This window comes from Poecilia mexicana, unplaced genomic scaffold (assembly GCF_051168715.1).
Source record: "Poecilia mexicana isolate PSO_F unplaced genomic scaffold, ASM5116871v1 scaffold_16, whole genome shotgun sequence".
NCBI lineage: Eukaryota > Metazoa > Chordata > Actinopteri > Cyprinodontiformes > Poeciliidae > Poecilia > Poecilia mexicana.
In genome coordinates this window covers 30,531,370-30,603,458 of record NW_028263385.1, presented here as the reverse complement: position 1 = coordinate 30,603,458, position 72,089 = coordinate 30,531,370, and the positions used below count along the sequence as shown (strand labels likewise).

At 40.3% G+C, this 72,089-nt stretch overlaps 1 long non-coding RNA gene and 1 pseudogene across 1 annotated transcript; both read left to right on the top strand.

Annotated features, from left to right (window-relative positions):
* Nucleotides 1-44,255: 44,255 nt before the first annotated feature.
* LOC148155185 (uncharacterized) lies at nucleotides 44,256-44,700 on the top strand. The gene is made up of 2 exons (XR_015765557.1): nucleotides 44,256-44,526; nucleotides 44,668-44,700. It is a non-coding gene; the product is annotated as an uncharacterized LOC148155185 (long non-coding RNA).
* A 17,792-nt stretch (nucleotides 44,701-62,492) lies between these two features.
* Nucleotides 62,493-63,586, top strand: LOC148155184 (uncharacterized; annotated as a pseudogene).
* Nucleotides 63,587-72,089: the final 8,503 nt, after the last annotated feature.

Sequence of the window (72,089 nt, the reverse complement as noted above, 5' to 3'; positions counted from 1 at the left end):
CCACACATCCTACATGAATATTAGTCTTCACGCTAATATTAGCATTTTGGCTTATGCATTAATTTTAACACACTGAATGGTACAGGTACAGTTTAGTCAACATGTTTCTGACTCACCACAGGTTATTGACTACATTGCAGCTTTCTTTAGCATTAATGCTAATTTTTTGCATCAGAACGCTTGATTAAAAACCGACGGGCACACTTTGGCATGCCCCTTAAAATTTCTGCAGGAATTTTCTAGTTATTATTATTATTATAATAAATAAATATAATTTATTATTCTTCCGTTACCGTTAATGCGGCTCGTACCGCTGCAAGAAACCCCACAAAAGTGGTATCAAAACGTGCGGCTCGATCCCGGCATTGGAGCTATTACTTTTAGTGGGATTCTGAGATAAAATGACGACATAAATTGAGAAAAACGAAAAAACTTTAGTCTGAGGAACTCATAGCATCACTAAGATTTCTCTCTGAAACACACACACAGCACAGTGGAGGTCTGACTCCAAAACTCTGTTTAACTCTCCCTCACAGGCACAAATAGAGGCCTATAGACCCTTTTTCACAGTGACGTCAGACAATGGCCGCCATAACTCAAACCTGGGTATCTTTACTTCCGGTGTGATTTTGCCTTGGGAACCAAGCTGAAAAATTCTCATAATCTTAAGGATATAATAAAAGGTAAGTTTAATAATAATAGCATTTAAGTGTTAGATAGCTGTTATTAATCATTGCAAAATCACCATTCTCTCACTGTGTATAAAATAAACAGCCTCCGATCGGAGAGTAAACCAGCTAGCAGCAGCTTTAGCCACATTTAGGAAAAAATATACTCTCTGTCAGCGCTGTAACGTTTAGAGGTTCACTTTCTGTATTTTATAAAACAGTGTTTACGTGTTAGATAACCGTTATTAGTCATTGTCAATTTACCATTCTCCAACTGTATTCAAAGGAACCAGCCTCCGATCATGAGTAAACCAGCTAGCAGCAGCTTTAGCCACAGTTAGGAAACATGTACACCGCCGCCTGTCAGTGATGTAACGTTTAGAGGTTCGTTTTCTGTATTAATGGAAAATAAAGGACATAAAAATAACTTTAATCTGATTACTGGATTTGAAATACGAGCTCGTTAGATTATTCGTTACCGGAAAAAGTGGTCCGATTAGAGGAAGGCATTACAAAGCAGCGGCGGCACCGGACATCTCTGCTTATAACAAACAAATCCCTATTTTATGGGATGAGTGGCAACTCCAGTCTATAATTTAAGAATCTGATCAAGATTAGAGCCTAAAACGTTATAGTTCAAAAACAGTAAAACGTTCTGGTTAAGGAACAGTTATGTCACGTAGTTAGCTAGCTAACAAAATTCACTAATGCTAAGCTAACGGTTACGCAAAACAAAAATACCTACCTTCATAGTCAAACAGGTATTGTTCGGTGAAGAATTTCTAGCCTTTGTCTAATTTAGATTTTGTTGTCAGAGAAAATTGGTTTGCAAATCGTGATATATCTTCAAATCTTATTTTAGGCAAATGTTTTAGAGACTGTGTAAACTCCATGCTCCGGTGTTCTGTCTGATCAACATATGCTGTCAGATATATACATATATATATATATATATATATATATATATATATATATATATATATATATATATATATATATATATATATATATATAAATCTCTCTATATATATGTCTATATAGATATATATGTGTCCATTTTACATATATATATATATATATGAAATAGACAACTTTATCGTTACTATGTACACCGGAACTAAGGATACACAGCTTCGAGCCAAAACGGAGGTTGTGTGACGTCATGTGAAAAGGGTCTATTGATCTCAAAGTTGGTCATGACATAGATACACATGCCTGCTCCTGTAAAATGTTTTCCAAATTTTCCTAGGGCTTATGGTTTTTTGTCAGGGTCCTGGAGACCGACGCTGGGTGTCTCACAAGTATAGAAACCAGCATCTTGTCTGACAGAGAGAGCCAGCCCAGGTGCAGATCATTAATTACCATAGCAACGGGTCCTAGACAGAGGCAGTGAGTATTCCCACAGCACTGAATCACTGAATCAGATCTCACAATGCATTGTGGGAAGAATACATATTTCCTGTGACTATTCATGTTTTGCTTACATAAAATTATTACTTCTCTGAATTTTTGAGTCTAAATTAAAATCTTTAGTATGAAAATTTAATTTTTTTTTTAGAAATTAACTATTACCAACTTTCTTCGTGTTTTTTTATTTTTATTTTGGACCATGAGTGAGAACCACATGTGCGAAGCTTATAGTCGTCGGTCTCCGACTTAAATTCACTGACTAGGGGTTTATAACTTGCTTTTCAATGGTGACTTGTATTGTCATAATACACCTGACAATATTTACAGTTACTGTGTTCTAGTGGTGTGATAAGTATGTCAGACCTGCATATATCTATTTGTCATGTCAAATTTGAAATGCTGGGTTTAAAATGATGGGCACAGTTGGCAGGCCCCTTAAAATTTCTGCAGGAATTTTCTAGTTTACAGTACAATGTCCATCGTCTTACTGTTTCCCTTGAGATCCACATAAATTCGACATACATCCAAACCAAGCACAGTAGAAAACTGTTTGCCTCTACCTATTAACAACACCTGAACAGAATCATGATTGACCTTAAATAACCCATCCCCCATCAGACACTCAGAACTCAAAATAAAATACGCCCCCTGGTGGCGATAAACACCAGAAAGGATAAATGGCTCCTACACTCCATCTCCTCCACCTGGTCCCTGAATTACTATTAAATTATTGCACCGTTCTGACCATGCAACCAATCAGAACTAGTAGGACGTTCTTAGCGCTGCCAATTAGCCTCATTCACTCACTGCTAAATTTACTAATCGGGGAGAAACAACTTATTACAAGAAACCGTTTATCTGCCGTCATTGGTAGCTATGTTAACTAAACTGAGCATTCACAGCTCTGTGCTATGCTAGCTGCAGCAAAGCACAAATCAAGGGGGAGGAAGGATGAGAGCAACATGAGATTGTGATTGACAGCACTAAAACTCTCCTGCCACTGACTGGTTGTTTCTAGGACTGGGAGAAAGCAGAGGAAATAGATTTTTCACAGATTACCTCTCATACCATACTGTCACAACATAATGACAGTTTTAACAAATATGTGTAAAAAATATAAAAGTTACATACTGCAGCTTTAATTTCACTCAGAAGAGGACAGGTCAGGAGGGACGTGGGTTATAACTGCTGTTGACCGACTCATCTGTTAAGTGGTAAAAGGTACAAGGGACAAGTTAAATATATGAATATGTTGGTATCTTCTTTCCTTAATTAATTAAATGCTAGTGAGATGGAGGCAAACAGTCTGTAGCTAAGCTAATTATGCTAAATGCTAAATGCTTGATAATCTCACACAGTCTACCCATTTCTCAGAGAAAAATTGGATTATAAATTAACACTCTTGCCTTTTTCTTTCTCTCCTCTCTTTTTTGAAAACCTGATTTTATAACTTTTCTTAGCAGCATAGTAACTGCTACAGTCGTTCTTGTTTCCCACTGTCTGCTGCTAACAGCGTCACTCTGAAGTGCTCCAAGCAGGAACGAACCATTTAACGCAGATAGGGGGGTTCAGGGCAAATATGGATGAGTGTTTTTTGATCTGGGAGTGGGAACATTAAACTTTTATTGCTAAAAACAATCTTTGAAAATACAATATGATTAATTTTGTAATTGACAGGGTCCTGAATTTTTTTTATTTTTATTTCTATGAACAAAATATAGATCATTAAATTGTGGAGGGCCCCCTGCTGGTCAGGGCCCCTAGAATTGTCATCACTTTCCCCCCCTTTACCACGTTTACAGGTGTTATGTATATGTGACAGTGTCATGTCAATCTTGTGCACATGTTACACGGTGGAAAATGTGATTTTTGATATTTGGTTGTATTTTTGCATTTTGTAATTTTGTTTTCTCCTTTAACTCCTCAAAGACACTCTGAACTGGTCATATATGAGGCGGAGCCAGTAATTGCTGCTCATGCAGGTGTTGGCAGAGAGTAATTGAAGTGACACCAAATGAGTTCAGGCAAAAGGAAGAGGAGAGCTGATATGGTGGGTGACAACCACAGATGCAATCCAGGCTCAGAACCAAGAATCCCCGCGCTAGTCGCACAGTCCGGCGGAGAGGAGCCTCAGAACACCGGTCCAGAATCGGCCGTGTGCCTGAGGAGTGTGCTGCAGAGATCGCTACGCCCATGAGCTACACAAGTGGGGCTCAATCAGTGGCTCACAGTACCAAACGTTGCCCTTCACCTGGTGACTAAAGGACAATTGTGGACTCCTGTTTATCTAAAAGAGAAACTGTTTGATTAAGAATACCTCTGAGGATGGATTAGAATGAAATATGTTGAACTTAATGTTGTGTTTTGAGTTGCTTGCTCCCCCTTGTGCCAAAGATGGAGTGCAGGACCATACTGGTCACACACACCCCTTCAAATAAAGTGCCTCAGAATATTTTCATGAATGGACAATTTTGCAAAATCATGCACTATAACTTACCACACACAAACTGTACATATATTTCTTTTGTTTTTTCTTTTTTTTTAAATAAGGATTTGTTTTGGCTCCAGTTGTCTTTATATGATAGTGAATCAACAGGAAAACGGGTTGTGAGAAAGGGTGAAGACACGGCTGGGACTCAAACCTGTGATGGCTGAAAAGGACTGAGGCCTGATGTATTATGGGTCACAAACTTTATCCACCACTGTGCCCATTCATGTCTATATCTCTGAACTTAGAAGTAAGTCCACATTATTTTTATCATAATCATCATCCTTATTAAAGACTCAAATGGGTCCATAGAATAACATCCCTTTACAGGACAAGAAAGACGATTAAAAACTGTCCTAGAGCAACGCCATTTCTTTTTTTTAAATGTTCACTTTCTCCAATCATTTATTTGGTCATAAACAATCCTTCTGTGTGTGATCATATTTAGTAATCAGTTCATCATTGATGGTAAACTGACATGATGCCATCTGTAAATAAATCCAGTGGGTTTATAAATTTATCGGTGGTCACAATTTGTCCTGAGGTAAACGCGTCTTACTGGAGGAACTGAACCTCCGACAAAGGGATCAGGGTTTGTTAAGCACTGTAATGATAAAGGTTTGGTGAAAAGTAATCAGAAAAAATGGTTAAACATTGTCAGTGAGGAGAATGTATTGAAGACACACCCTCACAGCAATGAGAGTTTGTGCCACTATCATTTTAAATATATTAAGAAATATTCCAGAGGTCATGAAAGGTCAACCAGTCCCCCCCAACCTTCTTCAAATCAGATAAAATTGGTGTCCCAAACCTCCACACAAAGTGTAGACATCATTCTCTCCAGATGACCAAATCAAGCTCAGTCATCCCTTCATCCCTCCTCCCCTTCATGTCTCTTCCCTTCATCCCTCATCCATTCATCAATAAATCTTTAAACATATATCTTTGTGGCGTAGTTGTTGCCAGTGAAAAACAAATAAAAAGTACCCCCCCTTCTCTAAGTTCCTCCTACAAAACTCATTCATTTTTGCACATTCAATTTAGCACTCTTTATTATCTTAGAAGATCTGACCCTTGTAGCCTGGTAAAAACGCTCTGCTTCATCAGAGCCCCAGGAGGTGGACAGGCAGCCTGCGCAGGTGATCGGGCCATTAAGAAACTGGAGGCGTGGAGTGTGTGGAGGTTTTATAGTCAACCCAATCGCCACTGTGAAGTGAGAAGTGAACATCAGTTTCTCGATGGGTTCCTCTTGAATGTAGTGTATGACTCATTCAAAAATGTTTTTTCTTTTTTACATACCTTCTTTGCTGAAGAGGCAAAAATGCCTCACCAAATGTCTCAGGTAAAGCTGTGAGCCTCACTACTGTTAAAACCATGTTTGTCAGTTGTGTCTCTACCTAAATTATATGTTCATGTGAGGATGTCCATTGTTCATGGTTGGGCAAAAATCCTATTCTGTCATTTTACTGGAGTCTATAATCCCAATTTTTCACTTTAATGTTGCATAATTGTCAGTTTTACAGTTGGATTACTACATTCTTTAAAATCAAGTCATGGTTACAATACTTTTGAAGTAAAAATATTCCATCAATGTACAAGGACCATAACTCTCTTTCTGAGATGTACTGGTGACCTTTGATCCTAAAACAGCTTAACTTTAAATAAAATAAAACAAAAGAAATTGAATAACCAAATTATTACTCAAACTACTCATTTATAGTATAGTATACCATAATAATCTGTATGAGAATCAAACCCTACAGAACAACCCTATAATGTGTGCTTACTTATGGTTACAACAAAATACATGGTAAAACCTAAATGATCATTATCTTGTTAGTAGGTTTAGTTTGAGTTGGAAGCTTCAGAGTGAACCTTGAAATCACTTATCGATTTTGAGCTCTTATCCTCATTTAGGCTAATGTGTCAGCACCATCTGAGTCTTTGTTAAAGTCAAAAGTGAACATTGATGTCAGTTTTAGACCCAAACATGTTAGACTCCCATGTCTTTGAAAAATATTTTCATTTTAGTAGGTCTCTGCTAAAATGGTGCCAGTCCCCAGATCGCCCACATACAAACATGATATGTAGAGTGAAGCAATAATTCACCCATCCATTCTATACAACGTATGTACAGTAGGGAAAATAAGTATTTGTTCCAGCTCTCCTCAGATCTTTGACTAGATCCTGGATGTGTGTCTTCTACACAGTTCAACAGGTTCAAGCAAGTTCAGTAAATCCAGATCATTAGTCTGTAAAATTCTTGCTGGTTGCTAGATAATAAAATATATTTAATTAATCAAATTCTAGTTTAAAGTAAATCTGTTGGGCTTCTCATAAATTATTGATTTAAATCTACACAATGTAATTTTCCATTTTTTTGTTTTATTAATACGTGTCTCACAGTTGAGATGTACTTATAATGAAAATTGCAGAGCTCTCAATTTGAAAGATGCACTAACATGACAGCTGCTGGGGCTGGATTTACTGGAGAGCATCATGAATGAAGCTTCTACAGATATTCCATGTTGAACACTGCAAGGGCAGGGTCTCACAAAACAGGACTCCAAATTCAATAACTTTGGCATCTGTTTTTTTTTGTTTGTTTGTTTGTAAGCTTTCTAGTTAGGAACCACTTTTTCCTCAACTCCCAGTAAGTTAATATTTCTTCTAAAAATATATATATATGTTGTTGCTCTGAATTTTCTATTATTTGCATTGTACTTTGATCACATGTGGTGTTTGCACAAAATGTATAATGGTACCAGTTTGATCCTTTCAAAATCTGCTCCCTCCCCACTTCTATTTACTCTCCAGTTCCCCCAATTCGAGTTGTCTTCATTGAAGCAGACTGCAACCCTCACTGTTGCTTACTGGGATTGGGCTACAACCTTAATGTGCTCTGGCATTCTTGTACAGGTGCTGCTTTCACTTATTAATTCAGGCCTTTGGGGAGTTCAGGGGTCTGAGTCACAGCCCAACAAGAGAAACAGATTTTGTAAAAGCCTGCGTTGTCAATCCTGCTGAATACACAGAATGTGTCAGGATGTCTGAATAACATCTGCCACTGTTTCTGCTCAGTCAAAATAGTCTCCTCATTCTGCACACAACTTCAGACCAAATGTTAAAATATACACAGAACATCAACATGACTGATTTATGCAGAATCAAATCCTTAAATGTAAAAATTAAACAGAAAAAAACTGTTTAAAACGTCTCAGCATACCTCCCCGTCAAAACACTTAAAAATACCTGTAAGATGCTGTTCTTCAACCCTCTCTTTAAAAATAACCCCATAAATATTTAATTGGACTCTTAAAACCTATTGCAACTGTCCTTTGTAGTTACTTTTTCCAATAGTATTTTTTCTATTAAATATGTTTTGATATTCTCCATATGCCATCATTAGCATCAGTAATTTCATCAGCAAGAAATGTGGATTTTGAGGCTTCTTTTTTTCTCCCATTGCCATGGTGAATCGCATTCTTCCATTGATGAGGACTGTTTGTATTCTCCCGCTCACATTTACCTCAGAGGTAGCTTGACTCAGAATCAAGTTACTTTGTTGATATCTCTTGTTCTGAAACCTAAAATCCTGAGATTTATTCAGAGTATCTGCCTTCTATTCAGAGCTTGTTAATCCCACTTTCTGAAACAAGACCTTACAGGCAAAATAAATAAACGGCACATATCTCTGCTAAACCCCAGAAACACGAAGTCAAGACGAAAATTTCAATTTTAAATAAAGGTTTGCCCTGAAATTGTACGCTCCCAGCAAATTTAGGAAGGATTAAGGTAAAAATATAGCAGTAGCAGGTGAAGTCCAAACCCAGATACAAATGGAGCAATGAAAAGGAAAACTTTACCTCTGTAAACAAAGCATTGTCTGTTGCCACTTGATAACAGGAGCTTCTCATTTAAAAGGGCACAAGTCAGGACGACCTTCAATCAAGACAAACAGCTAAAAGCAGCTAAGAGGGCCGCTGGCTGGCTCAGTTGGTGGCACCATGTGCTGGGGCTGTGGCCCCGATGCAATTGTTCTGGATTCGAGAAGAAGGACAATGTAAATGCCTCAGGTTTAATTCTTGGATCCTCATCTTAAAGGAAAGGTCAGGGTTACTGTGAAGATCACCACACGTGTTTTTTTTTGTACATTGTTTCACAACACTGTGAAAGGCTCATGCCATCAAAGTGCATATTAACCACTTTAAAATCAGTGTTTCTTTGTGTAGGTGTCTGTGGAATATCTTATACTCTGACCTTGGCTCTTTGTGCTTGACTGTTATGAATACACATTAGTTTTGTGTTGCTTTTGAAGGGTCATCTATCAACATAGTAATTATGTTTCTGGAGTTGAACTCTCCCCTCCTGTTTGTCATTAATTCTGATGATGGAAATTGTAGTAAAGCTGGTTTCTTGTTAAAGATGCATTTTTGCAAATATTTTAAACTTTTCCCAATAATTGTGCAGAGACTGTGTAGGTATGTATAACGTTTTAAGGGGAAACGTATTTGTTACTAAAAAGCAAGCCTGAGGTTACCAGGTTCATATGGAAATACCATTTCAATCTGGATAAACTCAGACACAGAAAAGATAATTAAAGGATTTAATGACAAAATTAATAACAATTCTTTAGAAATGAATAACAGTTCTTTGGCGCTCGGGCCCCGGCAGAAGATTTGAGTGCTGATTGCTGTGAACTCGGGTGAACATCCCCAACGCTGATTAGGGATGCTCTCCCCCCGAGGCCCGACACTGGTGGTGGAGGTCAGGAAGGATGATGTCCTGGAGAGTTGAACGATGCTGGTGGAGAAGGGGGTGGAGGTGGGTTGCGCACAGCTGGAGAGCGGCTGCTGGCGTGGGTGTGGATCCTTATAAGCGGAGCTTGATTGATTGATGATTGAACACGCCGGGTCCGGGTCCAGGTCCAGCGCTGGGGTTGGAGGCGGAGAGCATGACGCAGCGATTGGGTGGAGCAGGTGAAGCAGAAGTTTTCCAGTTGAATTTGCGCTTAAGCTCCATATCTGATATATGATGGTACTCAAGGGCATTATATCCATGAAAAATACTAATTTAAACTCATTTCTACTAAAACTGTAGAAATATTTTCTTAATAATTCTCATAAGGAATCTTTCTTGGTGTCCTTACAAAAGGAAAATACATTTACTAATGTATTAACGGAGACATATTGTAATATATTTTAATATATTATTTTCACAATAAAGTTTCTGCTAAATATTTTAAATGTATTATATATGATTAATGTATTATGGATTATACCACATATTTATGAAATACTTTGAAATATATTACAAAATATACAAATGATTGCTGCTTTCCATATATTCTAAATATAGTAAACATGAATATATAATGTATGTGTTTATATATCCCAAAATATATATATTACGATTTATATGGAAAATGCATTGGTGACATGTATATATATATATATATATATATATATATATATATATATATATATATAATTCCCTTCTCACCCTCCGCGGGTGGTCTCTCTTTCATCCTCTGAGCTCGGGTCCTCTACCAGAGGCCTGGGAGCTTGAGGGTTCTCCTCCAGTATCTTGGCTGTGCCTAGAACTGCACATTTCTGGACTGAGATGTCTGATGTTGTTCCTGGGATCTGTTTGAGCCACTGCTCCAGTTTGGGGGTGACTGCCCCGAGGGCCCCGATGACCACAGGCACCACTGTGGTCTTCACCTTCCAGGCCTTCTCCAGTTCCTCTCTGAGGCCCTGGTATTTCTCCAGTTTCTCCTTTTTCCTGATGTTCCAATCATTTGGTATTGCTACATCCACCACAACGGCTTTCCTCTATTCTTTATCCACCACCACAATGTCCGGTTGGTTCGCCATTACCATCTTCTCTGTCTGGATCTGGAAGTCCCACAGGATCTTAGCTCAGTGTGTGTGTATATATATATATATATATATATATATATATATATATATATATATATATATATATATATATATACACACACACACACACATATATATATACTCCAACAGATCCAGGTTTTCACCTCTCGCCCATTGGATGGTCACAAAGAGAGGGAAGGTCGTCCGCACAGAAGGGGTCTCGCTCCCAGAAGGAACAATAGCAGACATAGAGCACAGTTACAAGTACCTGGGAATACCACAAGAAAATGGCAACCTCGATGAGGTCACAAGGAAAGGAGCCACAGCCAAATACCTCCAATGAATAAGGCAAGTCCTGAGAAGCCAGCTCAATGGCAAGAACAAGATCCGTGCAATAAACAGCTATGCCTTACCAGTAATCAGATACCCTGCCAGAATAATTAGCTGGCCAATGGAAGAGATAAAGGCCACGGATGTTAAGACTTGGAAACTACTAACCATGCATGGAGGGTTCCACCCCAAATCCAGCACCCTGAGACTGTACACAAGCCGTAAGGAAGGAGGCAGAGGACTAGTGAGTGTGAGAGCCACTGTCCAGGATGAAACATCCAAGATCCTTAAATACATCAAGGACAAAGCCTCAACGGACGACGTGCTCAGCGAATGTCTCAGGCAATGGGGAACAGAGGACGAGGTGCTGGAGGAACCATCATGGGAGGACAAGCCCCTACATGGGATGTACCACCGACAAATAACTGAAGTGGCTGATATCAGGAAATCCTACCAATGGCTGGAAAAAGCTGGACTCAAGGACAACATAGAGGCCCTCATCCTGGCCGCCCAGGAACAGGCCCTAAACACCAGAGCAATAGAGGCTCAGATCTACCACACCAGACAAGACCCAAGGTGTAGGTTGTGCAAGGAGGCCTCTGAGACAGTCCAGCACATAACAGCAGGATGCAAGATGCTGGCAGGGAAAGCGTACATGGAACGACATAACCAAGTGGCAGGCATATAGTGTACAGGAACATCTGTGCAGAATATGGACTGGAAGCCCCGAGGTCAAAGTGGGGAACATCCCCAAAGGTGGTGGAGAATGACCGAGCTAAGATCCTGTGGGACTTCCAGATCCAGACAGACAAGATGGTAATGGAGAACCAACCGGACATTGTGGTGGTGGATAAAGAACAGAGGAAAGCCGTTGTGGTGGATGTAGCAATACCAAGTGACCACAACATCAGGAAAAAGGAGCATGAGAAACTGGAGAAATACCAGGGCCTCAGAGAGGAACTGGAGAAGGCCTGGAAGGTGAACACCACAGTGATGCCTGTGGTCATTGGGGCCCTCGGGGCAGTCACCCCCAAACTGGAGCAGTGGCTCAAACAGATCCCAGGAACAACATCAGACATCTCAGTCCAGAAATGTGCAGTTCTAGGCACAGTCAAGATACTGGAGGAGAACCCTCAAGCTCCCAGGCCTCTAGTAGAGGACCCGAGCTAAGAGGATGAAAAGAGACCACCGTGGAGGGTGAGAAGGGAATTTTTTATATATATACCCACGCATGCACAGGGAGAACGTGCAAACTCCATGCAGAAAGACTGGGTCTGGGAATTGAACCCAGAACCTTCTTGCTGCAAGGCAACAGCTCTACCAACTGTGCCACTGTGCAGCCCCAGTCTTTCTAAACCAATTGCAAATTATAGATTATACCCGTCAGTGAGCTGGCAAGGAAGGTGAAGAGTCTTGCCAAGGAATTTGTCTTATTCCAAATGACAGAGGCAGACAGAGCTGGGGTCAACCAGCAATCACAGTTGCCACCAGGAGCACCTGTAGCTGACTGGCTGAACTCACTGTGTAACCTGGAGATGGCCACATGTTCTACACTGCAAAAACTGAAATCTTAGTAAGATTAAATATCTTAAATTAAGGAGATTTTTCTTGTTTTCTTTCTGACAAGATAATTTTTCTCACCAAGAGGGGTTTATGCTAGAATATTTTTCTTATTTTAAGTGTTTTTGTACTTAATTATCTCAGTAAGATATAAAAGCTTGATATTAAGAAAATATAACTTATTATGAGTAAATATGTGCTAGAATCTAGAATATCAATATTTACCAATCAAACTTCAAGTCCAGAACTTATTTGATATAAGTAAAATTTTCTGTATTGATCCTTGGATCTGACAATAGATTTTAAAGAATTAAGTTCTGGTATCGGAAGAATCGATATTTCAGTATCAATCCGCACATCACTAACGGCAACGCCAGAGATCATTTAACTGCCCTGATTAACTCCCTGATTAACTGTTAATTCAGTTGTAACAGCCTAACTAAGCTATTATCTACAGTACTTTTATAAGATTTTATTTTGGCAAATTCTCTAATCTCGGTTGGACCTGGATGAAGATGGAGGACTTTTTTACGTGTATAGACCCTAGAGCTGCTGTACTGAGAGGTAAGTTTAAAGCTGTCTATCTTTCGAAGATAAGCTAACTGTGAAGCTAGTTAGCATGTCGTGATATGCCAATTTTCAAAACCTACATTTTATTGGTTTGTTTATTGGAGGCTTGTCACTCTGTATGCTAAAAGGGACTGTGCAGCGAAGCTAGCTAAGAATTAATAAATGGACTTTGAAACAGTTAAATCTAGTCTAAACATTTGACAAAAAGAGAAGACATGAAGCAAACATTGTCGCTTCACCTCCTCCTTCTCTGGATGTTTCAGACACTCCACCTGACCCAGGGAATCTATGTCCTCTTCCTCTGGTGGATCACTTGGGTAGGCGCTGCTTTCCTGTTGTAATTATTAGTGTAGTTTGTAGAAAAAGAAAAGAAAAAACCCTAACCCACACTTATGCACCCATCTGATTGTGTGTGTTTGTGCAAAAGTGTGTTTTCTTCTATAGCACATTCCAGCAACAAGGCTGAAAACAAAAATAAAGTCAAAAACATCAATCACCAACTGAGAAACATTACATTTTGTTACACATCAAAAATGTCGGTCAATGCTCCAGTGATTATGGGTCATGCATGATTTGCCTTTATTTAAAGGAACTCAGTGTTTCAGCTGTTTTACAGTTTTCTGGAAGTTTGTTACAGATTTGTGATGCATAGAAGCTGAATGCTGCTTCTTCTCATTTGGTTCTGGTTCTGATGCAGAGCAGAACCAGAACCTGAGGGGTTTGGAAGGCTGATACAACAGCAGATCTTTAATGTATTGTGGTGCTATTGTAGCAATGTGGCCTTTTTGAATTATTTTCATGTTTTATTTTTACATTTGCTGTATTGCATGTTTTGCTGATTTCTTTTATGTATATTTCATTTTGAGACTGGGGTTGCCACCCATGGCACAGCCAGAGACACCCACTGACAGCTTGCACAGGTGTTCTCCATCAGCTGCAGTGACAGCAAGCCAGAAGTAAGAATAGTAGATCAAATTAGCGGCATGGGGCTGGACAGAAGCAGGGATGCAGTGGGCAGTCGGTCAGCACAGCAGTGGGACGAGAGGCATGCAAAGCAGGGCCACAACATGCATCCAAACCAGGAGATGAGGAGTTGGCCTCGACCTCCACACACAGCTAGAGGTCAAGGCCAAAGAACACTGTGTAGCCAGCGAGAGGACCACGCCCTCCTTTTTAGCTTAAACTGCTTCTGTCTTATTCCAAAGACTTTTATTCATTGTACTGCAGTTAGATTTAGATTTGCCTACTGCATTTTTAATATACTGTGAACTGCATCCTGCTTGTTTTTAAAACATTGCTCCCATGATTACTTTTTCCATTCAATTAGTTGCCCTGGTGGTGAGCTTTCAGGTCCAGCCACACCCATCTTCAATGCCTTACTGAGGGACAGAGGTTGTTGGTCTTCTGATGCTCGGCTCCAGCCATCGTCCCTCAACATGGTGCAGTCGTCTTGTCCTCTTTGTAGAAAAGCATCCAAAGATTGTTTCCACTCCCATGCCTCATGGTTGGGATGGTGTCCATGGGACTGCACTCATCCTTTTTCTTCCTCCAAATATGAACATTAGCGTTTAGACTGAAAAGCTCTCATCAGAATTAGAATAGAATTAAGTGTTGTTACACATGTACAATGAGATTAAGACCAACTCCAAGGTCAGTGCAAACTATTGCCCCTTTTCCACCGGCTCTACTCGGCCGGCTCGGCTCGGCTCGCTTTAAATGCGTTTCCACCAGCCCTTTTCAACGGGGCTGGCCCTGCTTTTTAGGGTCCTGCTTCAGAGGACCCTAAAACACTACCATGTACTGTAGGGCCCACGTAGGCTGTGACCCAACATGGGCAAACCCATGTGGGACCCATCTGGTCTGCCCTCCTTTTCCCCATATGGGGCCCACCTAGGCATGCTGGCAGGTAATTAGTCCAAGTTTGTCGTTTATTGAACGTTCAGAAATTTCAGCAGCTGTGATGCACCAAGACAAAGATAAAACAACCTGAACAGGTGATCAACTCTAAACCACTCGCACCTTTTTATTCTCCGTCTCTTTGTCATTTAGGCACACCCATTGCCATGGCAACCTCCTGTTGCGCTCCACAAGCTGACCAGAGATTACGTTAAAAACATAACATTTAGTCCGTAACCATATTAGGTTTGCAGGCCTGATATTTATTTTGCATCATTAATAGGCCTCCCTGAACACAGCGGTGGTTGATTAGTTAATTTTAAACTTCTGCTCTGCTAGTTATTTTGGTAATGGAACCGAAACGCACAGAATTGCGCAACACCGTGTTGAAACAATAATTACAGAGATTATTATTGTTGTTGGGTCATTAATTTGAACACGTTTTGTTGATTTATTTATTTATTTATTTTTTTTTTGTTGTTCTTTAATAAAGTTACGAACGTTTTGATAAGCCAATCAGAGGAGGACTTGCTGGTTTCAGCCTCCTGGCGGTGTTCAGTTTGTCACCCAATGCTGAGATCGACTCAAAGATCGACTGTTTAAACTTTACCTTTACTAACATAAAGTTACCTAATTTTTAAAGTGCAATCAGTAATACTTTTATAAAAAAATTATATCAGTAATGATTTCTTGGTTAATGTCAAGTTGTCATAACAAAGACATTTTGAATAATGTCAACTTTGTATTAAAAGTGTAATAATTTACCGAATGACGCTTTATGACAACAGTCATAAATATTCATGAAGACTTATTCATGTTCATGAGAGGTGTTTATGACAGTGTCATGTCAGTCTTATTCACCCCCCTTCAAATAAAGTGTTACCCAAATTTCTGCTATCGGAATCTGGACCCAGGGCTGGCCTTGGCTGGCCAGCTATCCTCCCCTGGTTGTTATGTCTAAAGAAGACTCTGTTCTGCTGCCCCCCTCCCTGAGAACATCTGTGGGCCCTGAACTGATAAGCTGGTGGTGAACTCTGACATCATGCTCACAGACAATCGCAGACAATCGCGTGCTTCAGTTAGGGTTCATGGTCTGATACACACATAACTCACATGAGACCCATAAGCACGTCACACCTCCTCCTCGTACCCGACTTGTTTTGTCTATATGTGTTTATATGTTGCTTATGTCCCGAGGTTTTTTTTCTTCATCTCAAGCTCTGCCCTGCAAAGAGCAGAGTGTGAGACAGGTGTTTTTTTTCCTCTCCTTACCTGATGTTTTTCTTATTTGTCCTATTTTCTCTGCAAGGGAGGCACCTGTTGGGCTGCGAGGCCTCAGCCAACTATCCCCCGTCCCATCACCCCCACCCCCCTTGTGTTGTTGTGTGATGGATGGTTGTACTGGAACTGCAATTTTGTTGTCTTTCTGACAATGACTATACATTTTTCTGATTCTGATCATTTTTAACTATTAATATAATTATATTCCTCTACAGTATACAGTGGGGAAAATAAGTATTTAGTCAGTCACCAATTGTGCAAGTTCTCCCACTTAAAAAGATGAGAGAGGCCTGTAATTGACATCATAGGTAGACCTCAACTATGAGGGACAAAATGTGAAAAAAAATTTGAGAAAATCATTTTGTCTGACTTTTAAAGAATTTATTTGCAAATAATGGTGGAAAATAAGTATTTGGTCACCTACAAACAAGTAAGATTTCTGGCTGTCACAGACCTGTAACTTCTTTTTTAAGAGGCTCCTCTTTCCCCCACTCATTACCTGTATTAATGGCACCTGTTTGAAGTCGTTAACAGTATAAAAAACACCTGTCCACAACCTCAAACAGTCACACTCCAAACTCCACTATGGTGAAGACGAAAGAGCTGTCGGAGGACACCAGAAACCGAATTGTAGACCTGCACCAGGCTGGGAAGACTGAATCTGCAATAGGCAAGCAGCTTGGTGTGAAGAAATCTACTGTGGGAGCAATAATCAGAAAATGGAAGACCTACAAGACCACTACTAATCTCCCTCGATCTGGGGCTCCACGCAAGATCTCAGCCCGTGGGGTCAAAATGATCACAAGAACGGTGAGAAAAAATCCCAGAACCACAAGGGGGGATCTAGTGAATGACCTGCAGAAAGCTGGGACCAATGTTACAAAGGCTACCATCAGCAACACACTACGATGCCAGGGACTCAGATCTTGCAGTGCCAGACGTGTCCCCCTGCTTAAGCCAGTCCATATCCAGGCACGTCTGAAGTTTGCTAGAGAGCATTTGGATGTTCCAGAAGAGTATTGGGAGAATGTCATATGGTCAGATGAAACCAAAGTAGAACTATTTGGTAAAAACACAACTCGTCGTGTTTGGAGGAAAGTGAATGCGGAGTTGCATCCAAAGAACACCATACCAACTGTGAAGCATGGGGGTGGCAACATCATGCTTTGGGGCTGTTTCTCTGCAAAGAGACCAGGACGACTGGTCCGTGTACATGAAAGAATGAATGGGGCCATGTATCGTGAGATTTTGGGTGAAAACCTCTTTCCATCAGAAAGGGCAATGAAGATGAAACGTGGCTGGGTCTTTCAGCATGACAATGATCCCAAGCACACTGCCAGGGCAACAAAGGAGTGGCTTCGTAAGAAACATTTCAAAGTCCTGGAGTGGCCTAGCCAGTCTCCCGATCTCAACCCCATCGAAAACCTTTGGAGGGAGTTGAAAGTCCGTGTTGCCCGCCGACAGCCTCAAAACATCACTGCTCTAGAAGAGATCTGCATGGAGGAATGGGCCAACATACCAGCAACAGTGTGTGCCAACCTTGTGAAGACTTACAGAAAACGTTTGACCTCTGTCATTGCCAACAAAGGATATACAACAAAGTATTGAGATGAACTTTTGTTATTGACCAAATACTTATTTTCCACCATTATTTGCAAATAAATTCTTTAAAATTCAGACAAAATGATTTTCTCAAATTTTTTTTCACATTTTGTCTCTCATAGTTGAGGTCTACCTATGATGTCAATTACAGGCCTCTCTCATCTTTTTAAGTGGGAGAACTTGCACAATTGGTGACTGACTAAATACTTATTTTCCCCACTGTATGTCATGTTGGATTTCAGTTTCTTGACCCACATGCAAGTTCACACAAGACCAGAGAACACTGTTCAGTGAAAGTTTAATGTATTTCAAAGGTACGATCAAATTGTGCTCTAGAGGGTAGGGAGGTCAGCTCGGGTTTGTCATTCGGATGGAGGTTGCGTGGAGGGAAAGGCTAGGATCCGGGAGCAATTCCAAGGACCAATGATGGAGAGGGAAGGAGAGCGGCAGGCGGAGGTGTTCAGTCTTGGCAGGAGCGATCTTAAAAGCCAGGCGTGGTTCCTGGGTTGATGACAGCTCGTCGTTTTCTGAAAGAAGACACAAAATTACTTGGAGTCTCATAAAACATCCGTAGCCTGATTTCAGGTTAGACTCTGACCAACAAGTGAGACCATCGAGCGATGAGTGACTGCTCCTCTGCTTCTTAAAGGTCCACCAGTCAATCACTCGGAATCAGCTGCCGGTGAGCCAGCCTGTCAGAACTCTCCTCCGAAGATCCTCTATAGGAAAGAGCACTCACACCAACCCGAATCCTAACAGTATATGGTCAAAATGTTGACTACAATGTACAAGTGACTTGTATCAATAACTTTGAAGGTCCCTGCCTTTATTGCTCTGAATTATTTTAACTATGGCAAACTTCTTGTTTGAGTTGTGATGCTTTTGTTTTGAAGGGACAATTTCCTGTTAGTGCAAAGGCAGCCTAACTGCAATAAAAAGACAGAAGATAAGTTGTAACAGAGCTTATCAAATGTATCTTATTAGCAGCACAATGTATATTTATGCTGTTAATAAATACATGCTTTAAATATTGTGTGATTAAAATTGTGCATTTGTTTAACTGTATGCCAAAACTAAAAATATTTTAAGTAGTAAACATGTTATTTGGAGGGTTCATTGCCATTAAGTCTTAATATCATCAGTAAATTGTCATCCTTTGTAAAATCACCCAAAATCCAAAACATACCAAGTTGCTTAACACTTTTAAGCAGGAAATTCATACACCCCTTTACTTTCTTTTCCGTGGAGAGAAATATGTTGGCTATGATAAATGCAGGGAATACCACATAGAAATGAGAGACACTTCTGCAGGGCTGCATCAGCTGAGCTGCTTTTGATTCATTACTGTTACATGACTGATACATTTCTCAGCTGGCCAACAACCTTGGCTGCAGTGACAACTGTGGATTAAAATATTTTCAGCCCCCTTTTCAGCAAGGTGATGAGTGGATGAAGGGTTTACATGGGCAAGCAGTATTTGCTTTCACAGCCATTATTTTCTTACCCCTCCTCTTTACGGTGCTCTGAGAGATAAAGGCAAAATGGATGGTTGTAATGGTAATGAAACAGCTGGCTGCAAGGCTAAGCATGACTTCAAAATGGATGTAGAGGCAGAATAAGAGGATGTTGTTACATTAAATTACCCCAGTGTTTCAATTTTGCTTTCTCATTTAGTGTATTTCTACCCATTGCCCTGTTCTAGTTTCTCAGGGAAAATGTAAACATATGTTGATGACTGCTTATAGGTCTGTGAAGTTTTTGGCAGTCTCAGGATTTTTGTCAGTCATTTACAATGCAAAGTGAGGCAACTGGTCATTTTGTTATCTTGGCAAGTCAGTCTGTTGTAAATAGCTCTGAAGTTATCTGGGCGGCACAGTCATTCGGTTAGAAGTAATTGGATAATTAATTATGTTCTGGACAGTTCAAACAGATTTTTGTCTCATGCCCTCTACGACCAGGAGGTTCTCACAGACTCATGATTGATGCGCCTCAATATAAAGATGTTATCTTATATGTCATCGCATGACTGAATTACTAAGATTGAATGCTGTTCTTTTTTTCCAGTTATCCTTATAATGCAGACAGGCTGAATGAAAATTACTTGACATGTCAAATCTGGTAGGTTTGCTTTTTCCCCCCTGTAACTTTATGACTGAACCAACAGTGTTCTACTTTTAGTTTTTTTTTTTTGTTTTTTTTTAATTGGCTTTCCTTTGTTATAGCTGACTCAGAGTATGGAAGCCTAACAGGTGAACATGCAGACTTATTTCTTCGTGCATGGGAAGCTGACAAGATGCCAAACTAAAAGACATGGATTAAGGTATTTATATGGTGGAATAAGAGATTTGTAAACTTTGTAAATAACATCTTAAAAATATAAAACTTAATTCAGGTCCTAATATTAAAAGAGGAGAAAAGTTTACAAAAATGATTTTGTAGGGAAAAAAATAAACAATAAAATGTTTACCTACATTAGAGGACAGTTTTTTGAAATGGAAAGTCTCTTATATAATGTCAGCCATTGATAGGAAGGTAAATTGATTATTAAATAAAAAGGTGGGTGATTTGTCTTTACAGTGGCCCATACAATAAAGTAAAGATTTTTAGAGTTTGGCTATTGGTTCATTTTCAGATCAGACTTGTAACATACTTGTGTTGTTGACAAATCTACTGCCCCCTATTGATGCAAGTCATCTTAGCGCCAACACCACAATAACGTACCTTCTAGATTTTGTGGTGGTAGGTAGTTATCTTTGACAAATTGTATTTTTATCAGAAATGTTACAGAGTGGCTAATAATTTCACTAACAAATTTGTTTTGTTATATTTCTGGTATTTTGTCTCTAAGCCTGGAACTAGTAGCATTACTGTGCTTCATCAAGAAGTCGCCATCCTCAGCTGATCTGCATCTGTGACCTGAGTTCAATTTAATTTCAAAATTATGTATAAAATTTTCCCTGTAGTACCCTTCTGCTAAAGAAATTCTAGATAAATATCGATTCCTGTGGGTTTTGTGAGTGAGATTTTGAGACAATACAACATTTTTCAATTGCAACTTCATGAAAGATTTTGAAAAGGTTTTCAAAACTGTATTTTGTACAAGAAGTCTATTCCACCTTTAAGTTTTAATATATTTAAATTTGATTTTCTAACAGTGGATACAATAATACAATTAAAGTAGTTAAATTATGATATTAAAGATTTAATCCTCTGGCTAAGTTTTTATGCACAAATAAAAACTTAGCCAGTCTACAGTGATGCTGGGGCAGAGCGCAGCAGGTGTCATGGTTAGTCAATGGAGAAGCAACAGGGCATTCTAAAAAAAAACAAAAAAACTTGTAAAACTGCACGTGGACCACACAGAGTATAAAAAGTTCTGCCTGGGTCCACTCAACCCCTCTTATACAGTGGGGAGAACAAGTACTTGATACACTGTTGATTTTTCAGGTTTTCCCACTTGCAAAGCTTGTAGAAGACTGTAATTTTTATCATAGGTACTCTTCAACTGTGAGTGATGGAATCTTAAATAAAAATCCAGAAAAATACAATGTATGATTTTTAAATAATGAATTTCCATTTTATTATGTGAAATAAGTATTTGATCATCTATCAACCAGGAAGAATTTTGGCTCTCACAGACATGTTAGTTCTTCTTTAAACTGCACCTGTTTGAACTTGTTACCTGTATAAAAGACACCTGTCCACACACTCAATCAATCAGACTCCAGCATCTCCACAATGCCCAAGACCAGAGAGCTGTGTAAGGACATCAGGGATAAAATTGTAGACCTGCACAAGGCTGGGATGGACTACAGGACAATAGGCAAGCAGCTTGGTGAGAAGGCAACAACAGTTGGTGCAATTATTAGAAAATGGAAGAAATACAAAATAACGGAAAATCTCCCTCGGTCTGGGGCGCCATGCAAGATCTCACCTCGTGGAGCATCATTGATCTTGAGGAAGGTGAGGAATGAGCCCAGAACTACACGGCAGGACCTGGTCAATGACCTGAGTAGAGCTGGGACCACAGTCTCAAAGAAAACAATCAGTAACACTCTACGCCGTCAAGGATTAAAATCCTGCAGTGCACGCAAGGTGCCCTTCCTCAAGCCAACGCATGTCAAAGCCCGTCTGATGTTTGCAAATGACCATTTGAATGATCCAGAGGAGGAATGGGAGAAGGTCATGTGGTCTGATGAGACAAAAATAGAACTTTTTGGTTTAAATTCCACTCGTCATGTTTGGAGGAAGAATGATGAGCACAACCCCAAGAACACCATCCCAACCGTGAAGCATGGCGGTGGAAACATCATTCTTTGGGGATGCTTTTCTGCAAAGGGGACAGGACAACTGCACCTTATTGTGGGAAGGATGGATGGGGCCATGTATCGTGAGATTTTGGCCAACAACCTCCTTCCCTCAGTAAGAGCACTGAGATGGGTCGTGGCTGGGTCTTCCAGCATGATAACGACCCAAAACACACAGCCAGGGCAACTAAAGAGTGGCTCAGTAGGAAACATCTTAAGGTCCTGGAGTGGCCTAGCCAGTCTCCAGACCTGAATCCAATAGAAAATCTTTGGAGGGAGCTTAAAGTCCGTGTGGCCCAGCGACAGCCCCGAAACCTGAAGGCTCTGGAGGAGATCTGTATGGAGGAGTGGGCCAAAATCCCTGCTGCAGTGTGTGCAAACCTGGTCAAGAACTACAGGAAACGTCTGATCTCTGTAATTGCAAACAAAGGTTTCTGTACCAAATATTAAGTTTAATTTTTCTGGTGTATCAAATACTTATTTCACACAATAAAATGGAAATTAATTATTTAAAAATCATACATTGTATTTTTCTGGATTTTTGTTTTAGATTCCATCACTCACAGTTGAAGAGTACCTATGATAAAAATTACAGTCTTCTACAAGCTTTGCAAGTGGGAAAACCTGAAAAATCAACAGTGTATCAAATACTTGTTCTCCCCACTGTAAATGGACATGGGCTTGATGTCTTTTTTTTTTTTTTTATCCCAACACTCGTTGGAAAGAAAACACTGCCACAGTTCTATAAATATATCATTTGGGCCTGATGTGGCGCAAATACAGAATTATCATTTCATTTTTAGGTAGATTTGGTCCAGACCCGGACTGGATCAGAGCCAAAGTCTTTTTTCAGGTGCCAGAGCGGTTCATGATCCCAACCCGGCCTAGAGCTGGTGCATACATAAACACAAGTGACTGTTGTGTGATCTGGAGCGTTAACGAATTTGGTCCAGATCTCAGTGCTGTAGGTTTTGTCTGTCCGTCTGTCTGTATTTAGACACTGAGGGGGGCCCCTTAGTGGCCCTGGGGCTCTAAGTGGCTGCTTAGTTTGCTTATGCCTTGGGCCAGCCCTGGATATCAGTCACAGATTGTCAGAGTTGGGTGCAGTCTGTGTAAATGTCTTTTGGGGTTCCAGCTGACAGGCAGAGCAGGACCGTAAAGTCGGGGGCCAATGGTTCTAAGCCCCTCCAGTTCCGGCGCCACTGCTGTCAGCTGTCAGTAATAATGACTGACAGTCCTTGTTGTAATCGCGGATTTGCAGTGAACACTTTTTACAAGGTAAGAAGATTACTTTATAAGTAAGTGTGACATCCCCCTCCACTCTACGTGGAGGGATCCGTCATGTATTAGTTGTGTTTTGTCCCAAGGCGCAGCAGAAGGGGCGGGACCAGGATTCGCCAGGGCCCACGCGTCCTCGCTATATAAGCAGCCTGCTCCAGCGCGTGAGAGAGGGGAGAGGAGTTGAAGTGGGTTCGGAGCTGAGTCGGCTTCTCCACCCAGCTCTGCTCTACAGAGGTGGCTCTTCCCTGACCTGCCTGCCCACCCCGTCTTTGTTGGGTTTTGTTTTGTTTGACCTTTCTTTTCTTTCGCAGGACTTCCCCACTTACCACCAGCTCCAGAGATGCCACCGTCCACAGGGGGCCGCCCGCTTGTTGCTGTTTCGTTCTGTTTGTTGTATGTGTTGCTCAATAAAGAGCATGTTTATTGTTGAAGGCTGTGTCTCCCTGGTTTTTGTTACGGCTCAACGAGCCAGGTCGTAACAGTAAGTGTGACTGGAAAGACATCAAATATTGCTGTATGGAGAATGTATGCGTCTAACCATTAGTAACCATGGAGACAATGAGGCACCATCATTTAGCCTAACATGTATGAAAAAAACGGGTTAGCATCTCGTCTTTTGTACATCTTTAAGGCTGCTCTAGTAGGGAAATGCTGTTTATGACAGTGATATAAACCATGTGGTGTGAATTTAGTTAAAGTCATTAATTTGATGAACACATCAGGAATAAGGAGGTATTTCTAAGCTAGCTATTTCAAACTTTTGTAAATACTGCCCTCTATGAGCCCCAACCAGTTGTGTTACATTCCCAGACAATTGGATTGACTGGAACAAGTAGAAGCCAGATATAAACTATAAACTCGCTCTCACAAGCATGGATACAGGACCACTCAGCTCCCCCATTTGTTGCTGCTTCTTATTTTAGCATACAAACCAATGAAAAAAATGGCAACCCCAAAATACAGACTATGAAATCTTGGCCTCACGGTGTCACTCAGCAAATGCAGGACTGTCTAGCAACCACAGACAGTTTCTGGTGCCAGGACATGGAGGTATTCACCTCAACAGTTCTCGTCTACATCAAACACTGTGTTAACACCATCACAGTGGAGAAGCACATCCAGGTGTTTCCAAACCAGAAGCCCTGGATGAATAAAGAAGTCAAGGAACTGCTGATGGATAGAAATAGCACTTTCACATCTGGGGACAGAGATCTGTACAGTTGTTCCTGAGCCTCTATGAAGAGAGGCATCAAAGAGGCCAAGGCAAACTACAAGCAGTGGATTGAGGAGGAATTCAGCAGCAACACCTGCCGGCAGGTATGACAAGGAGTCCAGCACATCACTGACTTCAGATCCAGCACACCACCAAAATCTCAATCACTTCTTCGCCCGTTTTGAGTCTGAATCACTAGCAGAGATCACTAGCAGATCTCCAGAAGGATGTGTGGTACGCCCCATACTCTATACCCTCTACACCCATGACTGGAGCCCCACCCAAACAATACCATCATAAAGTTTGCTGATAATACCACGATGATGGGGCTCATCTCTGGAGGAGATGAGACTGCATACAGAGTGGAGGTGGAAGGACTACACTCTAAGAAATAATCCTGTAAATTTACAGTAACATACTGGCAGCTATAGACGCCAGAAGTTTACTGTAAATCCACAGTTGCTGTACCGTAATTAATCTTGACGGTAGATTACCGTTCTTCCATAGAACGGTAAAATACTGGCGTCTGTAGCTGCCAGTAGTTTACCGTTTTTTAAATGAACGGTAAAATACTGGCGTCTGTAGCTGCCAGTAGTTTACCGTTTTTTAAATGAACGGTAAAATACTGGCGTCTGTAGCTGCCAGTACTTTACCGTTTTTTCGAAAGAACGGTGAAATACTGGCATCTGTAGCTGCCAGTACTTTACCGTTTTTTTAAAAGAACGGTAAAATACTGGCGTCTATAGCTGCCAGTAGTTTACCGTTTTTTTAAAAGAACGGTAAAATACTGGCGTCTATAGCTGCCAGTAGTTTACCGTTTTTTTAAAAGAACGGTAAAATACTGGCGTCTATAGCTACCAGTAGTTTACCGTTTTTTAAAAGAACGGCAAAATACTGGCGTCTATAGCTGCCAGTAGTTTACCGTTTTTTAAAAGAACGGTAAAATACTGGCGTCTATAGCTGCCAGTAGTTTACCGTTCTTTCGAAAGAACGGTAATCTACCGTTTTTCTGAAAGAACGATAAAAAAAATACTGGTAGCTACAGACGCCAGGTTTTTTTTTTTTTTTTTTTTTTTTTTTTTTTTACCGTTCTTTCAGAAAAACGGTAAAAAACAAAATAAAAAAAGCTGGCGTCTGTAGATACCAGTATTTTACTGGACATTTACCTTTTCAATCCTGTAATTACCTTTTAAAGTGGTGTACTGTAAGTAAATACTGTAATGACGCCAACACACCGCAGACGTAGTACCGCCAACAGGGTTTATTAGAAATAAGAGCGAGCAGCTGCACCTCTAACAAACCGTTACACTCAACTGAATAGCTTCACTGCTAAAAACACACTGAACTCTCCGCTCTTCCGGTGTTCTGTCAGCATTGGTCCGGGTCCTCCCGCTCCCCTGATCCCTCGCCCTAAATGACAGGTCCATCACATGTGAGTGGGAGTCAGCAGTCAGACAGGGGAACCCCATAACACTCTACACATAACAGTGATCACAATGCAACTTATAACAAATACACAACCATATGGAGCCCAGCAGAAGTAAAATACAGAATCGTTAAAATACTACGGTGGCCGACAGGTGCAAACGCACAGCAAACGAGAAAAACAAATACAACAAAAAATACATGTAAAAAATATATAAAAATAAGTGTTCCAGACCACTAGAGCTTTGTGTCCGACTTCAGGGTCTGCATCCTTTCAAGCTTATGGGCTTGAGAAACGACCCGGTCTACGGAAGTGGGGTCCTGCGAAGGCAGCGCATTGCAGAGAAGCTGTAGCCTTCAGCTAGCTGCCTAGCCTCCACCTCGGGTTATGTTGCTTAGCAGCCGTGACACAACATGATTTAAACAATGTTTGTAGGCGAGAATGTAGATGTACAAATCTCACATTTCTGCTCGGTTCATCAGTGCATCACCTAATTGCAATATCTGTCCAACGTTTTCGGAGACGTCTGCTCCCGCTGTATCAACACCCAGCTCCCCTCGCCTGCTGCCAGCTGGTCCAGGTTTAGTATACCACGGGAGAACAACTGACTCATTTGGGCTTTCCCAAATGACAGTTAAACACATATATTAAGTCAGGTAACATCTAGTTGTAATATTTTGGTTCACTCAAATATTTAATATATTCCTGAGCAAATCGGTTTGACTGATTAAAGTTAAGTCTAAAAACATATTAGTACAGTACAGTCTTAGTTTTACGATAGAACATTAATACCTAACCTAGTGTAAGCTTCTTAGAAGTGCTACAATTGATGCGGTTCTAAAATGCATAATCAGAACTTCACATAACACAGAAGAGGATGTGATAAGTAACTGTCAGAACAGAATTTTTATTTAAAGGCACCAAACCATATATATTTCCAGTATATTCAAACATTCAAAATGAATAACACAAAACCATTCCTCAGAACTGGTAAAAAAAAAATAGGCCTTCAAAGTCAATATATAGTTTCACTAACACTGGAATAAAAATTGAAGACTTTCAGTTTACAGCAACATAAACTGGGTTTAACTCATTAATTTCTACAATATTATGAACATAACAGTTCTTAAAGAAATATCCATGCTTTGGTTATCACTAAACAAATCAAAGAAAAATTACTTCCAAAACCTAAAATTCAACATGGCTGAAATAATGTGGAATTCTAACAGGGTTTTAAAATGTGAACTATTAATGGTTTTCAAGAGTCCAAGTGGCACTTACTTTATTAGATGCAGATGAAGGCACTGTCCAACATGGAAAAAGAAAAGACAATATAATTTAGATACTAAATAATATGGAAACAGAAATATTTCAAATAAAAGAAAAGGACAACAACTAACCTGAATGAGATGCCACTCAAAGTCCATCATGTTTTTGATAAAGGTGGAAACCTGAACATTGACCGTCACTTTTTCTTTTGAATGGTCTTTCCTGTGTTTTTGGATACCATCTTCCCATTACTGGCTTTTGTGCCCCTTTCTGGGTTAATCCCAATGAAGCGACTAAAAAACAAAATTAAAAATGGGAAAATTCCCGAGAATACAAATAGTGAGGCATTTTGAATACAGCTGGTACAATATATAAATAAAGCTGTTTTTAATTACGTAAAGAGAAAACATCACCACCTTTGTCAAATGTTAATCATAACTTGCTTTAAAACCATGTCATTGTAAAAAAAAAAAAAAAAAATACAGGAATGGTTTTACCGTTGAATGAACCAAAGTCTTGGCTGCCTCATTGGAGGCTGAAGATGAAGAAGATGGACAACACTGTGCTGTCTGGAATGTTGACTGGACCCTCTCAAAGACAATTGGCCTTCAATGCTGACCATGCAGAAAACTGCTTGCCACAGGGACTGTAATAAACCAAGTCCTTAATTGGAAGAACATAAAACAAATCCTCTTATTGATACAGTATGCATTTAAATGATCATCATAATAAATAGTGTCCACTCTGTCAGGTAAAGTAAAAGCAAGGATCTTAAACTCCTCAATTGTCGTGCAAGTCACATCAATGTTGAAAACTGTAGGCTGGATTAATGTACAGAAGTTGTACAGAAGTTGAATGAGAAGTGTGCTTTCAAAGTTCATCAAAAGCTACCTTGGATGATCTTGTGAAGTGTCTTTGGTGCTGCTCTTGTTTTCACCAACATGCAGGACGGGCTGTCCTGGTTGCACGGCAATGAGGAAGGTTTCAAAGCTGGCTTGCATCTTTGACATAATGATAAGGAGACAAATAAAAATTATTAAATATATTTAGTAGCACAGCTACATTCAGATAGCAAACAAAGACAATAAGAAAGTGCTTCTACAAAGCAGAATCATTAGAATAACCACATACCTGCACATATCTGAAAACATGGTCCACAGTTTGACATGAGCTGTTTTGGATTCTTCTTGTGGCCTTTGGATGTAGGATGAAGCACATGAACCAACGGAAGAATGCCTGGTTTTCCCAGCCTGGAGGAACAACAGGATAAATAGCAGACACATTAGGATAAAAGAATACAGATTTTAAAGAGAAGTGAGCAAAACTAACCAGACCCAACAACATACTTTATCCACCCGGTTTACCCTGGAGAGCATTTTTTACCACCTACAACATAAAGCATAAAAATGTCAGAAATAATTACCATAAACACAACTCAGACAGTAGGCATTATACAAATTAGTCGGCTTATAGAAACATTCTGGAGAGGATTTCTTCTACCAACCTGTCAGAAGAAATGTGTTAAAGTCATCATAACAGACTTCAGTCACCAACATGAAGTACTAATGAAGAAAAAAGAGGCAGCCAATGTCATTATTTATGATTATTATTTATAGAGACAAAAACATTTTGGCTTAGCTTTGCTCGCATAGATCAAACCACCGGTCCAGCACAGCCACTCTCCCCATTATGCCGTCTATAGCCGAAAACTTCAAGAAAACGACTCCGCAGCTAAATAATGTTAACTCAAACGGCCTTTCTGACAGTTTTAATGTTTGTTTAACCACCCGACACCCCGTGCTACACCTGCTTGGCTAGCTTTAGCTGCTAACAAAAATAATAACCAAGGGTGCTCACGTCAAGTCCTCGAGAGGTCCTGCAACTTTTCGATGCATCTTTACTCCAACAGACCAGGATCAGCTCCGAACGGACCTCATTTGATTCAGGTGTGTTAATTGGAGCAGGGAAGCATCTGAAAGTTGCAGGATAGCAGCTCTCAAGGACTGGACTTGAGCACCCCTGTACTGAACAGTCGTACCGCGATATTCAAACAAATAAACTTACGTCAAGCATAAGTTGATACTGTTGCGCAAACAGAAAGTTAATGCATTCATTAAAAATAATCAAAATCAAAAACCAGTGATTCTTGAGAATAGGGACAAAACAGATCCTATGGATAAAGCACAAAATCTGAATAAAATATATACAAAATGTAATTTTTTCAAATATCTGACTAAACTAACCTGGGTCATGTGATGTATGAAAACAATGTATGTTTTCCTGGTGTTTGCTGAATATTTTTTTATTTCAAACATTGTAGTCGGTGGATGATGCCTGTAAAATCCCTCGTCCAGGAGCAGAACTCAATAGTTTAAAACAATTAAAGAAATACAAAAATTATACATTATGACAATTAAGTATATAAATAATTATAAAAGTATCAATAAATTGAATTAAAAATAATTTGTAGATATTTTCCAACTCCGTTGACATTTGTACCTAGTTTTTGTCAACACCGTCTGACATGAAAAGAATGTTTAAAAAAAAAAAAAAATCAGGCATTATTGGGGGGCACCAGAACTTCTGAGGACCCCATGACCTCTTCCTTTCTTTTCCTTTGCTAGGAGGGCTAGTTAGCTCTGGTTAGCTTATGTTATTCTTTAGTTTTTTCTTCTGTTTTATTCTTAAGTTGCTTGTCACAACCATGATGTGTCAACACCATAAGTGACAATTTTCAAAACTGTGATGAAATTTTGTGAAATAAAAGCTTAAGTTTGGTATAATGTAAGGATTTCATGGACCTGATGAGCTACAATATGGCCTCCTTCAGAATAACATCATATAAACTGAGGTAGTTTGGCATTTCGTCAACTCCGTCAGATGTCAACTCCATCAGTTTTTGTGACTCTTTCAGTGAAATTGTTGACAAATCTCACTTAAATGTGCAATTAATTAATTTTAATGTATTTTACATAAATTGCTCACATGTATCAACTTTTTCATTTTACTCACTAGTTTGTCACCACCTTCAGTTCTGGGTCAACTCCGTCATGCACTGACAACTCCGTCAGATGGACTTTTTTGTTGTTTTTTGTTTTAAATAATATTTCTTTTGTTTCTTGAGAAGCATTTGTCTGTAAAATGAGTAGAAATATCACTAATAGGGTATTTTAAGAATCATTTTATATTTATTTTTGTCAGATGGTGATGACAAAGTTCTGGGTAAGGTCTATTAAAAATGTAATTTAAAAAAAATTGCAACTGGGAGCCTGCACCTTAGCATATTTATATTTCCAAAACATTATTTGTCATATTTGCATACATAAAGTTGAGAAATAATTAAAAAAGGGGAAAATTAAAACCCATTTTGTCTCTATTCTCAAGAATCACATGATGATTTTAACATGGAACTTACCTTTTTTTTTTAAATAGATCTTTACTGAAATACAGAATACATAACAGTATAAACGCAGCATATATTGTGGTATAATGTCCGCCAGGGAGTTACAAACATTCAGACAATACATCACCATTACATTACATAAATGCATTAAAGAGAGAACATTAAAAAGACAACATAAAGACCAAAGTTTTAATAGGTTTGGGGAACTTACCTTGATAAGCTCCAGACAAGACGCCATACTGCTGTCTCCCGGGCAAACACGTGACGTCACAGATACTTTGCGATTGTGGGGGCAACTCTTTAGCAAACACCATCTCTTTAGGGAAACTGACAAACCTATCTTTGAATTTGACTAAACAAGTGTTTAATTAACATTGTATTTTTAACAAACAACACCAGCACTGGTATTCTAACATTTTTGATTATGCTCTGTAGATTTCGATTCATTCCCTAAAACAAGGGTCCCCAAACTAAGGCCAGCCTCCTCATTTGGTCCGGCCCCCTGAACAATACCAGAGAGCATTCAGTGTTTTTTTTTCAACCACCAGGGGGGCTCTTGAGCAGATATGAAACTTAGTTTCCCTCAATGGAATATATACTAGTCAGTACCAGTCACCGTTTCGCTCACGGTTTTTTTCCATTTGCATTCTGGGTAAAAATCTATCTACAAACGCGAATATGTCGTCGGCAGTAATCCAGCCCCCCGGTTAACAGTTTCACTCCCCCCGCAACAAAAGTTTTCTAAGTTTCTTTCTCGAAAAACTAAGACCGGCCCCCGACCAGAAAAGGGAACAGTTATGTGGCCCTCGCAGGAAAAAGTTTGGGGGCCCCTACCCTAAAACATTTATTATGGAAAGTATTTTTTTTTTCTTTCCGTTTAATATTGTCTTTAAATGCTGGTTCTCTAAGATGCAAATACAAGTAAAATGTCTTTCCTGGGGAAAAAACTATATTGTACAATTATTTTACGGTAGTTTACTGCCAGTCATCAGTCTTGATTGTGACAGCAGAAGAAGACATCAAATTGACAATATCCTACCGTATTTTGGAATAACAGTATGTTACTGCTGGAATTCCACCGTAAATTTACAGCCATTTCTAAGAGTGTATCTGTCTGATGCACCAATAACAACCTCAGTTTGAACACCTCCAACTCAAAGGAACTGATTGTCGACTTTAGGAAGTGTAAATCAGGCATTCAACTCATCATTATAAATGGGGAAAGGGTGCCAAATTCCAAGTTCCTGGGCACCTACATCAATGAAGACCTCACGTGGATGCTAACTCTAGTTCAGTCCTGAAGAAGCACACCAGAGACTGAACCTCTTGAGGATTCTCAGGAAGAACCACCTGAAAACTCGGTGTCCTTCTATCACTGCTCTGTGGAGTCTGTGTTGAGCCACTCAATACATGGCATCTCGCTGTTGTTCTCCAGCTGCACTGCAGCAGAGAGGAAGCAGCTCCAAAGGGCCATAAACACCACCTAGGACTGATTGGCTGCCCTCTTCCAACTCTAAAGGAGGTGGATAGGACCTGCTGCGTCCCGAGAGCCTACAGCATTATCAAGGACCCCTCACACCCTGGACACCACCTCTTCAACTCCTGCCCTCAGGGAGGCATTTCAGGGCAATAAGATAAACTTGATCATCATTTATTTATTTTTCCTTAACATCCCAGTTGTTCTGTGTATATATTAATATGTATTGTGATAGACTTAAATAGAGTTGCTGTTTTTAAAATTTTGTTGCACTTTCTTTGTGCACAATGATAATAAAAGGAATTCTGATTCATTTATTATTTCTTTTATGTTTTCAACTTATAATTTTCAGGGATTTTTTTACATGACAATCCTTGTCAGTTTTCAATGTGTCTGTGTTTGTGCTGCTCCAGTGTACCCCTTAAATTGCTCCTTTAGGGTGTGATGGGAGCAGGGGGTTCTATGGTGGCGCAGGGGTAAAACACAAACCTCACAATCGTGGTCCTCGACTTGACCGTCACAGGTCCGAGTCCTGTCCTGATGAACAGGACAGGACTCGGACCTGGGAGGGGGGAAACTTACAAGTTTTCCCCCTCTCTCATTATCCACTGTCCTGTATGAGCTCTCAAATAAAGGCCAATAAAATCTGAAAAAATAAATAAATACAAATTGGCCCTTTGGGAAGTAGAGTTTTCTTGATTTAAATTACTGTAATTTTATGCACATCTAATGTATTAGAAGTTATATTACATGTAAGATATTCAGGTTTTTTTCTGTACTTTTGGAGTCTGGGTTTCATTCCAACTCTCATCTCATTATGCAAAATAAACACAGACCACACAGGATGTTTCAGAGCACCCTAGTGTTCAGTGGCGTGGCTTACAAAGAGGCCTCATTAAAGTGATTACTCTGATTAGTCTGTGAATGCATCCTGGAGTGAAACATTCTAATAATCTGAAACTGCCTCCATCCAGCTCTGATTGACATCCAGGCCTCAGTCTTCACAGAAATAACACATTATTACCTACTAAAAGATACACACAGCTTCCTACTGGAGTGAGAGAAGTTTTCAAGCAGGTAAAATGTCACTATAGGTTTATACCAGTAAATGTTATAATTTTCTGCGATGGATTGGCAACCTGTCCTGGATGGCCACACCTCCCACTCTGTGACTGCTGGGGATAGGCACCAGCTCAGCAAGGATAAGTGTATTAGGTAATAGATTAATTCAGACCTGTATCTCAGCCCAGGACCATTTAGCTCTTTTATACACTGATAGAAAAATTTCCAGAATTTTAGAACTAGTGTAACATAATCTATTTTCCTGGTGTTGGTCAAGACGGAAATTTGGATGAGTTGCAGCTGCTTGATAGATTAGCTTCCTTTTGTTTCCACCAATTTCTTACGTTAAATGATATTGACACAACAATAACACAAACATACAGCCAGTGTTGTATAGTAACGAAGTAAAAACATTCACTACTTTACTTAAGTATATTTTGGAGTACTTCATACTTTCCTCGAGTATGAAAATTTTTGATAAGTTTCACTTTTACTTCACTATATTTCCAAACTTAATTGCATACTTTTACTCCGATACATTTTCAATGTGTGGTTTAGTTACTCGTTACAAAAAAGCAAGAGAGAGAAACGCTAGTGTTTTGACCCACTTACTGATTGACTGCAACAAAGTTGGTAGCCTACTTGCCTGGGCTTATTCATCACCACCAATAGGATACACCTGTTTCGCTTCTCCCATTAAACACAAAGCAAGTCTCGCTGATCAGCAGCAGCCACATGGAGGAGGAGACGGAGACCACAACGACTGCAACTACGTCGCACACGGCTCCAGGGGAGCCACCAGCTGGTGATGAGAGCCCATGGGCTTATTTAAACACAATATACTCTTTCGTGGGTGTTAAAGATTCGTCGTACCGCATGAAGTGTATGCTATGCCTGCCCAAAGATGTGGAAATTATATCTTACAAAAACTCCCCGTCCAACTTGAAGAAACACATCGAGGTAACCTCTTATGAAATGGTTATAATCCTCCTGTTTCAGTAACTACAGCTTGGTCACTAGGCACTATTGTGAAATCTTGAGCATAACGTTACCTGTATAAATGAACTTTGTTTGGCATTGTTTCAGTTCTACATGTGGTGCATTTAGCTTAGGCCTAATGTTGACTGTAGCAGGCTACCTAGACTCCTCTGTTCAAGGGGGGATGGAAGCCATTGCGATATTGTATTTAGTGTTTAAAAGTTTTTAGAATATCTTAACTTGACCTTTACAAGGCCAATTATCTACTTCACACCAATAGTTTGTGAAGTAGAGTAATTGTAAAGGTTTTTTTTACTTCATGTTGGCCGCATTTTCTGTACTGACTATTTATTTTTCTCATTTTCAGCACTGACCTTACTTGAAGGGAAAACTTAAGGCTTACAAAAACTTTGTATTTTCTGTCCTGGAGGGTATACTAAGAAGCTGGTTCAGTTGTAAAGCAGGTTAAGTTAACCTTGTGGTATAGGTGAAGCACCTAATTTTCTTAACTAAATGATGCCTGCAGGTATAGCTATTAGCGAGTTTAATTTTGCCTGCACTTGGTTGTGTACATTATTTTAAATGTATTTGACAAGTTTGCCAAAATATTAAAAATGTCATTCAAACTGCATTTGCCTTGTTTTACTTTTTACTTATACTTTTCATTACATTACTTGAGTACATCCATTTTTACAGTAATTTCCATACTTAAAGTATCTGAAACATCTTGTACTTAAGACTTTAACTCAAGCAACATTTCAGTCAGTGACTTGGACTTTTACCAAAGTCATATTTTGGAGAGGTACCTATACTTTTACTTGACTCTGAGATTTCAGTACTTTATACAACACTGGAATAGAAGAAGAGCTGCCATTGATACAGTTGCAGCCAAGCATGATTTAATGTTAAACAATACAGTTTTAGCAAGTTCCTCAAAGTCTAAACTGGCATTGTTGTGCATTTAAGGTGTAAAGTTTACCTTCGACCAAACGCCCCCCAAAGGAATCCCAGCGCCCCACTTTTGTAAAAATGTCCGCCATCGCCCCCTGCCGTCCTCTGAACGCCCCCTGGGGGGCGGTACCGCCCACATTGAGAATTGCTAGGCTAGTGAGTAACTTTTTTGATCTTACCAATACCAAGGAGATAGTGGGCAAATTCAGGAAGAAAACGTCTTGGTTCACTGCCATTAACATTATGAGATAATAAATAGTTGACTGACAGCTTCAAGTATTTAGTTTTGCACCTTTAACAGTAGGTTGGACTGGAGTATTAACACAGAAGTTGTGAACAAGCAAGGAATGAGCAAACTCCAAATGCTAAAAAAACTTGGTTCCTTTAATACAGATCGTAAAATGCTGGAATTTCTTTATCCGTCTAAGTAGATGGCACTGCAGGTACAAGAGTGCAAGAGATACCAGCAGGCTCAATATGTAGATTTTTGACAGGAGCCCTCTTAAACTGCTCTCTATCTGGAACAATCCTTCAAGAGACGCTGCAAAGACAGCAGGGCTATTTCCCCAACGTTCGTATGTCACAATGCAAGACTTCTTTCACTTGACGAGCCATCTCATTATACAAAAGTTTTTCTCTGTGTACTACAAAAACATTCCACTGTAATTTAAAGGTATAAAATGTGCAATAATGTGTAAAAATTGCTAATATGGTTTATTTGAGACAAAACTATCTAAAGAATTGAACAGGTACACTTTAAAGAAAAGTTGTTTTTTTCCCGATGGAGCTAGTGCTTTCTTTGATTTCCACAAGTGAACAGAAAGAGAATTCTAAAAGTGTGTTAAAGAATGCAGGCAGGAAGAAAAAGGATTTATGAAAAGGGACTCAAGAGCAGGTGAAACAACAGAGATCTTGAGTCGACTTAGGAAATGTAAGAAAGCCACTAAGGAGACCTTGATTACCATAACAGCACAACAATCTGGCATAGAATGGACATCCTGCTTAGCAATAAAAATTGTAATATTGCAATTATACAAATGCAATGACAGAAGACAGAACCCCCTGAAACTCAACCATGCAGTCAGCCAACAACTGCATTGGAAAATTTAATGGAAAGAAAACATGAAGCAATTTAGAGACAGAAAAAAGGTAGGCCCAAGATTTTCTTAATCAGAACAGATGGAGGAGGGGCACAACATAAGGGATGCAAGTCAAAGACACAAACAGCATTTAAATATTCATCAAACAACAGCATAACTGCTATCTTCTACTAATGAACTATTTTCCTTTGTGAAATATTTTCATATTTCTATAATTTGAAGTTCTTAGATGTTCTATGGCCACTTTCCTGTCTTGCTGGCAGAACCAACTATTTTAGTAAAAGTAACATTTATAAAGAATAAACAAAACAACAACAACAACAAAAACTGTTTTCTGTCACTTAGTGACCCAACACAATTTTGGGCCCAGTAACTCTCCCATCACATCACATAAGAGGCACAATTCCTCCTTTCACATCTAAAAGCATGTTCTTTTCTGTCTGATTCTCTTGGAGGGAAAATTACCCTCTTTCAGAGTGTAGCCTGACAGGGAGCTACAGCTGGAGGCTTTTAGTGTTTCTGCTGGTCAAACATAAAAACCGAAAAGGTGAACACAGGTGAAGCCTAGTGTGTTGTGCTGACTTTGAGAGCTTTTAATCTCCATTAAGACTGCATAATGCCACATTTCAGATCTGATTTACTTTGACATCTCTCACCTCAACTCAATCACCTCCCCATGGCCACCACCCAGTAGTTGTGCTGACATTATTTGCCACTAAGGTTTGCAGCAGCAGCTTTGAAAGCTATTAGTTTATGCTAAGCTACACACAATTTCTGACAAAGTAGTAAAATAACATGGTGGATGCATGAAGCTGCAGTATGTTTGGTTCCACAACCTTCTGCATTCTTTTTCATTAAGGAGGCTATCTGTTGCATCTTAAAACTTAATTACATCAAGGGCTAAGACATAAGACTTGAAATGTATTCCAAAACTGTGTAGAAAGAAGTTTCTCTGTCTTCACCAGCAGTCTCCTCTTCTCCTTCCACAGTCTCTGAGACCATCACTCATCACATTAACATTGTCCACTGTAGCCACTCTTGCAGTCCTAAAGCATGGTGCTGCATAAACAGCAGCAGCTCATCTACTGGCCCCAACACCAGCAACATCTCCACCGGCTGCAGCGCCTGCAATGATTTCAGCAGCTGCAGCGCCAGAAACGCCAGAACCACCAATCTAACAGCTTCCTCAAGGGTTCTGCGCAGCACAGTCTCCTCATCTTCTACAGTCTCCTGAACTTGGCTGTGGTCTTCAGTCTCCAGTCTCCAAAGGAGTTGAGGTCAACCCTCCTCTGTCTCCAGTATGTGAAGGTTTGAAGACAACCCACCTCTGTTTCCAGTGCACAATTCAATGCCTGTGCATGTGCCCTATTCAACTCCTCTACATAGGTCGTCTTCCCCATCTCTCATTGGGAAGAGTCTAAGGTTCTTCAGCTGATGTCAGCCTTCTAGCATCAAACACCTCTGGCGCCGCAGTTCTGTGGGCTGTTATTACGCAGTATTCAGCCACGCCCCTAACACCTCTCAAACTCCAGCGGACTGACTACTGACCAGCTCTCCGACTAACGGAGATTCCTGAGTATTACCACAGATACAAATGTAGAGGACATTTTGTTTAAGCTGGGCACGAGAAAGATGCGTCTAAGCTCTACCTACCTTCAGATCCAGACGTTATGACCAGCTTCAGTTCATGAATCAGACATCAGAGTAGCCCGCCGATGCCCGACAGCATAAACCACACCTGTTAACGGTAGCTCTTTCTAACGTGCACTTGTTACAGCTTAGATCATTTTAGAGACTCGGCACAAATCCCAAGGTTATTATTTATCATAACCAAAGAAACGTCTGAAGCCCCCTAATTTACTAGAATTATGAACATTGAATTTACATTAACCAGAAGATTTAGTTTTTTAGCTGACTTAATTAATTTAACTGTCCACAGCATCAATTTAGACTTTAATATTTAAATAGCAAGGCAATTTTGCAAGGGTCAGTACAGCTTAAATCAGTAACAGAAATAATCAATTAAGTAAAATCAATAATCTAGTCTATCTTTCCCTAATGCTGACACTGTGAACTAAAAAAGGGAAACTTTGAGAGAGACGAACAGAGTTTGGCATCTTGAACCCCAGAACTGGCCTGATGATGAAAAAGGTGTTGCAGCAGCAGGAGGTTCCCAGTACAGGAAGAGTACTGACTTAGAGCGGCAGATCTCAGGCCTCAGGGTGACTTCCTCATGCGCGTAGCGGTCCTCAGCTTCTTGTCTTGCAGCTCTGTAGCTCCTTTCTCCTCGTTTTACGATCTTTCTGGTCCATCGAGATGTAGACGAGCTGGTCTCATGGAAGGAACACACCAGTTCTTCATCTTTGCCTTTGTTCTTTGCCTTTGTCTTTATCTTCATCTTTATCTTCATCTTTGCCTTGGTCTTTTTCTTTGGGGTCTCGAACCCAGCTGATGAGAGAAATGCAATTTGAAGCCACATGTTGCAGGGCTAACGGGTTGGTCCCCATGTGCAGAACAGTCTTCGGCTCTGTGGCCCCGGCTCTTCTTCAGCTGCAGAGTTCTTTGTCCATCTCGATCTTGGCTCGAAGCTGCCTGAAGGATCCAACCAAAGATTCCTCTGTTGCACTCACCTTATAAAGGATTTATCCACTCTTTTGGTGTGTTTGCATTGGCTAGCTTTGTTGCTGTGCCTGTCTCATTGGCCGACTAGGGTAGGGGTTAGGGCTAGGGTTAGGGGTTTTTAGGGTTTTTAGGGTTTTTCTCATTAAAAAAATGAGAGTGGTAGTTTGTCAAAAGATAAACTGTTGTGACTGTTATTTATTTGACACAGTTATGGAGGGTAGCTCCTGGTTCTTGCTGTTGCAATTTCAAATTTGTTTGCAGGTTATAAGGCTATAGTTTTTTTATATGCACTTTAAATTATATTTTCATATACATTTGATTTCATAATTATTTAATGTATTTTTGAGTCATATGTTTATTGATATTTTTCACATGGAACAAAGGTGTTTACATATTCCAGGGTGTAAAAGTGTTGGGCATAAACAAACTGTTTACACCTTTGACTTTAAGATGCATGTTTTCAGGAACAGAGAACAGATACAGAACACCTCCAATAGTAAAACATAGTGAAAGAAAATTAATAGTGAAAACACACACACACACGTATATATATGTATATATATATATATATATATATATATATATATATATATATACACACACACACACATACACCTCTGAAAAAAAAGAAAGGGAAAGAAGAAAATTATTTAATGTATTTATTTTGAGCATATAATTTAATTTAATCAATTTCCACAATTTCTCCAGGTTTTTTTAATCCTAAGTCATTGTAGATATAAAAAATGAGTAAATTTCTGCCTGCTGATTAGTTTGAGCACTGCTGTCAGGGTGGAGGGTTTGGGTATGGGAATAGAGATGGGGCGCCAAACAGGTTGGGACCGCCTCTGATTCCAATTCCTTTCATATTTTGCTTTTAGCGCTAAATGTGTTGGTAGAGCAAATTGTAACCAGATCATTGCCATGTTTTGCTTTTGCCAGCACACAAGGGCACAGTTATCTCAATAATCCATGTGTCTTGAATGGACATATGTAAGGTTTTGTCACATGTAATTTATCTTCTCTTTAAACAATTAACATTAATTTTAATTGAAAGTTTGCAATACTATAACTTCCCATTTAAATCTCTGCTTTATAGGAACTGTAAATTATCAAACTTTGACATTTGTTGCTGCTGTCATAGTCATCTCAAATTTGTGTTTCTCTCCTCTGGGTTTGTTGTCCTAAGGGTCAGATACTGTCAATAAATCACCTTTTAGAGGAATTAATGAGATATGTTTAACCTTTCCTCTTGGCTTCCTCGAGAAATCATAACTTTATCCACCAATAAAGACTGCTCTGTATCTGAAAGGTCAATAAGTGCTACTCTTCCTGACCAAAACAAAAAGCTTGTCTGATTATAGTCCCACACTTCAAAGATTCACCATCCTCATTTACAACTGCAAGATTTTTTATTGAACATGTGTCTTCATAAGAGCTTTTGCCCAATAAAATCAGGCAATAAATACATGGAAGGCCTGTTTGCCTGGAGCAGGGAACCCTATAGCAATTGTGTGTATTTTTCATTGGTGCAATTTTTTATTCTTTTCTTCTGTGTGTTGGGCGAAAGAACCAAAAAGCAGGGGGTGCACTGATTGCAGTTTTCTGGTCCATCACCAATTACTACTCTTTTATAAAGTCTAACTTAACAATTCACATTTTGGCCAATACCAGTTTTTTGTCTGAAATATTTACGAAGAAAGTTGCTGAAATGGCAACAATGGGGCGGCTATTGTTAACTGTAAATGTGCAGACATGACCTGGTTGGCCTGTTTGTCAGTCAAACCTCTCTCACAGGAGAAAAGAAAAGCACAGTGGTTGATTTTTAGATCTTTGCTGAGGTTGATGACAACGGTGGATAAGATTGGCTGCACATGTAAAAATCAGCCGATCACTGATCTCCCAAAATTACAAAAATCGGCACCAATAAATCGGTGCACCCCTACCAGAAAGTGCTGGAAATATCAGGAAAGCCAATCTGGTAGAAGAACCAGACAGCTACTCACACTACCCTACCCACTATTGTGAAGTACAATGCGTTCTGGCTAATAACTTCCAAACTACAGGCCCGTTCCCTGAAAAACTTATTAGCTTAAAGGGATCCATGATTAGTTGAACAAGTTGGCCAAAATATGTTATTTTTGTCAACTGCCTGTGTGAGGGGCAGCCATGGCTGGAGCTTTCAGGAGCTTTCAGGAGCTTTCAGGAGCTTCTGAGGAGAGAAAGAAGTTGGTAGCTGTTGAGAGATAAGTGTCAAACAAAATTAAAACCAAGGCCACAAACCTCAGAATCCATGAACGGGGGAATCTGAAATTTGGATTCTCAGCGATGGATCAATGAACTGGTGGTGGCAAAGTGACGTCACACAGTGAATCAGAGAACTGACCAACAGAAACTGTTAGATGTTGTATGCATTAACCTTCCATAATCTGTATGGGATGATGGGCATTGTGCAGGTCAAGCTTGATAAAAAATCTTTGCTCCTTGGACTTGGTCAGACACTGAATTCAGAGGAAGAGGGTATTGTGTCATTAAGTCCACAATAATCAATGCATGGCCTGAGAGAGCCATCCTTCTCACCCACAAAAAAGAAGCCATCTGTCATGATGGGTTTTACTGATTTAACCCACATATACAAGAACACCACAGGAATATGATGGAAAAAATGCAAATGTTTATTGCAAGAAACAGATTTGTCCGGGGTAATTCGGGTCCAGGAACTGATCGGCAGCATACGGTTCACTGAGGAAACAGGAGAGATGGTGAGTTCAAGGTTGTGGGTGATCTGAGGACTTGCTGACGGTAAGTTTGAAGACTTACTTGAGTTGTATTAGCTATTGACGTTGGAGGGGTAAATTTGGTCCAGGGGTTCCTTGGTCTCTTGGGGATTCTCTTTCGGATTGGTCTGGAGATCAGAGGAAGTTACTGAGTGGCAGACTGAGTGAATAGGAGTGGTGGTTTTGGAGGGCAGACAGGCAGGCTGACACTTGAAGGCGGCGGCCAGTCAGAGCTCTGGGATTGGAGGCAGATGACAACTGATTCAGATGAGTCTGGAAACTTGGGCATCTACGGGGTAACCTCCCTTGACGTCTTGAGGGAAGGACTGGGACAAGCACCAGGTCCAAAGTCGGGTTCTTCTGAGAAAATCAGAGGCAACAAAAGGTATTACTTTCAGATCACTGAGAAAATAAGTCATCAAAAACTCAGAGGAAACTCAGAGGGGCTAAGTGGTACCATCACTGGTCAACACTGGCGTTCCACCCTTCTTAAGCAGCAGGTAACGAGGTGATAGATCTCAAGTGTGAGGATGACATCATGGGAGTAAGGCTCTCTGCCCAGCCACCTCCAGGACTCCATCTAGCAGTGAGTAACCAAACAGCAGCCTCAAGAAAACCCTAAAGAACCCCCGGAACCTAACACCAGCAACAGCTGGGGATGAAGATGAATGAATAATACCTGCCTTAAGAACTTGGCTTGGTCCTCCAGTGTTTATGTCTCCATGAAGGAGGGAAATAGCACAATCAATGGAAACAAAGGTCAAGTTTCCTTCTGCGAAGTATGGAAATGGAATGATCTACACTATTATACCACAGTTATGCTGGAGAAGAGTCAATTTTTGGCCAGATTTCTCTGTAATGGAAATTTCCACCAGACGCAGTGATTGAGCTTTTAAGGTTTACTGAATCTTAATGTAGAAATCAAGAAAATGCCAATAACAGATTCAGAAGCCTCTGAGGAGAGAAGGAAAAGTTAGTGGCTATTGTGAGATAAGCTTCAAAGAAACTCAAAATTAAAGCAGCTTTCTCAGAATTCATGAACAGGGGAATCTGAAATTCTTTGTCTGAGAAGTGGTGGCTGAATTTCAGCCACCACTTCTCAAAATCAGGCAGGTGAGTGCAAAAAATGCTTTCAGAAATTCTGGCACCATTTGTCAGATCATAAACACCTGATATAGATAAAGCAAAAAGTAGCTGTGGTGTGTGTGAACCTATTATTAAAAATATTTTCATAATAATGTAATTTGGCTGTAGAGATAAAACTAGTGATTTGATTGATAAAATAATATTCTATTAAAATACTAAATTTTAGTAGGATCTCATTTTAGTAGAATAGTGAATCTTTTTTTTCACCTTTATCACACATTTGCATCTGCAAAACAAGAAGAAAGTTATACATAGTCTTAAAGGAGACCCTGGATCTCAGCTGGGCCTGCTGAAACATTTTCTATTACCTCAAGTAACAAAACGTCAGGCTGCCATTTTATTTCTCTTCTCTGTTCGTCTTCCTTGTTCCCCCCTTTGAAATGGTGTTTACTTCATGAGTAATCACATCATGAAGCCACGATCCATGATGATTAAGCAGAAATAAAATATCATGAGAAGGAAAACAAGCATGCGATCAGTTTGGCAACACTTCACATGATATTTTCTTTGTTGCTCTTTTGATTGGTGGACTTGATGAATGAGTGAGGTTGAGCAGCTAGACCTGTAACTATGAACTATGACTATGCTCCTATTAAGATCCTATATAAATTAGACATGCACCTTGTCAAACATATTTGGGGATTGGTTTAGTAAAGTTTAGTTGATGGGAACACTATGGCACAACAGCATCCTATTCAGGAGCAAACGAGGTTGTTATTTTCCTAGTGTGATGCATTTTAGTGAAGTACCTTGGGGTTACTGGCTGAAGTAATTTATGGTAGACTCTCATACTAGCATGAAAAAGGCAGCTGATCATTATTCATCTTTCTGAGTCTTCTCAAGCTTATCCCAACAGATTGCAGATATAGATAAGGGCTGCTTCTTTTTGCTTAGCTTTCAACTTAAGTGGAGTGAAGCAGAAAAAAGATTCATCCTTTGAAAACATAGATTATATGTATTTTTTTTCAGGAAGTGGGTGTGAGGGGTGGCATATTACATGACAAGATGCAATTTTCCACCCTGCTGACTTGTTACTGGAGCAGTAGAAAAAACAGACAGTAAGACTTGAGGGTTTTGTGGATAGAAAGACAGATTTTTTTTTCATGGAATGAATATGATATTAATACTAAAAAGAAATGTGCTTGAGAGTTTTCTTTTATACAATTAAGGCAAATGTCTTGCCAAGTGGGAGAATATATATATTTCTAATGAAGAGACTGCTAAAATTGAAAATTAGAATACATATTTATTGTATTTAAGGTCTGCGACAGACTGGCGACCTGTCCAGGGTGATCCCGCCGTTCACCCGAAATGTTAGCTGGAGAACGTTTCGGGGCCAGGAACACCCCTCCCAGCCCCACTAGGGACAAGGGTGTTAGAAAATGGATGGATGGATTTAAGGTGTACTTAAGTACGCCTGCTGTCAGTCCTTTGACGCCAGAGTGTTAACCTATGTGGTAACTCCTAGTGTAACCTGGTTGTAATTCTCTTTTGTTATAATTACACAAAATGTCTTGTTTGATTATTTGTCTTGTTCCTTATCTTACTGAAACACCTCTGTCATTGTTTTAACCGTGTTACTTTAAGATTGAAGCCCGTCCCTTTTATTTCTTCTTCTGTGGTATTGTCTTTAAATTGTTTGTGCCCCTTAGCCCCTCCCCTTTTGTCATGTTGTCCTGCGGGAGAGGTGTGTGCGTTTTATTTTTCCATCTAAATACATTCAGTTTATTTATAGATCTATTAAGTTAATTTTTGTTATATACTTTTGTTTTGTGTAGGACTTGGAGCGGGCAGCCTTTAACACGGTTGTTTTGTCTGTATTCTCGTCAGGTATGTTGTACAAAAATGTTTATTTAGTTTTTTTGTAAGTTGTGAGATGTGTTTCCCCGCCCCTTTTGTCATGTTGTCCTGCGGGAGAGGACTTGGAGCGGGCAGCCTTTAACACGGTTGTTTTGTCTGTATTCTCGTCAGAAATAAACCGAGAATCATCTTTTAAAAGATAAACTGCGTCACGGCCTGTTCACTCAATAACCAGCACAACGCAGAAAAGGATCCGGTTACACTAGCCCCCCATATCTCCATGTTGTTCTTGTTTGAATTGTCCTTTAGACTTACCCCATCTGTGCTTCCCTTTCCAAGGTTCCCCAAACATAACCCTGGATCCTGTTCCAGATCATCACCCAGTTCTGTCAGCAGTCTTCAAACGTCTAGACACTCCTTGGATCTCTTCTATTCTGGCTAGTAGCCTCAAGCTTTCCTCATCCAGCTCCACCGGAGTTTTGCTTGTCTGTTCTGTCCTCCACCATGTTACAGAGCATATCCAGAAGACCTGAACGGTCTGGAAAGTTAATACAACAGCAGCAGATATTTAATGTATTGTGGTGCTAAGCCATTCAGTGATTTATAAACTAACAACAATATTTTAAAGTTTATTCTCTGAGGTCCAGGGAGCCAGTGTATTGACTTTAAACCTTGGGTGATGTGCTCTATCTTTCTGGTTTTAGTAGAATATGAGAGCAGCAGCATTCTGGATCAGATGGACCTGGAGGATTGATTTATTAGTCAGACCTGTGAAGACGCTGTTGCAGTAATCAGTGCAACTAAAGAAACTCATGGATGAGTTTCCCTAGATCTCGCTGAGACATCAGTCCTCTAATCCTGAGATGTTCTTCAGGTGATAGAAGGCCGACTTTGTAACTGTCTTTATGTGGTTCTGAATGTTCAGGTCAGAGTCCATCACTACTCCCAGGTTTCAAGTCTGATCTCTGGTTCCTAGCTAATAATTGAAGCTGTGCATTGACTCTACATCGTTTCAAGACTAACTAGAATCACTAAAGAATGACAGAGATAGACACAGACATAGAAGAATAACTAAATCTAGAGTGGCAATATAAGTAGAAACCCTGTCAGGGACTGAAATAAAGAAACACAAAAATGAGAAAGATCTAACAAAAAATCAGTAACAACAAATAATAAAAAAGGTGAACTAAAACATAACTGAGAAACAATAAAAACATAGAACACAAAACCAAACCCAAAAACCCAGTGTCTTGACAGTTTCGTATTGACACAAATAAATCCCTGTTTATTATGTAAGACAGTGTTTTAGTACTCGAGATTGGTCTTGGTCTCGAGACCGTTTTCTGATGGTCTCGGTCTCGTCTCGGACTCGACCGCATTTTGTCTCGGTCTTGTCTCGGGCTCTGAGGACTCGGCATTTTATTTCAAGACCAGTCGAGACCGCAAATGTGAAAATATCACTAAACATACAGCACACTATCCAGTTTATTTGTTAACATATTTGCTTTCAGTGGATTCAAAACGCATCGATTAAAAACCAAGCAATTACTGTTTCAAACCAAGAGTTTGTTCTGCTTTTAATATATCTAGGTGTTTTTATGGGATCAATTTTCAGATCAATTTGAGAAGTAATTTTGATCATATTTCACATTTTATCGTATCATGTAGCGTGGGCCGCTGGTCTTGGTCTTGACTTGGTCTCGGACCCTAAAAGTCTTGGTCTTGTCTCGGTCTTGATACACTCTGGTCTTGGTCTTGTCTTGGTCTCGGGTTAGGTGGTCTTGACCACAACACTGTAAGATTTGAACCAGTTCTTCCACACAAGTATCATCCACAGTTTTGTGTTAAAACCTCATTTGTGCTCTCCTACGTCTATCTCCAGAGCTCCGATCCTCCTGAGTTCCCCCTCAGGACCTGATATCCATTCAATCATCATTATTGCACATTTCAACATTGTTGTAAATAAATCTTTAAGTCTTTTCCGGTCTCCTGTGAGCGTTTCTGCAGATGGGTCAAACTAATACCAAACATTATGATAGATGTTTGCAGTGAAGGCTTGTACATACTTTAATGGTTTTGGAATACTTTGAACACTAACCAGTGAGTGCCTTAAGTTATACTACTTGTTTTGGATCTGAAGACAAAGGAAGAAAAACACAATTTAATGTTGGTAGTGATATTTGACAAAAGAAAAGAACAGGAAAGACTATGAAAAAGTCTAACTACGTAGTATTTTCAGTAATGTCTGTAGTGTTTTCTGAAGTGCCTTGAAGCAAAAAGAGCCTGGGTTTGAATCCCAGGCTGGGGTCTTTCTGCATAGAATTTTAATGTTCTCCCTATGCATGGGTTTATTCTCTCTGTGTAGTCTGGCTTCTTCCCATAACTCTAAATTGCCCTTTGTTATGTTTAAGTCCATGTAAAGTGTCTCTGTGCTGTCCCTGTCCAGGGAGTGCCCCACCTCACACCAAATGACTGCTGCAGATGTGCACCAGCTCCCTACACAACTCTGTGAAGACAAACAAATCAACAGTGGATGGACAAAAGTTTTCTGAAGTGTATTCACTTATGTGAGAAAACAAAAACAGATTATTGAAGGAGCCTCTTCTTGTGAATGCAAGCTTCCCTCTTCCAATGAGAGGTCATGTCTTTATTACCTCCACAGGACAGGAAGCATCCAGATGGGTGCCTTAATCAGACCATAGACACTCTATCTCAATCATCCCTGTCAGGAGCAATAATTATTCTACAATCATCTTAAATTAAAACTTGGCCTTGTAATTGAGAGTCATTGTTTACCTTGCAGGGGTGCATTGATATGCATGTCATCACTTACAACCTCTGCTTATTTTTACTAATCTATTGCTTCAGGCAACAAAGATTCAGCCTTCCCTTTTATTTAGGCTTTTTGTGTCTCAGAAAGGCATTATGGACTAAAGGGGACTTTCTGGCGACACCCAATTATCATGTGGTCTCAGACTGGAAACCAGTGAATAACTTTAATGTGTAGACCACCTTCCCAGGAGGTAAGGCACCAGCACAACACTCTTATACTAAGAAAGAAAACCTACACAACACAACAAATTCAGAACATAGATTACATGTTTTATAAAGACTGAACAAAAAACAGATGAATAATGCCATCACATACTGCCTTGGTTACTAGGATGCAAATGTTTGCAAGATAAGAAATATGTAAATGTAACATAAGTAATGTATGAAATTGAATCAATTCATTCATTTGGGATGGGGTGGATGCTAACACCGCAGATTTTAAATTTCACTTACAAGAGCTGCTTTTCTTCTGGTCCCTTCAAATTAACCTACAGCAGATGTATAGCTCTAGTCAAAACATTTTATTCCTACAACTGGGGTTATGGACTATCAGAAGGATGAAAAAAACATGAGCTTGAGATTTGAAAAGTTCCTTTTAAAACAAAATAATTTTATTTCTCTTATATTAAACCTGACTTATTTAAGCATGAAGAAAATTTTAAAATAATCTACAATTTACTGTAACTTTATATATACAGTAGTTATTGACTTTAATTCTAAATGTGCACAGTAAACAGTGAGCAGTAATAACGAAACACCAAGAGTCAATTACATCACTGAATGAAAGAATCAATCAAGTTTATTTGTATAGCACATTTCAGCAACAAAGCTGTTCAAAGTACTTTACATTATAAAAACACAAAAACACTAAGTCATTGAACAAATAGTCATGCTCAGTGCAATATTAAACTTATTGGTTTTAAACCAAATATTTTCATCCTCAAGCTCATTGCTATTTTTCCTCTATGAAGGTTCCTTCAGCTTCTCCCCAGTGACTGGAGGACAAGATTCAATGTTGGCACTGTTCTTAAACATATTTCACAAAAACTTATTTTCTTTTTCAAAACATTGCAAAGCTGCTTACTGTGTTTTAAAGGCAACTTATGTGAAATGAAACAAGGGTTTTTTGGAATAAACATTTTTTTCTTCATGGTGACATTCTACCACTGCTCTGTTAAGTATTTACTAGGTTTAAGATCAATATCTCACCCTGAATCAAACAGGCCAGTGGCATGACCTCCCTCTTCTATAGCCTGAAGCTAGCTTTAAGGCAGCTAAACTTTGCTGTTTACCACTGGGATGGGAAAGTTTCAAGCTGGGTCATTGGATCCATCAATATTACATGACTTGAAGCCCATTAGAAAATGAATTATTTACATGAACAGAAAATGAGGCTTTACCTCATACACAGTTGAAATACACAGGTTGGGTTTTTTCAAAAGATTTGGAGTTCAAATCCAGAGGATTTATGCAAGTCTATGGGTGCACAATAACTTTTATTTTAAAATGATACCGATACTGTTTTCTCATTCTAAAAGCCGATAACTGATAACTTACCTGAAAATAAAGTCTAATGAGCAAAAATATAAGGTTGTAACATCAAAGCTCTAAACAAGACCCAAAACAGTTTGCTCTTTTAATGAAGATATAACATTTTCAAATGAAAATATATTAAACCAACATTAGCAAAAATATATCAGCTATTTAAATAAGGTGCATTACTTATTCATGTAAACAACACAAACAATATGTCTAGAATTTATCATGGATTTAAAACAAATACAAAGCAAATAAAATGCATTCCACAAGTTGAAAATAGAGAATGATTTGACACAATCTATAATACTGGCTGTATATATCCCTTATGTCTGTGGTGAATTTTTGAATAAAACCAGTGGGGGGGCAGCATTCTGCAAAGTCAGCCTATAACCATCTGAAATACTATTAGTAGAAGCAGCTTATGTCTTTAATGTCAGATATAAGAATAGACCCTCATGGACCGCTCTCGCCTATTGTCACTGACGAGATTTAGGGCAGCCATCTTGGAGCGGTCCACCACTCCACTCAGCTTTTTTTTTTTATATATATATTTCTTGTAAACAATACACAACTGTGCTGTGTACATATTAGAAAAAAAACATAATTGCCAGAGGGACCATAAAGTACCATAATGACAAGAAAATTACAGTCAAAATAATCTTGCATAAAGAAAATGGTATGAATTGTGGTATATGTGCCAGATGTCACAGTGAATTAACATAAGAAATAATCCAAAATTCCAAGTTGTGTCAGGTTCCGTGTTTTTTCTGTTTTTAGTTTTTTCTTTTGTTTTGGTTGAAGTTTATTTCTTTGGAGCACCTGTCATTCCCCACAGCATCCACAAGATGCCGCCAGGGTTCAGAGCCCCTGGGAAGCTGCAGGGGTAACCCCACAGACACACCTGCAGCTCGTTTGGAGGGCGTGGATTGAGGATTTAAGCAGCGGCTGGACAACTCCTCTTCGCCTGAGTGTTGCTTACCTTGGTAAATCGTTTAAGAAAGGCCCCCTGTTTCCTGCTCAGTACTAACTCCTTGTCTCCCACGCCAGGTAACCCTGTTGTCTCTACGTTGTTCCCGAGTGCGCCGTCTGACCGGAGGCTCAGTGAGAGCCTATTACCCCGCTGTTGTGTCATTCTCCTCGTGTGTTCCTCCCCGACGCCACTGGTGGTACCAGTCGGACGCCATCCCTCGTGTGCTTGCCTTTCCCCCTGACATCGGTCCGTCTCCAGTGGATTCCCCTTCGGGACGCAAGAGGATCTGCCGGTCCGAGCCTGAACCTAGCCTAGCTGGAAAAAAAAAAACTGGACCAAGTAGAACCCCGTTCGCTCCGACTCAAACTAACCTGTCCGCCCTCCACCGAAGCCTTACCATCCTGTGTTCTGCTCACCGTCAAACCAAGTAAGAAACAATCACTCATTCCTGGAAACCACTCACCTTCTCTCTCTAACCCGTTGTTTCTTGCCGACAGTAAGACGACCTGGTCAGCCGTTCCAGTCTTCGCGCCCTATCCCTTTTCCCCTGGAATCAATTAACTTATTATTGTGCACTTACCAGACTCTCCCTGATTGTGTTCTTGCATGTGGGTTAAGAAGCTAAATACCAACATGACAAGTTGATTGCAAGTCCATATTGTTTTTGCTTTGAAGGTTAAATTGTAAATATGTTTAAGTTCAATCAAAAAAACTGAAGTCTTTTTTTCCCCTCAAATTTACATTTATGTAGATGAAATTTAGCCTTAAAGATTTATTTTTTTATTGTTGAAATCCAAACAAGATATATTTCCAATATAATTGAAAGCCTGATATATTTGAGTCAACAAAGTTACAAAATTGTTGCCAAAATACTTTAAAGTAAGAACACAACCAGAACAAATGAATGACTGATTCTGGGCAAATGTCACAGAAGGAACAGTGTACATCAATGTTGGAGTTGAACTTCTGTAGATACTTTAACGGGGTAGATTCGGTGTACGAGTTTAAGACTTCTTTTACCTTGTTAGTGAGAAGAAAGTGGCTGCTGCCAGGTCAATTTCCAGGATAAATTAATATGAAAACAATTCCAATATGGTACAACTACAGGAGCAGAAGTCACTTGTAGCACTATTTAATGTACAAAAGGGACTAGGTGGAATAAATCAGAAGACTAAATTCGTCTACTGGAGCCGTTGTAGTAATCAATAAAAACAATGCAAAAGAACTGCTTTCAATGCCATGTATTTTAAAAAGAAAATTAAAGTCAAAACCACAAGACAAACATACATAGAACCCCAAATAATAAATTCAAAATAAATATACACAGTACTGCAGTAGATCTTTCATACGTTTGTGCACAACCGTCTTAAATTTCCCCACTGGTCAGCACAGTGTCTGACCGATACACATTCAAAAAGTCCATGGTTGAATTGTCCGGATATTTGAGATGACAATGTCCCAGCGCAAGTTGTTCCAGATGAAGAGATGAATAGTGGATTGTGTGTCTGAATGATGAGATGGAGGGGAACCAGTACAGACCATAAGGCTCCTACCAGACCAATATGGAGTAAATCTCAGGTTCTCCTGGCCCCAGCCAGTTCTCAGAAGCTCACCATCCTTTAACCCTAAAAGGGTCACCTGGCCTGTATTAAAATAAACAGGACCAGTAAATTACCAGCCTGCTAGTTAACTAGACTTTTCAGTTACATACAGAAATAAATGCAATTATATCCTAAATCTAATCTTTCAGACCAAATAAAGATAAACATTTATCTCATTATCTTAAACACATGTTGAATTTAAGAAGTTAGATCTTATAATAATTGATGATCAACAATCAGCATTGGCTACCACCACCAACATGCTAAACAAACAACATTGTGTTCACTACTCACCAACTCCATTTATAGTTCAGTGCATGACAGCTTCATGGCTCCAAGCTCACTGGATGTTCAGATCTACATGATTTTTATATTGCAAGTTTTAAAAAAAGTGCATAACAAAGAGATGAACTGATTGGAAGCACAAACCTGTAGCTCCTTTGTCTCCAGCTCTCCCCCTCACACCTGACTGGGAAAGCTGGAGCAGGCCTGAATAACTACCTCAGGTGCGTTAATTGGCTGAATGCACTGTGTGACTGACTGTCACTCTAACCAATGGAGCAGCAAAGGCGGGACTAAGGGCAGTTTTTTACCCCGGGTTACACACTTCCCTCTGAAACAGGGATCTATGTTATGAGGAAGAAGTTTAAGACATATTTTGCCAACAGGAGAATGTATGGGAGTTAAAATGGGAGAATGATAACCGACTCTCGGCTTCTGCTTGAATAGTGTACAGATTGTAGAAATGGCACCAAAAGCTTTTGCATATTCTCCAGGAGAGACAGGAAAATTAAACTTAGAAAGAAATTCCTCATAACTCAATAACAAGCCATCACTGTTAAACAATTGGTCAACCAGAATAATGTTACGAGTAAACCAGGAATCAAAAAATAAAGTTTTCTTCTTATATAGGATGTCCTTATTATTCCAAATGAAATACCGGTGAGGAGAGAAGTTGTGTTTGTAGATGAGTAACCTTGATAAAAAGGCCTGCCGGTGAAAGTTGGAAAGTTTTGTTGGGAGTTTCGCTATATCAAAATTACAATCTAAAAAGAGATTCAGACCACCAAATTTAGAAAAAATATGGGAAGGTATAAAATTCCAGAAAGACGCTGGAGAATTAAAAAATTGACGGATCCAATTTATTTCAAAAGTATTAGTCAAAATAGAGAAAGATAAACAATTAAGTCCTCCATGTTCATATGAATTCATTAGAGTAGATTTTTTAATATAGTGAGTCTTATTCTTCCACACAAAATTAAATAACAGTTTGTCAATTTCTTTCTCACTTTTATTGTCAATGTCTAATGACTGTGCAGCATAAATGAGTCTAGAGAGGCCTTCAGCCTTCGTAAGCAGAATACGGCCGCGCAGAGAGAGATCTCTAACTAACCACTGATTCAGTCTTTTTTTTAGTCTTTTGAATTAACGGGTCAAAGTTCAGAGAGCTTCTTTTGTTTTGATCCTTTGTGATATTTATTCCTAAATAAACAACCTCATTTTTAACTGGTATGCCTTCAATTGAAGCTATGGAGCAGTCCTTTATGGCCATTATTTCACATTTTTTAAGGTTAAGAGAAAGACCGGAGGCTTTGTAGAAAGTAGCAATTTCCTTAATAGCTAAAGAGATTTGGCTCTCATCCTTTAAAATAAAGTAGTATCATCTGCCAGTTGTGTTAAAGTAACCACTTTATCAGCAATAGTGATCCCTTTTAAAGGACCAGTTTTAATATGATCGGCCAGAAGCTGAGCCACTAACAGGAACAAATAGGGGGAGACGGGACAGCCCTGTCCGATTCTTCTGCAGAGGCTAAATCTAGGAGAGGAGCCATTTCTTAGTTTGATGGAGTTGTCACTGTTTTGGTACAAGGTTTTAATGATAGAAGTAAAGAGCTTCCCAAAACCAAACTTATCTAGACTTTGAAAAATAAACTCATGTTCGACCGTATCAAATGCTTTATAAAAGTCTAAAAAAAGACCACTCCACTCAGCGTTATGTGTTTAGCAGCACAATGACGTATCAGCGCATTTAATCGATCATAACACACTTTTTTGTTACTGGAAACCATATTCAAACATCTATCAAAGCTACATTTGTAAACAATTGTATTTTTTAATTGTATTGATACATAATTCAGCATATTTCAACATGGCTAGTGGGGAAAACAATAGAATAGGAATGTAATATTCTAATATTGATGTATGATGAGCATATTACAAAGCACACAGCCATTCATAATTTATTTAGTAATATCAATACATATTTATATAAACAAACACAAATAAATAATGATCAATAATGACACAAATAAATAATTAATAATGAATAAAATATATTAGATACATGTATGTAAACCTTCAAAACAAAAACGGAAGATTTGGGATGTATCTTACTTTTGACAGAGTGAAAGAATTACATATAAATAACAGTCTTTACCACCAGTGTAAACTTTGCTGGTGAATGTTATAACACAGTGTTTCTCAACCCTGGTCCTCACCCCCCCTGTCCTGCATGTTTTAGGTGTTTCCCTTCTGCCACACCTGAATTGTATCTCTGGGTGATTAACAGGCTTCTGCAGGACTTGATGGTCATGCAATCATTTGAATCAGCTGTTCTGGAACAGAGGCACATCTAAAACATGCAGAGCAGGGGGGCGGTGAGGACCAGGGTGGAGAAACACTGTTATAACACATAATATAAGTTTTATAATGTATGTTACATTGTTTCATTTCTAATGTAGGCCCTTGTGTCAGATAATCTAAGTCAATGTTAGAGAATAATTTATTTTTTTAGATTTACGGAATCTCAGTTAGCCTTCATAGCGGGGTTGAACCCCGGTATTACACCAAGCACTATATCTAATTGTGACATTCAGGTCATTCAGGTCTGTCACACAGACCTGAATGTTTTGAGTTACAGGTTTCCTTTGGAGCTGCTGCTGGAGTGCCACACAGAAGAGCTCCAGCTGATTGTTGTCCTTTTATGGCTGGCAAACCTCCTCAGTGGGTCATTCCATTTGTTTGCCAGGGGACGAGGCAAACAAATGTCAAATTAAACTAATCTTTAGTTTAATTTGACCATTTCTTTAATGTTTCTTCTATTTGGTAATTTCATTCTAATGTTTGTTTAATTTAAAGATTTGGTATTGTATTGACTATTATTTAAGTTCTTGTATGTTTAATTATCCCCTTGTGTGTCAGCAGTGGTCTGATCAGCTACTATTTAAGTTCCCCTCATGTCTTGTTTGTTAGGTCAGTTTTGTGCTTGAGTTTTTTGTGTTACTACCAGAGTTGTAGTTTGTTATGTTGACCTCAGTTTTGGGCCCAATTCTTCATTGTTTAATTATTATTGAACTTTTTTGTAATAAATTAAGATTATTTTTGGATTCCATTCAGCGTCTCTCTGGCTGGTCTATGTAAGAACCCTCACACTAATATTAGCTGGTATCTCGCCGGTGGACATAAATACAGTAAAGTAATATTCTAATCACAATATATACACAATAATATGTCCATCTTACTTGTGAAATGTTGTCTGTGGAGCCCTCTCATTGATCCGAACAACAATATCCCTCAGTGCTGAGGCATCTTCTCCTGTTTTGGTTGAGGAAAGTAGGAGGGATGACCACTCCAAGATGGCCGCCGTATTTCCTGCACCAGAGCAGTCAATGCGGGGTCTACTCTTATATTATTTCTATGTTTAACGTTGCTGTCAGTTAAAGCATGAATGCATTTAGCAATTCCATCACACTTCATGAGAAGACGCACATCAGAAAAGTGGTGGCAGCTTGGCATGGTAAATTGTGGCTCCAAGTGGCTAATGAACTGAGAAAAGGAGAACTGGTCATCAAGTGCTAATATTTCCATTATGGGATCTTTAATCACTTCAACATTTGTATCCTCTTGGGCAAATTTTCTTGTTTCATTTAAAGCTTTGCCAATAGATTTGAGTCCCAACAGCTTCTTGCAACCGTCTTAAGCATTGCGGTTGTCCTCAAATACTTTGAATACTGAATTAAAATAGGTTACTGATGAAATTAAAGGTCATGGTGTTTTTCTTGTTGTGGATCTTTCTTTCAACATTTGTTACACAAAGCCATCATATTGTCTTCCTCTGAAACCTTAAAAAAATTCCTAACTACACTCACCATGTTTTATTTACTGATGAGCTGGGCTATATTCATATGATGTTGAAAGTTTCCAGTTTGGAAGTAGTTCTGACCTTTTTATGTTTATATTTCTGTTGTTTTGATATATTATTAAAATGATGACAGATATTTTATGACAGGAGGGAATTTAAATGCATTTATTTAAAATGATCTATTAATGCTGAAATGTGCTATATATAGGAACTCGACTTCACATGATGCAGCAAATATACATACTTGTATGTCTTTTTGTTTTTGTTTCAGACTCAGTGAATGCACCATCAACTTAATCTGGGAACGTGGTTATTCAATCTTCCCTTTTCTCATCACATTTACCACCCCCTGCCCAGAATGTGTTAATGCATTATGACTTTGATAAAGCTGCATCAGGGTGATAAATGAACTTCTGTTTTCTCCTCAAGACAATCTTCATCCTTCTAATGGTTTTGGCTGATCTGGTTCATTCAGAGAAAATGTAGTTGTATGTTAGTGGGGAGCCCTGTCAGTTTCTCTGGGTTGATCCAGTATAGCAGATGTTTCAGAGCTTTTAATTTCCAGTATCACCGAGACGTGCATAACTTCTCAGTGTGAAGCTGGATCATCCTTTTTCTCCTTCCTTTTTTCAGTGTGTTTGGATTTCCTCAGACACTGTAATTAATCTGCACTCTCACTCAATATAGAGTGATAAGAGTATGGGTATTGTAATGAAGGTTTCCATGAGTTGGTTTTGAAATACTTAAAATGTAGACTGAATGTCTTAATGAAACAATTACAAGTACAAACAGATTGAAGTATTTTATTGAAAGCTTGTAGATGCTTTTAGGCAGTGCCTTCTCAGCTGGTACTGGTGATGTCCTGTTAACAAAATAAAACAAACAAATGGATAACATAAGTATTGTGACTAATCTTTGAAATAGACTGAAAGATGTTTGAATGCTCTGTGATAATGTACCTCTGGTTGTTTCTCAATACTCAAGTACGTTCTTGTGTTCTTGGCAAGTACGTAACCTGCAAGAACAGTTGAAGTCTTTTCTTACCAAGTCCACAAGGAAGCAGTACGCTAGTTCTCCAATTGGAACAGGGCATTTTTGATGATGTCACTCAGCTAAGATCTTTCCGTGAATTTCAATAAATTGTCCAGTTTGACATGGGAATTATTTTTTACATTTATAATTTGAAAAAATATTTAATTTCACATATATCAAATATGCACAAATAAAGAAATGTAAATTCTAAGAATAAACACTTTCAAATTAATGCATTAAAATTTATCACCTCAAATTACTTGTTCAGACTTCTGTTACCAGTGAAGTGTGTCTTGTTTGTCACATTCATCAGATTATTTGCTTATAAAACATTTGTCTCAAATGTCGAATAATAATAGATGATGGCCAGCTTGAGTCATGCAGTTGACCGATTCCTTCCTTATCCCCTAGGTTTCCAGAGGATCCATAAGCAGGGAAAGTTAAAACAATTATTTCATATTTAATGTTTATCAACCTGCATCTGGCCACAGTTGCTGTCCCACAACTGAGTGACTCTTGTAAGACACCAGCATAGAAAGAGACAAAATATTTTTTTGTAGTAATATCTGTAGTACAATAACAAAAGAAACAAGCAGATAATCAGTCAACAACTCCATAAAATTGATACCAAGACTGTCTAATCGAAAGCAAATATGATCATAATTGAATTGGTTTTTAAGATGAGGAGACAGTGAAAAAGAAAATGAGAGGAAATGAGAATCTCCAGGAACTTCCGGGAATTCACTCTTGTTTATTAGGGAAATATATATTTTTATATACAAGTTAAAGATTAGTTATCTGATTATAATGGGTATTGTATTAAAATATTTTCCTACTTTGAATTTACATGTCTTATTTTTAATTAACATTTTCTGCTAAGTATTTTATTAGGAAGGAAATTTTGTAAGAGTCAGTAAAGCTTAATTTCAGTAGCAGAAAAAATCAACTAAGAAAAATCAATCATCTTATCTAACCTATCTTTCCCTAATGCTGACACTGAGAACTAAAAAGGGAACCTTTGCAAGATGGACGGAGTATGGAATTTGGGATCCCAGAACCAGCCTGATGATGAAGAAGGTGTTTCAGAAGGAGGAGGCTCACAGTGCTGATCGATGAGGGCAGGTGTCCCTGCAGATTTGATGAGCTTTCCTCTCTGCATGGATGGTGAGGTCACACAGGTCTTTGGTGCTGGCAGGAAGAGTAGTGATCTAGTGCTGCCGGTCTTGAGTCTTAGGTTGATGATCTCATGCACATAGTCCTCAGCTTCTTGTCTTGCAACTCTGAAGCTCCCTTCACCTTGTTTCAAGATCTTTCTGGTCCGTCCGTTGAGATGTAGGCGAGGTGGCCACACAGAAGAAAGGCACCAGTTTTTCTTCTTTGCCTTTGTTCTTTGTTTATGTCTTTGTCTTTCTCTTCATCTTTGTCTTTGTTTTTACCTCTAAGGTCTGAACCCAGCTGATGAAAGAAGTGCAATTTGAGGCCAGAGTGATGGGTTGGTCCCCATGCGCAGGACAGTCTTTGGCTCTGTGGCCCTGGCTCTTTTTCAGCTCCAGAGTTCTTTGTCCATCTCGATCTTGGTTCGAAGCTTAGTGTTAACTTTAAAACTCAGTTTGATTCTCATGGTTGGCTATGTATATTTCTTGTGGTGTTAATGTTACGCATGGTTAAAAACTACAAATGGCCACCTGTGATGACGTCATAAAAGAGCGTCAGGCTCAGGTAGTCCAGGTGACGTTGATTGCTATGTGGATGCCCATGCTGGGAGTTTGGTGATTCCAAATAAACTAATCACGATGATACAGTTTGACTCAGCGCACTCTTTCAATAACACGACATGGTGTCAGGAGTGCTGTAAATCATCGTGAGGCTGTAACTTCATTTGGCTACTGGAGACATGGCTGATGACGACGTACAGAGAGTTGGTTCCGTTGGTCCGTCTGCAACGTTCAGCATCCAGCCACCAGAGTCTTTCGACTTCACAAAGCCACAGGAGTGGGCCAAGTGGATACGACGATTCGAACGGTTTCGTCTGGCAAGTAACTTGAACTCTAGTTCGGAGGAGAATCAAGTTAACACGCTCATTTATTGCATGGGAGACGAAGCGGATGATGTTCTGCGGGGATTAGCGTTACCAGACGCTGACAGAAACACGCATCAAGGAGTTCGTGATGGTTTCCAAGCCTTCTTCGTTGTCAAGAAAAATGTCATTTATGAGCGAGCCAGGTTTAACATGCGCAAACAAGAGGAGCATGAAACAGTGGATGCCTTTGTTACTTCACTATATGCGCTAGCAGAACATTGCAGTTATGGAGCGCTACATGATGAACTGATTCGTGACAGACTGGTGGTGGGTCTTCAGGATAAAAGGTTATCTGAACGTATGCAGCTCGACCCAGATTTGACACTGGAAAAGGCTATTAATTCAGCAAGACAAAGTGAAGAGGTGAAACGGCAGCAATCCTGTCTGCGAACTGATACCAGATCAGAGACTGAAAATGGAAAATCTGTTGACAGAGTGTATAAAAGCAGTGTTAAGCATCCTAAGACTAAATATCAATCCAAGCCGCACATTTCTGCGACTAATAAAAGGGAGATTTCTCAGTGTTTTAAGTGTGGCAGCTCTCCATCCCATCCCAAACGTGACTGTCCAGCGGATGGGGAGAGATGTCATTTATGTGGGAAAAAGGGACACTATAAGAGGGTGTGTAGAACGCTCAAGACTGTACATGCTGTTGAAAGAGATGATGAATTTTTGTTTTTAGGCAGCATTACAAATGGGGATGAACCTTGGAGAGTGGATGTTGAAATAAATAACAGAAACGTCTCATTCAAGATTGACACTGGTGCCGATGTTACAGTTCTGCCATACGCCATGTTTAAAGACATCTACAGAAACACAAGTCCCCCCATTCTGAAGAAAGCCACTAGACAGCTGCTGGGACCCGGGAGACATGCACTGAACATTGTGGGGGTTGCTGAGATGTTAATGAGAAAAGGAGAAAAGGGGATACATGAAAGTGTGTACATTATGAAAAACCTGCAAACTGCACTTTTGGGTAGGCCAGCCATTCAGAAACTGGAGCTTGTAGCTAGATTAAATGAGATAACTGCTGAAACATTAAAAACTAGCTATCCAAAGCTCTGCAGTGGTCTGGGAGAGGTGAGACAGCCTTATGCCATCAAACTGAAACCAGGAGCTCAACCATTTTCATTAAAGACACCCAGAAGGATTCCACTTCCTTTGATGGACAAAGTCAAGCAAGAACTGTCCCGTATGGAAAGTTTGGGTGTGATCAGCAGAATTGAGGAGCCAACTGAGTGGTGTTCAGGCATGGTGGTTGTTCCCAAAAAGACAGGTGCTGTACGCATATGTGTAGACCTCACAAAGCTGAATGAGTCTGTGTGCAGAGAGAAGTATATTCTTCCTTCTGTAGACGAAACACTCGGTAAGCTAGGAGGAGCTAAAATCTTCAGTAAATTAGATGCTAATATGGGGTTTTGGCAGATCCCTTTAACTGAAGATACAGCAAAATATACAACTTTCATTACTCCTTTTGGTCGTTATTATTTTAAGCGGCTACCCTTTGGCATAGCGTCTGCCCCTGAGCATTTCCAAAACAGAATGGTAACAGAGGTTACAGAGGGACTAGATGGTGTAGTTTGCCACATGGACGATGTGTTAGTGTGGGGGAGAACACAGAAGGAGCATGATGCTCGTCTGCATACCGTTCTTGGAAAGATTCAAGAAGCTGGTATTACACTGAATCTAGATAAATGTGATCTTTCAAAGCAGAGTGTAACATTTTTGGGCCATATTATCTCCGTTAATGGAGTTAGTCCTGATCCAAATAAAACAGAAGCTGTGAGACAGATGAAGGAACCCAGAAATGTGAGTCAAGTAAGAAGCTTCCTTGGAATGGTTAACCAGCTGGGGAAGTGGCTCCGGAACAAGTTCAACAGAGTCCTGAAAAACCTACACAGCAGAGTCTTACTAAACTTTCACCTACTCCTAGAACCAGGTTTGGGAGACGGATTGTGAAACCTGATAGACTGGAGTTGTAGTTAAAGGAAATGAAATAATTTGTGTAAATATTTTGCTAAAGTTTAAGAGTGATTAAATGTATATTTCTATTTCAAGCTCTAGGGTGAGACAGACCTTCCAGCTATAGAGGCAGAATAATCCTCTAAGGTCTGTTGAATCAATGGTAGTCCACCCATTGATTTTAGAGAGGGGAGATGTGGTGTTAATGTTACGCATGGTTAAAAACTACAAATGGCCACCTGTGATGACGTCATAAAAGAGCGTCAGGCTCAGGTAGTCCAGGTGACGTTGATTGCTATGTGGATGCCCATGCTGGGAGTTTGGTGATTCCAAATAAACTAATCACGATGATACAGTTTGACTCAGCGCACTCTTTCAATAACACGACATTTCTGAGGTTTTATTGGCTTCAAAACGGCGTGTTTGACTCAACTGGTATAAATTAAATTTATAGCTATTAGAGTTATGTTTAAGAGAAATTATGTTGGATTCACTCTTCCCGTTCCACTAGGGGGCTCTATAGTTGCTTTATATTGGTATGTGTAGAAGAAGAAAACGAACTGCGGACCATTAGTGTACTTAGGTTGCCTAGCAACCACACTAACAAGCCGAACCTGCCATTTATTCACATCTTACCAATATTACCAATGTTCATGAGTGTTGCCCAATGTGGTGAGTTATATATTAATGCTGTAAAGCTGTGTTTAAGTTTGTGTCCTTTTGAATATCGCAATATTAAGTCTTGACGTTTTGTCTTTTTTTTTTTTTTTTTTACGTTATTTACATTTTAACCGGCATGTCCACGTAAAGCACTCGGCAATAAAAAAGAACAGTTACAATTTCAACGGCTGCCTTATGTTCTTTGCAACATAAAGTTAAACACAAGGCAATTATGTCTAAAACCGGAGATTCTGCAGTTGAAATAGATCTTGCTACGCTAAAAAGGAAGAGGACAAGCGAAAGCAGCTGTAACTAAGATGATAACATCAGCAAATGAAAAAATTAGAGAAAATAAGCCAGAAGAATTAAAGTCAGTGCTGCAGAGCCTCGACCTAGTCCTTGCACAACTTCAGGAGGCACATAAATGTTACCATTCTCGGCTCACTGATGATATCGACAGAGAAGAGTCTGATGCTTATGAGAAGCTTATCTTAAGGAACGTTCATGACGTGCGTCATGAAGCTATAGCCTGGCTTCAAGATGAGGAAGATGAAGCTAGTGTTAATCCAGACGTTGATGAAGAGTTGGGTGTAACTGCACAAGTTAATTTGTTCAGTGAATCTCCAGCTGATATAAATGAAGATTCCACATCATCAGAACTAGAAAAAAATCCAAGCCCTAAGAAAGAAAGAGAAAGAAAACTTTGAGCTGATGCTTAGACTCAACAAGGAGGAATTTGAGCTAGAACTTCAGCGACTACATCACAAGGCTGAGCTGGATGCACAGATGCTACATAATCAGCAAAAGATGCAAGCCCTAACAGCAGATCTCCATTCTACACCTAAAACTGGCCAAATTCCTACTACACCACGACCCTCGCCTTTCCAGATGGCAGATGATTCAATCTCACAACTGCTAGAGTTCTCAAGGCAGCAGTATCAAGCCCAAGTAGGCACTCTCAGGCTCCCACCAACAGATCTGATCAAGTTTGATGGTAACCCCCTCCAGTATTGGAAGTTGATGAGGCTCTTCACTGCAATGGTGGACAAAGAGTCTGTTCCTGCTGAAGAAAAGTTAACCCGTCTGCACCAGTACACAGAAGGAAAGGCTCAAGATGCTATTAGTCACTGTCTGTACAACTCCAATCCCAGCGAAGGTTTCAAGGAAGCGCTTGACCGACTAAAGTCAAGATTTGGAAATCCTCATTCCATCTCCCAAGCTTGGGTTGAAAAGGTTTTGAACTTTAAAGAGATAAGGGACAATATGCAACTCAGAGACTTCGCAGATCAGCTGAAGCTGTAAGGACACACTTGCTGCCATGAAATGTGAGGAAGAGCTTAGTGGCCGCCGCACGTTATTTGAGATAATCAGCAAGCTACCTTCAGATCTCAGGGCCAAGTGGCTAAATAAAAACTACAACATCACAAAGGAAGGACGTCTACCGAATCTCAACGACGTTGTCAGCTTTGTGGAGATAGAAGCTGAAAAGAGATCTGATCCAGTCTTTGGTGGGTTAATTGGCTGCAAGAAACATGAGAAGTCAAACAGCTTTGCATCACCTACCAAAGTCTCAAAGGAACATCATCAAAACTACCCCACCACTGTCAAAGCGGCTGCAGTCCATGAAAATAAGACCAAACGTACCAAGCAGCCAGCTTATTTAAAATGTCTTAAATGCTCAGAGAACCATTTCTTAAACCAGTGCCCAGCCTTTCGATCACTAACAGTTCCAGAGCGCCTGGAGTTTGTTCAAGAAAAAAAACTTGTGCCAAAGCTGTTTCATGATTGGGCACAGTGCCAAGATTTGCATGCGCAACTGGGTGTGCAACGTGCCTGGCTGTGGACAGAAACACAACAAATGGCTGCATCCTAACCACACTAACAGACAGAATACAACAGCAGGCCAGGACACCACTGATGACAATAAAACTACCCAACAAACACAACCTATCAGATCTCCTAATGTCACATGTGGATTCGCTGGAGCTGCAAATGGTAAAGTTTGTTTACCTATCGTCCCTGTGGTCGTTAGGGGAAAAGCTACAAACATCAGTTCTGTTACATACGCATTACTTGATCCTGGAGCCAACACCAGTTTAGTGTCAGAAGAACTGACCAAGAAGCTAAAAGTCAAAGGCAGGCCTACAAGGTTAGACCTTGATACTGTAGGAGGAAGTCAAGAAGGCTTATTTACTCGAAGTGTGGATCTTGAGATTGACTCTCTGCACGAGGCAGCATCTACACACTTAATGGTGTGAGAACACTTAAGAAATTAAACAGAGGACTTAGCTGTCTCGCGACACCTGATGAGGCAGCCAGATGGGATCACCTAACAGATATCCCTATTCCCAGCATCAATTCCAATGATGTGGACCTTGTCATTGGACAAGATGCTCCCCGTCTTCTCAGAGCTGAAGAGTACCGCGTAGGAGGTGATAATGACCCTTACGCTACCAGAACAGTACTCGGCTGGGCCATAAATGGACCCATTGATTACAAAGAAGTTAGGAAAGCTAAGGCCTACTTCCTCAAGTCAGATCAAAGTCTGCATACACAGGTGGAAAGATTTTGGAAACTTGACGACCCCACTCAAGAGAACAATCTGTAGTGATTGATCACAAAGTGATTGAGCTGTGGGAAAACTCAGTTACCAAAGAAGGCTTACACTATACCTTAGGTATACCTTTTAAGAATGAAGTAGTGACACTGCCTAACAATATCAACTTAGCAACACGGAGACTACAACTACTGGAACATAGATTAACAAAGGACCCAGATCTGAAAGACAAGTATGTTAAGGCAATAAAGTCAACCATTGATAAAGGATATGCAGAAGAAGTTCCAGCCTTGTCGCTCAACCACAACGATGACAAAGTTTGGTATCTCCCACTTCATCCAGTGATTCATCCTCGCAAGCCTGGAAAGGTACGAGTCGTCTTTGACTGCACAGCAAAATATGATGGAATATCTCTCAATGACACCATCCACCAGGGCCCAGATCTAACGAACAAATTAATAAATGTGCTGATCCGCTTCCGACAAGGTCCTGTTGCCATAATGGCGGACATCGAGGGCATGTTCAATCAGATACATGTAACTCCAGAACACAGAGATGTGCTACGGTTCCTGTGGTGGAAGGATCACGATCCTAATAATGAGGTAGTTACTTACCGGATGGCATCCCACCTCTTTGGGGGAGTGTGGTCTCCAAGCGCAGCAAGCTTTGCATTGAGGAGGTGTGCGTCAGATCATGCACATCTATATGATGCAGATACTATCTCCACTGTAGAAAGAAACTTCTACGTGGATGATTGCCTGAAATCCTCAGACTCACCCCAACAAGCCATCCGTCTAGCAGCACAGCTCATTGACCTACTTATGCAAGGAGGGTTTCGCTTGACTGGACAAGCAATTCAACTGAGGTTCTACAGTCTATCCCAGAGGAGGAACATGCTAATCAAGTACCATTGTTGGACCTGGATGGAGATCCATCTTTGGAAAGAGCTCTGGGGTTGTTCTGGGACATAACAAATGACTGTATCACCTTCATCATCAAAGTCAAGAACAAACCCAACACTAAAAGAGGCATGCTAAGTACAATAAGCTCAGTTTATGACCCCCTGGGGTTAGTTGGCCCATTTATTTTACGGGGAAAGGCATTGTTTCAGGCACTATGTCGCTTGAAGCTAGGTTGGGATGAAACCATCCCAAGTGACATTGCTGAGCAATGGGGCCGGTGGTTAGACGATCTACCAAAACTCTACAGACTACAGGTGCCTCGGTGTCTCAGACCTGAAGGTTTTACTGCAGATTCAGTCACCATGCAACTTCATCACTTCAGTGATGCTTCTGAATTGGGTTATGGTGCTGTTAGCTACCTTAGGGTTGTAAGCAACAATAACAAGTACTGTAATATCGTTCTCTCTAGGAAGAGGCTAGCTCCTGTCAAACCAAGTACTATTCTAAGACTAGAACTGGCAGCAGCTGAAGTAGCGGTACATTTTGATCAGAAGATCCGTAAAAGCTTCGAGCTACCCCTCCTGGATTCTGTCTTCTGGACAGACAGCACTATTGTTCTGCATTAAATCAGAAATGAAGAGAAAAGGTACCAAACCTTTGTTGCCAATAGAGTTTCACAGATCCGAGAAGTCTCACAAGCCTCACAATGGAAACATGTCTGCACAGAACTAAACCCTGCGGATGATGTTTCAAGAGGACTGTATGCTGAAGAACTCACAACCAGTGAGCGATGGCTCAAAGGCCCTGCCTTCCTGTGGCAGGAAGAAGAATTATGGCCTTGCCAGCCTGAACTAGGAAGCTTACCTCCTGAAGCGGAGGTAAAGAAGTCAAGTCAGACATATGCAATGTCTTCTAAGCTCACCATTCAATCAGCAATCGACTGTTTCATTCAGAGGTATTCCTCCTGGCACAAACTCAAACGAGCTATTGTATTGATCCTACGAGCTAAGAATATCCTTCTAAAGAAGTCTGAACTCAGACTATATGTTCCAATAACACCAAACGAAATGAAACTGGCAGAGATTGCTATCATTGACTACGTTCAACGCACTCACTTTACTTGTCCAATGAAAGTAGAAGGCATCAGGAAGTTAACTCCAGTACGACTCAGTGATGGATTACTCCGCGTTGGAGGAAGGCTCACCAATGCTCCAATAGCCGAAGCTGCAAAACACCCAGCGATTTTGCCTCGAAACCACCATATTAGCAAACTTATCATATGGCAGAGGATTGAGGATCATCTACTCCAGCGAGAAACGCAATGGAAGTTTAATCCTCCTTCCGCCTCACATATGGGGGGTGTGTGGGAGAGACAGATTCGTTCTGTGCGCTCAATTCTTATGAGGGTTGCAGGACAACAGACTTTGGATGATGAAGGATTAATGACACTTTTCTGTATCATTGAAAACATCGTCAATGGGAGACCACTAACAAAGTTGTCAGATGACCCTAGGGATGGTCAACCTTTGACTCCCAATGACTTGCTGCTGCTGAGATCAGAGTGCACTCTGCCTCCTGGTTACTTTGTAAAACAGGATCTGTACCGTCGACGTTGGCGTCAAGTTCAGTATTTAGCAGACATTTTCTGGGCTCGGTGGGTGAAGGAGTACCTACCCAACCTGCAGCAGAGGCAGAAGTGGAATCACCATTCCAGAAACTATCAGGTCGGAGATCTTGTACTGATGCTGCATGAATGCACGCCTCGCAGTCAGTGGCCTCTTGGTTTGGTCACTGATGTCAGCATTGGAGGTGATGGTCTGGTGCGATCAGTGCAAGTAAAGACTCATAGAGGCACATACACCCGACCTATACACAAGCTGTGTTTGCTAGAAGGAAATATGGATGAGTAGATTTACTTATTTTTCAGCTTGTGTGCGTTTTCTATACGCTACAGATGACTTTCACTCAATCTTATCACGATTACTGTAAACTGGTAGTCACCACTTTAAGTTCAATTATCAAAAAGGTAACAGAGATTTCATTTGAAAAGGTTTTTTTTTTTCTTTGACAAGGTTAGAATTAAATACTTATCTAAGGTTGTTACGTTCACCAATTTTTTCTGAGATGAACATCTATAGAGTTCATCGGGGCCGGGATGTTGCATTCACTCTTCCCGTCCCACTAGGGGGCTCTATAGTTGCTTTATATTGGTATGTGTAGAAGAAGAAAACGAACTGCGGACCATTAGTGTACTTAGGTTGCCTAGCAACCACACTAACAAGCCGAACCTGCCATTTATTCACATCTTACCAATATTACCAATGTTCATGAGTGTTGCCCAATGTGGTGAGTTATATATTAATGCTGTAAAGCTGTGTTTAAGTTTGTGTCCTTTTGAATATCGCAATATTAAGTATTGACGTTTTGTCTTTTTTTTTTTTTTTTTTTTACGTTATTTACAGTTTAACCGGCATGTCCGCGTAAAGCACTCGGCAATAAAAAAGAACAGTTACAATTTCAACGGCTACCTTATGTTCTTTGCAACAAATTAATTTAATCAAAAAATGTCATAGAGGGAATCCTAGTGAACCCAGATACAACGGGGACATATTGCTACTTAGATTATGCCGAAGTGCTGGCTTGACTTAGAGCGTACCAGCAGGCCAAGGGAGCACCAAAGACTCCAGCTGAACATGAAGATGCAGACTCTAAACAAAGTGCCATCCGAGATGTCCAGCAGGGCCAAGTCTCCACGAGCCAGAGAATGGCCAACAACAGACCTAACTCTGGATTGTGATGAGGAAGAAACACCTCAACAGGACCCATAACAAGACCAAGCAGCCTCCCCACAAAACCCCAGAGCAGGGGCCGAGGAGAGTCTCTATAATCCCCTCTCAGAGCAGCTACGCGAGGAGGCGGCAGTGTAATATTCCCCATTGTGACCCAGAAGACCTACATTCCATCCAAAGTTTTACAGTATGGAGCAGAAACAGCTGGGTCCACCTAGAGGTGCACACGGGAGCAGTTCAGACGGGCAGAAGGAGGACTCGGATGAGGAAACAAGGAGACTAGTTCAGTCCAAGAAGGCGACCCCAAAACCCAAGCATACAGAAGATGACTCGTGAACTGGCACCACTTCCACCTGAAGCCATCTGCATCAAAATGGAGACTAGACTCAAAGTCCATCGGCTTATCGGTGAACCCTGGGACATCGAAGGCGACAGATTGATAGTGTTCACCAACAACGAATACAAGATCCATAATCGCAAGTTCAGGGCCAAACTCAAGGTCAGAGCCGGAGGAGATTACCAGGAAGATGCCAGATCGATGAGGGCTTCCAAGAATAGATCACCTAGTGGGGACGTAGTTATGATAAATGGCTACTACAACCTCCTTTACTGTGTGGTGATCCTTGTCCCTATCGAAGCCTACACAAAAAGGGTTGACGACACCAAAATCTTTCAGAGAAATATCTGGCATGGACTCGAGCAAGGGCTGGCTGCTGCCAATAACATGAAGATAAAGCAAGTGGTCGTGAGCGTGCAGGGATTAAAGTCACCAGATCTGCCTTGGGACACCATACAAACAGTTCAGTCAGAACAGACTACCACCCATCGAGTACCAGCCACTCAGAACAGGACAGGGTTGAGAACAGAAGGAGGAAATTGAGGTTTTCAACATTGAGAGACCATCCGAAAGAATGCCAAAAGACCTGACCTGGGGCCCAGTGCAAGCCAATGATGGACGGCGAGCATATGTACCGTAGGTCAGACATAAAGATTACAAGATTCCAGCAGAGTGGACCAGCCGACTGGACGACAAGATCTGAATTGGTGATCAACCCATGATCGCCAATCATGGGTTGATATACGTCAGAATTATGCACGCAGGAGGGGGTTGGAGACCAGTGATCAACTTCAAAGCCCTGAATCGAAGAACAATAGCAAACCGAGCCAGTCTGATCATCCCACAAGGAGCACTGAAAACTCTGCGAGTCAGAAAATTCAAGTCCTGCAATGACCTAGCCAGGTTTTTCTCCCGCCGACTTCCCAGGCAGTCAAAAGGTAAAACAGCGTTTTCCCACAAAGGCAAGAGTTATGTGTGGCAGAGGCTCCCCCAGGGATACAAAAATTCCCCAAATGTGTTTGAGTCAGCAGTAATGGAAGTATTAGGAGACCTGGGTGCAACAGTGTACATAGACGATGTGTTCATTGCCAATGACACAGAAGAACAACACCTGGAAAGACTGCAGAAGGTGATTGAGAAACTGACTGAAGCAGGTTTGAAAGAAATGTCAGTTTGGCCAGTTTCAAGTGAACTACCTAGGATTTCAAGTGACAACTGACTCTCAGTCAGAAAATGATTTTCAGAAAATCCTGGGATTGTGTAATTACGTCAGAGACCATGTTCCCAACTGCCAGAAGTATGCCAGGCCACTGTATGCCTGCTTGAAGAAATGTGAGGAAGATGAAGCAGGAACCAAAAAGCCTTGGACGTTGGACAGCATTAAAAGAACAAGATCTGGAAGAACCAAGAAAGGTGATACAAACAGCTGTGAGAATGGAACCCAGGAGCCTGTCAGACAGACCAGTGGCCGAGATCAGCTGCGAAAATGAAGATGCCATGATAAAAGTGAGTAATGAAAATGGTGGACAAGTCACCTTGTGGAGTTGCACTTTATCCTCTGTTGAGAAGAAATACCCACATGAAGAAAAAGAGTTGGCAGTCCTATTGGAGCGCTTTGAAGAACTTGGCTCAGAGACAGCCAGTCAGTGACATCACACAGAACCAAGTTCACAAATACCTAAGAAAAGGAACTGTTGAACGCACCAAAGCAACCAATGCATGGTGGGGAAGATGGGAAAACATCCTGCTGGACTCAGAGCTCGAAATTGTACCAGCATGACCCACCGGCAAGAAGACACAGACAGTACCATCTGAGACAGAAACGTTGACAAAAAACGATTCATTACACATTGCTCAATCAAGCTGCCGCTAAATATTGAAGTCTGAAGCAAAGAAAAGTCGGCATCTTTTAGAATTCATGGCTTGTTTGCATCTTCCATCACTTTCGTGTTGCAGTGAGTTTCAAACATTGTGCCTTCATTTGTCTTCTCTCTTTGCTACTCTGTCTATCCACGCCCACAGTCAATCCTGTGAACAGGAGCGAAGCTTGTCACCCACTAAACCAGGGCTGGCCTGGCAGGCCCTGCTCCGAAGCAGGGCCCTAAAAAGCAGGGCCAGCCCCTGAAAAAAGCCGGTGAAAAAGCTTTGAAAGCAAGCCAATCAGGTGGAAAAGGAGCTCACGTATACTGACCCCCAGGGGACTGTGCACTTGATGGACAAGACTTCCATTCGCTGCCCTTGGCGACCTGCGTTGTACTGACCACATACTTCACAGCCCCTCTGCATGCGGTGGACTTGTTTCAATGGGATCCAGAGTTCCTGCTTCTCCAGCTGTTTACGAGTAGGTCATACGCCTGCATGTCCTAAGGCCTCTTGCACATGCCGCACGACCTCAACCACTTACTCATCTGGGACCTCCTGTCCTCTAGGAGTTTTGTCCCACTTCTCGATTCCGACAAAGACGATTTTTCTTTGCTGGATGTAACGGTCCACTTCATTTCCATGCCAGTGAAGTCACTCATGCGTGTGTGTTCTTTGGTGCCACCACTTCAAGCTCCAGATTCAAACGCAGTTCAGCGATCTTCTTCCACAAGTCTCTGTGCGCCACTGGCTTGACCTTGGTAGTTTCAAACCCATTTTCCTCTCAAATGCGTAAGTCTTCTTTAAGGGCTTGGGCACAGCAGTAGCTGTCTGTGACCAACCTGATTTTCTTGATTCTTCTTTTCAGCAGCTCCAGTAGTCCTTCCAGTATCACAGTTACTTCCCCTGCTTGTGCACTGCCAGGTGCTTTTCCTTTCTACCAGCATTTCTTGTTCCCATCTTGCTTCAGGATGAACCCCCAGAATGTCTGCCAGACCACTGCCTTAAAATATAAAATCATCCCGTATTTCGCTGTTAAATGTAGCGTCCCGTATTGAACCAATAAGGGACGAGATTTGTTCTGTATTTCTATAAATGTCAGATAGACACGCCTGTCACACACATATCAACACTACTAATAACAATAATGACCAAAATAAAACACAGGAAATATTAAGGTCAGCTAAACTGTTGTTGCAGGATTATGGGCGAAATGTAAAAAGGACCCCAAAGAAAGCTATGAACGACAACGCTGTTGTAGTTGCCGAGAGACGGACACTACGCAGCCACGGTGAGCTGCGGTCAACCTGCGTCTTTTTAAAATGTCCTCAGCCCGATACACCAGTGGCCTTAGAAGCAAAACCTCTCGTTAAGATACAGACGTGAGAGGGAAGACGCAAATCCCGGGGTGACTCCAGGGATCCGCTTCCTGTGCCAACGACACCCACCAGACCTCCCTCGAGGGATTTGCCTGCTGCGCCGGCGACCCCCGCCAGACCTCCATGAACTTTCTGTCTCCTGCGTTGTCGCCCACCTTTGTTGGGTAGTTTTTTTTGTTTTTTTTTTAAGATTCCCCTCAATAAATTAAATAAATTGATCAAAATAGGCACGGGAGAATGGACTGGGGTGTCAAAGGCAGGCCCCTTGCTGTAACTCCCAACAGTGCACATTTTTTTTAGATGGACCAAGAGAAGACTTTACACCTTCGTACCCACTCTCAGAAACTTATTTCCTCACCTACCTGGTTTACCTTTGACCCACTGATTTCCGAGGCCTGACTGCTGGAGGTTGTTCCTTAGGAAGTGAGTGTGGAGGTGGTTGGAACCTGTTAAGAACTAGTCAATGCTGTTCAAGAAAGACAACGGAAAGAAGTATGTGGAAAGCCGAGCACATGACCTAAACGACTTCGTCATCAATGATCTTCTTAATCGCACCTGGGAGGTCTACAACCATGACTTCATGGAAGATGGAGTGATCTGTTGGATTCAAATTCTGCGCAGCAAGGTATGCAGAGTTATCAGGTGTAACTGGATCCACCAAGACCAAGGGCTCCCAGAATGGCATTGTAACATGGCTTGTCGACCCCTGGTGCTGCACTCCAATCAAAGCTATTGGGAGAGTGAGGTTGCGTACCTAGCTCCTTGTATTTAAGCTCCTCTACTTCAGTCACAAGTTGTTAGTCTGTCTCGTCACTTCCATTATTACTCCTCAGTATCGCCTCAAGTCTCCAGTTTTGGATTTGCTTTGGATTATTTTGTGCTCCCTGGGATGTTCCTTTTTTCTAAGTTTGATTCTGATTTTGTTTCATTAAGCATTCACCATCTTACTCCG